This window comes from Ixodes scapularis, unplaced genomic scaffold, assembly GCF_016920785.2.
Source record: "Ixodes scapularis isolate PalLabHiFi unplaced genomic scaffold, ASM1692078v2 PGA_scaffold15__6_contigs__length_5221840, whole genome shotgun sequence".
In the NCBI taxonomy this organism is placed as follows: Eukaryota; Metazoa; Arthropoda; class Arachnida; order Ixodida; family Ixodidae; genus Ixodes; species Ixodes scapularis.
Window position 1 is genome coordinate 1107789 of NW_024609841.1, and position 72089 is coordinate 1179877.

The 72089-nt window shown below is 46.6% G+C and overlaps 1 protein-coding gene and 1 long non-coding RNA gene across 2 annotated transcripts; both read right to left on the minus strand.

The window, feature by feature from the left end:
- Window positions 1–32604: 32604 nt before the first annotated feature.
- LOC121835630 lies at window positions 32605–34093 on the minus strand. Its single transcript, XR_006077683.1, has 3 exons — window positions 33934–34093; window positions 33775–33866; window positions 32605–33695 (listed from the first exon to the last, which is right to left on the minus strand). It is a non-coding gene; the product is annotated as an uncharacterized LOC121835630 (long non-coding RNA).
- Window positions 34094–35393: 1300 nt separating this feature from the next.
- LOC121835631 lies at window positions 35394–40369 on the minus strand. Its single transcript, XM_042290062.1, has 10 exons — window positions 39922–40369; window positions 38168–38424; window positions 37731–38106; window positions 36993–37166; window positions 36792–36867; window positions 36569–36679; window positions 36234–36482; window positions 36005–36176; window positions 35671–35819; window positions 35394–35590 (listed from the first exon to the last, which is right to left on the minus strand). Exons 1-10 carry the CDS (start codon window positions 40228–40230, stop codon window positions 35409–35411), a joined length of 2055 nt encoding a protein of 684 aa, XP_042145996.1. The 5' UTR covers window positions 40231–40369; the 3' UTR covers window positions 35394–35408.
- Between the last annotated feature and the right edge of the window lie 31720 nt (window positions 40370–72089).

Below are 72089 nucleotides of genomic sequence, written 5' to 3' on the forward strand. Positions count from 1 at the left end.
TTATTTGCTCTGTCTGAATTTTTTTTAGTAAACATCTGCACACTGGGCATGGAAATATTTATATGAATATCCATACATCAGATTTTTAGGGACTTCAGAGGGTCTCTATTTACTTACTCAGAAGCCTCCTGTTAAGTTTAGAATTACAAATCTTGAAACCACACCATATAAAAATCCCCTTTCCAAGAAAAAAAGATTCGCTCAAAAAGATTGGCCTTCTCCTCATGCAGCCAGGCTCCATTAAGGCTCATCCAAGCCAAGAGGAATCCCAAGAAATGCGTCCCTGGATATAATTCACCTCACTCTACTATGATATTGACCCACCGCGCTACGGGTTTTAGGTTGCGGGTTCTTCCCAAGGAGGAGTATGGATTATCTTTGCGCGGAGGTTTCGTTCCGAGTTTCGGTAAGTATTAAGGAACTTCTAAAAGGCTTCAACTCTTTGAACTTAGACTTGTGTAAGATACACATGAAGCATACCGTAGTAAGTGACAGGATGAGGATGGCAAGGAAATTTGTCAGTTGTTCCGCTTCCAGCGGGAGTTTGTTACCTTTGATAACACTTCGACATCTCGTGAGCTTCGGGCGTGCACGCCCAGCCAAAGCACGACGGAAGGCAAAGAGCGCGTGCTGGACGCCTGGTGTCCGGAAAACACGCCCAGCCATTCTAATCCTGTCTGTGTCTATAATTGCAAGGGCAGGATGATGCTGCCACTTTAGCAGCATCACCCTGAATATTTGAGGCTCGCACGTTCAGCCGAGCCCTACTGCACCCGAAACAAACACCTGTGCTTGTACTGAGAAATCCAATCAGTCCGGTCTACGAAGAAATCTCGACTAGGGCATCGGGTATTCTGCAATCGCTCCTTGAGGCATTATTCGATCTTCATCGTTCTTATCTGCTAATGTCGCATACGATTGGCTGAAGAGCAATAATAATATTCCCGGCCCTAGAAACGCCCTTCGTTCATTAAGCTGCCTACGCCTACAGTGACGACGCCGAAAAACCCTTTTCAAGGGAAGGTGCAGCGTGCGATTCTACAGAAAGCATAGTGTTTCACAGCTTCACTTCATGCGTCACTTGTACATCGCCGACTTTAATTTTAGAAATAACGTTTTAGAGCGCAGGGCTCTTAGGTGCCTGTTTGCGGCTTGAGCGGCGTCGGCGTCGCCGTCACAGTCGCAGTCGGCGTAACCGCGCGGTGAATTATGGGATGTTTCCCATGGTTATGTCACATGACACACATGACGTCACACATGTCACACATGACGTCACGTGTGACGTCACGAGGGTCACCAGTGACGTCATAGATGGCGTCAGTGACGCGCGGTGACGTCATATATGACGTAACCACGCGGTGCATTATGGGTAAATTTCCCTGGTAAATTTGGCCGAAAAATCGCCCTGCTAAATTTAGCGGAGAATTTTCCCCACTAAATGGCAGGCAAGCAGGAGATGAGGAGGGGAGGGTAGGAATGAGGAGGAGGGGCATACTCTCCTCTCCGTAACTTCACCTGCTCCTCCTGAAGCGCTGCGCTCTAATTCGGCGTTACAGGGGATTGTAACCGTCTTTCCTTTTTTTTCTCCCTCTCCCTCTTTCGCCATCGATCTCGCAGATCGGCTTTCAGAATTCTATGAGGAAAAGGAGACACACGGGCCTTGACACGAGTGCGTGCCAACCGGGGTAATATTTGTTGGGCTGTAAAAGGCAGAGGGAGCTTTTCGCCATTCTAATAACAAGTAGGGTTGAGAATAACACGCTTCACTGGATCGCGATAAAACGAACACTAATAACTGGCCATGTGAACAACCATGTAGTGCGATTTATATTATGCTTGAATGACCATATTGTCGCAGTAATAGAAGGGGTTGGCACCCTTTTGCTACGGACACCCTGTTGTTTAGCGGGCAGGATTCCGCTTGTTATTTTCGTTCGCTACAAGGATAAAGTAAGACGAATGATAGGTATTTTTCGGTGCATTGTGTTGCAGTCGACGTGGGAGGAGCTTCTTGAATTGTAAGTTCGCTTCCGTCGAAAGTTTCCTCAAAAAAACGTTTCTGTGAAAGGCAGTTTTGAGGATGAACTATGCGCTATCTAGACCATACCATCTTCTTCTGAAAGAGTCAGCCAGCAGAAAATAACGATCGACAATCTCTATCGGCTCAATAGCGATTTAAAAAAAAAAAAACGGCAGAAGAATCAAACATGAATTATCTAATCAAGCCGGCGGGCATATCTTTTTGCCAGCCATGTTTCTGATTATAACCAATTTTCCTAAAATCACACCGCTGGGTCCATTGCTCTCGCGCAGAAAAACCGAAACCGCGGAAAGTGAGAAGGGTCCTTACACGAGTGTCGAGAAAGATGATATGTCGCGGCGGCGACGTGAAAGATGGGGGCCCCTCTGTCATAAGTCGCAGTTTCCACACCGCGCGAGCGAATCTTGGCACTCGGAAGCAGCCATTATTTCCCTGTAGCATTCGCTTGTCGTCCGGACGAGGAACGGGCTGTAAAGATCGGGTGAAACATGTGGGCGGCAGAGGCTCTGTGTGTACCGACCGTGAGGCGTGCACATGTCTCGCCGACGGGAACGAAACGCGTTCCCCGGGGAGGGCGTTGCCGCGCGCGGTTGTGCACACACCTAGCAACCCGTGCGAGACCTTCGCTCAAACGACAGTGGCTGTCGTCGCGGCTGGCGGGTAATTGCTTACCTGGTGTTCCGAGAAAAGTGGTCCTTGGAACAACTTACAGTGTTCGGAGTACGCGGGAAGTTACAAACTATTACCCGTCTTTCTTCTTCCTCAATGTGATTTTGGCTTCTCCTGTTCCACAAAATATTCTAGTTAATTTGGTGAAGCGTACCACTGCGGTAATGCGTGGAAACGACCTGCTACGCCTAGAGCAAAGAAATAAGTTAGACTTAGAGGTAAAAGCCCTTTCACACAGTACTATTTTTTTAGACAATGCGTCGTGTTTTGGAAGCTTGTTGGCTTACGTCGAGAGTCAGCGGGAAATACGTGCCTCGTATAAAGCGTGGAAACTAATTGAAGGAGTACATTCCCAGGTGGCATACAAAACACGGATGTCCTGGTCATTCGTAATGTAAGGCACGAAGACGCAAGCACACGCTCATGTGTGAATTGGCCTTTACAACATTTCAGCCATCTTGGTGCTTCAAATAATCGTTGTCAGCTATCTAAGTTTTATCTCAAGTCGCAGGAAATGCTTTTCTGTCGACCAAATATGCGAGAACAGAGCGCGGTACGGCACACCAATATCACCCGAGCTTCCTGATACCATATCTAAAGCTCCAGTTATCCGCTCTCCCTCTCCTTTCTCTATAAATGCGGTAACCCCGAATCATGTATTCTGCTTGTCTCGAAATATTGAAGTCTTACAGCGATCGAGCGGCACCACCTGCAGCCATCACTTGACACGAGCAATTAAAGGCATGGCACTCAATAATACAATACAATACAATACAATATTTATTTTGCGTGCTTACCAACAGCCGGTTAGCCTTTGCGGTAAAGCACAATGTAAGACTTACATTTCCGTTACAAAAATACATCCTTAATCAAACCGATTTTAAGATCACGCACATGTGTAAAACATATGGGGCAAAGGTGTACAAAAAATATCAGTGCCGCAATACTTCGTGTTAAGGACATGTTGAATTCGTGATACAGGTGACAAGTTAAGGTGATCTGGATAAAACACTCTACGATTTCTAGAACTTCTGTTAACAGGAATGCGAAAATGTAAAGAAGCAAGCAAAGTATAACTGTCTACTGATCCGTGAACCAACTTATGCAAAAACTTAACATCCCGGATGGACCTTCTGTTACATAAAGTCTGGTTAAAATCAGATTGTATTCAAAATAAAATTTGCGACCAAAATATCTATCGTAGATTAAACCTAGAAACCGCCTTTGTACATGTTCAATACTTTCGTTTGCTGAGCTAGATATATTATTCCAAACGGCAGATGCAAATTCAAGTTTAGAGCGTACATGGGTGCTGGAGAGTCGCAACAGACAGTGATGACTGCTGAATGGTTTAGTTTAAACGAGCCATTATTCCCAACGCCCGCATGAACTGACTGACGATGGAATTAATATGTGAATTAAAAGAAAGGTGGGCATCCACAAAAACCTCTAGGTCTCTTACTAGTTTGGTCCTACTTATAGGCTCAATTTCCATAGTATAGTTATATGATAACGCGTTACGCCTTCTTGACAAAGACATCACTTGGGTTTTACGGGGGTTCGAAAGTAAATTGTTTGAAATGCACAATTTCTGTACTGACGAGACGGAGACATCCTCTTGCAGCAAAGTACAGTGGGCGATACAGTCCACCTGCCGAAACACTTTAACATCGTCTGCAAAAATGAGCACCTGCGAGTGCTTCACGGAAGTTATGAGATCACTTACAAAAATGTTAAACAACAAAGGACCGAGATTGGAGCCCTGAGGCACACCCGAAATAGATATGAAAGGACGCGACAGGTATCCAGAAACTCTAACACAGTTCTGTCTCTCATGTAAATAACTCCTGAACCAGGTGACGTACTCAGGGTCAAGCCCGTAGTTCTTGAGTTTCAGCAATAACAATTCATGATTAACCCTGTCAAAGGCTTTCGACATATCCAGATATACTGCATCTACCTGTCCCCGACTCTGGAGAATTGACATAGAATAATTAAGAAATGTGCATAAGTTTGTTTCCACGGATCTTCCTGCTAAAAAACCATGCTGAAGGGGAACAATCTTTCAAGAAAAGAGAAAACTGCAGTTTTTTTACATCTGTAAGATTTCCTTGCGAAAAATTATTTATAGCATTATTTGGGGATGGTGTCCAACATTTTGTGCTCAAATGTGTAAACTGACAAGGCATCGAGATTTTTTTAAGAAAAAATATTTTTTTGGTTTATCTTTGAGGTTGCGACTCTGTAGGGAGTTGCCCAGAGTCAACGGGGAACCCTTCGGAGTTTTGAAGTCAGCTGAACTCAGCAGACGTCAAATTTCAAAAGCGTTTTTGTCGATTTCCACCACTCTTTGAAATCCGTTATTACTAGGGCTGGGCAATTGATAGATTAACCTAGCGATTAATTGATTGATGCTTTAATCGCGATTAATTTTTAACCGGGTAATTGACAGAATTTTACGAACTGTAAGAAAGTAAAAAATCATCGCTTTCACCAAGCAGAGGTGGTCGAGCGCACCTGTATGAAAGGCAAACTTTAGGTAAAAATTGAACCAAAAGTAAATTTTAGGGGCTAGATTTGTAACTCCAGACAACTCCAGAAGGTTACACGTGTCTCGTCCACTTTAACGCCGTTCGAGTGTTGGTTTAGCGCAGCAGGAACTATTGTGAACAATCAAAAAAGGTCAGTCTTGCAGGAGAATATCAACGAACCTCTTTGCCTCAGGCAGCTGAAGTAATATTCTGTGAGTGAGAATGCCTTAGAGCAGTTCTCAACTACACCTCGAGGTTGATTCTAAACAAAATTGTATATTGCGCCGCTTGTCACATGTTCAAAAAAATACAAAACAAGTTTTTATGTAGTATACATGAAAATGCAAGAGACCGATGAATCGATTAATTAATCTATTAAAGCGCAGAATCTGGTTAAACGTTTTAATCGACGCCCAGCCCTACTTATTGCACCGCTTGTCTGAATGAAGACATTGTATATAAAAGCAAGTTAGTCTAGTTTTGCAGATTAGTGACAGGCGATCACAATGTGATCAGAAAGCTCGGTAGTTTTGCCTGGATTAATTTATTTAAACTTCAGAAAGAGTAGTTTCTACAACCGAACAGTCATGATTATCTCACCATACGGCGCAAAATGCAACTAGGAACATCCGCATCGTTTCAATTGCTTGTGCCGAGTAAAGTCATTTTGACAGCGAGAAGTTCCCTAATCGGCCTCTGGTGTCTCCTCTTTAGACCCACGCATCAAGGAGACTACTGGAAATGTAATTCTACAGACCACGTGCTCTCGTCTGCCATGTATAAAACATTCGAAATAAATAACCAAAATAATGTGTTGAAGAACGCGCGCGCAAGCAGTGATAAATTTAGCCATTGCGGTACCGTTACTGTGCTAAGGTATTTAACAAGAATCGCGCAGTAGTGATACACGAACGCACGCCCGGTGTGATTCTTATCGAAATCAAAGAAGGCAGGGGTGCATAGTGAACCTAGCAACGCTGGGTTCTGCAGCACGGCCTTTCGCTCCACGTGCTTGAGCTGCGTTGTGAAAACACACTCAGCCACCGACCATCTCTGTTCCAATAGATTTCTTACAAGGCTTTGTTTGAAACTTTAGTGAAGGTTAAGCCGGTACGACCGTTATGTCACTGAAACATTCATTTTATTAATGTTTCTATAAAGCTCCTCGATTAACAGGTGTAATATAACAGGTACAATAACAGGTAAAGTATAAAAGGTATAATGTATCAGGTGTAATAGCCGATACATAACATAATATTCGCTGCCCAGTATTCTGCACTATACTCAATACCCTTACCTGTCTGTGTTCTTTTCATTGGCTTGCGTGATGTCTGATATCAAGCAGTGGCCACCGGTGACGCCAGCAGTGGCCCTCACAAAAATATTTATTCACTTCCTAGAGGATGTTTGTACAGAATTATGTGTAGAGGCTATAGATATTTTAAAGATTTTGTATCCACTTTTCTATTTACTGTTAATAGCTTTTTGGTGGCTTTTTTTTCTAGACTTTCTATATAGAGTTGTGTAGAGAGATTGGATAGACATTGCATAAAAAACAGGAATTCTAACAGCTTTGCATGCGATTTCTATGATGATTGACCAGTTTTCTAGCGAAAAATAAGTAATAAATTCCATCGTTTTTTTTTAGACATCCATCGATTGCACACCCCACTTGTTGTTTCCCTGTACACAGACGCCACAAATACAGGCGCCAGGGAGCACTGATAACACAAGCATCCAGCGTTGTTGACTGCTCCACCGCCTCATATTGCCGCGCGCGCAGCTGGCCAAGCAGGCAGCGCGCGCGTGGCCCAACGGTTATCGCGCTTGCTTCCCACGCTGAAAGCCAGGGTTCGATTCCTGGCCGTGGAGGCGCATTTTTGTTGACACTGTAATGTAAGGTTCTGGTGAATTCGAGAACCGCCTTGCTGTTTCGAGGTTAGAATGTTCCACACGCCGAACCTTCTACGCCGAACGATCCAGAAACCCACGAGGGTACATAAGGGATTCCGCAAGGCGAGCGGAGTCAGTTTCGCCCCAGCGTTCGTCTCCGCTGCTACGCCGACTTCGACGCCCGCGACGCTCTGTTATTACCTTTTGTACCCTTTTATTTTTGGCACAAGTTCGTCACATTAAACGTTTATTTATTCCTGTTTATTTCTTGTTTTTGGTCACCACCCGTGACATTTTCGTGGAGGTGCGGGGTAGCGCATGCCCGTGCAGCGTTCCCCTCCCAGGGCCCGCAGTGCAAGCCCGATTCCGAGCCCGGTGAGAAGACCACCCGGCGCGGAGCCTGAAACTCGGACCAGTCGCCGCACCCAAGGTCTACACCCGGAATACGGACTTCTGCCACCCAGAACCAAGCAGCCAACGAAGCCGACGATGGACGGCCAGCAGTCACAGACCCCGGCCGCTCCTGCCTTCATCTACCTGCCAGTCGCACCCCGGACTCCGACGCCATTCCACGGGGACGCCCACGAAGACGTCGAGGATTGGCTACAGCATTACGAGCGAGTGGCCCGCCATAACCAGTGGACACCAGAGCAGTGCCTTCAGAACGTCTACTTCGCTCTGGGAGGCACGGCGCGCACCTGGTTCGAGAACCACGAAGCGTCGATTTCGACGTGGGAAGAGTTCCAGGCCGAGCTGCGACGCACCTTTGCCAACCAGCAGCGACGACAGCGTGCCGAAGAACTCCTCCAAGCAAGACACCAAGGGCCAAACGAGAGCGTCACAAGCTTTGTCGTAGACGTCCTCCGCCTCATGAACCGCGCCGACCCAAACGCTCCCGAAGAGAAAACGTTGCGGGTCCTAATGCGCGGCGTCAAAGAAAACATCTTCGGAGGCATCGTGCGGAGCCCGCCTAAGACTGTCCAGGGTTTCATTACTGAGGCCACCAACATCGAACGTGCCCTTCACCCAAGGGCCTCACACTACCAGAGACTTCCCGGCTTCGCTGCCCTCTCGCCGTCCAGCTGCAGCATCCCGGACATCCGCGACATCATCCGGGACGTCGTCCGGGAGTAAATCAGGAAGCTGTTACCTGCTGCCTGAAGCCCGGCTACGCCCTCAATCGCTGAAATTGTCCGGGAAGAACTTCAGCAGGCGCTGCAGCCAGAAGTTCTCGCCAGCGCCGCTCCTGAACCACCGAAGCTGAGCTACGCCGCAGCTACCCGACGACCGCCGCCCCCTGCTCACCCGTATACGGCGCCACCTCGACGTAAACCTGTAGCGCCGCAGTATTCACGACGCCATGAAGATCGGGCGTACGTCCGCCCAGAACAAGCTGCTCCACGAAAGACCGACGTGTGGAGAACGGTCGATCGACGCCCGTTGTGTTACCACTGCGGTGAAGCGGGCCACATTTACCGTCGATGCCCCTACCGACAACTGGGGCTCCGCGGGTTCCACCCGAACGACCCGCGCCCAAGGTACGACGAACGCCCTCGTGACATCGAGGAGTACCTCCGACGTTCGCCATCTTCAACGCCGCTCCGCCGTGAGTCCCGCTCACCGTCGCCCAGACGTTCAGCGTCTCCAGCGCCACGACCCCGCCGAGAGAGCCTGTCGCCCCTGCGTCGTCGGGAAAACTGAGTGCGGCAACGCCTGGAGGTGACGTTGCCGAAAACGACGGAAGCAAACAGCCTCCAAGAACGCCGGAGCGCTCCCACTCTCTCGACGCCCCGCATTGCACCGACGCGCCTGCAACGGTGTCCAACAACCTAAACGTTGTTATCGATGGCCAAAACGCGTCGGCACTCGTTGACACCGGGGCAGACTACTCAGTATTGAGTGGGAGGCTCTCTCGCCACCTTCGAAAAGTCACGACGCCGTGGGATGGACCGCAGATACGAACCGCCGGAGGACACCTCATCACGCCTGTCGGAAGGTGCACCGCTCGCGTCGAAATTCACGGCGAGACGTGTCCTGTGAAATTCGTCATTCTACAGGACTGTTCCAGAGACGTCATTCTCGGCATGGACTTTTTGTGTGAATACGGCGCCGTCATCGACCTTGGAGAAAACAGATTGACGCTGCGGACACCTGTTCCGCCTTCAGAGAAACTCCGAACTGCGTCAGCCGCCGTCCGAGTCGCTGCCGACCACGTGAATCTGCCGCCGCGATCAAGTGTTGTCGTACCCGTCGTGACCGATGCAGCTACCCGTAGCGAAGTTCTTCTGGAAGGTAACCTCCAGTTGCTCCTGGGAAGAGGAATAGGCGTCGCACGAGGAGTAGCTGAACTTCAGGATGGCCGCACTGTGGTCCTCGTGACGAACTTCCGGAATGAAACGCAACACCTCACAAAAGGTGCAGCCGTTGGCCACGTCGAGGATCTCCAAAACTCCGCCGAAATCGCCGCTATTACTGATGAATCCTCGCCACCTCAGCAAGACGGTACGTCGCCAGCGCAACTCGACATCGACCCTAAGCTTCCGGACCCGAAACGACGGCAGCTGATTAACCTCCTCGCCGAATACCGTGACTGCTTTTCGACGTCGTCGAAGGTACGCCAAACAGCCGTTGCGAAGCACCGCATCATTACCGAGGACGACGCGCGCCCTGTGCATCGATCGCCGTACAGAGTTTCCGTTAAAGAAAGGGAGGTGATCCAGGAGCAAGTTCAAGAGATGCTGAACGACGACATAATCCAGCCATCAAGCAGTCCGTGGGCCTCTCCAGTCGTACTGGTTAAGAAGAAGGACGGAACGCTTCGGTTCTGCGTGGACTACCGGCAGCTGAACGCGGTGACGAAGAAAGACGTCTACCCACTCCCCCGAATCGACGGCACGTTAGACCGGCTGCGCCACTCTCGATACTTCTCATCGATGGACCTGAAGAGCGGCTACTGGCAGATCGAAGTCGACGAATGGGACCGAGAAAAGACAGCTTTCGTCACGCCGGATGGGCTGTACGAGTTCAAGGTAATGCCCTTCGGACTATGTACGGCGCCAGCAACTTTCCAGCGTGTTACGGACACCGTACTGGCAGGACTGAAGTGGCAGAGCTGTCTGGTCTACCTCGATGACGTCGTGGTGTTTTCCAGCGACTTCGACGAGCACTTGCGACGACTCCGAGCTGTTCTTCAAGCCATACGGACCGCTGGACTCACCCTCAAACCGTCAAAGTGTCGGCTCGCCTATGACGAACTGAAGTTTCTAGGTCACGTGGGTAGTAACGAAGGCGTTCGCCCCGATCCAGAGAAGACTCGCGCCGTCGCGTCATTTCCAACGCCGACAGACAAAAAGGCCGTGCGAAGATTCCTTGGACTTTGCGCCTACTATCGTCGCTTCGTTCGGGATTTCGCACGGATTTCCGCACCGCTCACAAACCTCACGAAGGACGCCGAGAGGTTCGAATGGGCCGAGGAACAGCAGCAGGCATTCGACGAGCTGAAGCGACGACTCCAGACGCCTCCGGTTCTTGGACATTTCGATCTGGATGCGGACACCGAGATTCACACTGACGCAAGTAACGCAGGACTTGGCGCGGTACTAGTTCAAGTACAAGAAGGCACCGAACGAGTCATCGCCTACGCAAGTCGGACACTCTCCAAGGCAGAGAGAAATTACTCCACAACTGAGAAAGAATGCCTTGCGGTCGTCTGGGCAATCACGAAGTTTCGTCCGTACTTGTACGGACGCCCGTTCCGCGTAGTCACGGACCACCACTCGCTCTGCTGGCTTGCGAACCTCAAGGACCCGTCAGGACGCCTCGCTCGATGGAGCCTCCGGCTACAAGAGTTCAACATGACTGTGGTTTACAAGTCAGGACGCAAGCACAGCGACGCTGACTGCCTGTCCAGGGCCCCTGTCGAAACAACTTCCGGCACCAGCGGCGACGATGATGACGAGTGCTTTCTAGGGTCAGTGAACACCGACGACATGGCACGACGTCAACGAGACGATCCGGAGCTGCGAGCCTTAATAGAGCACCTGGAAGGGCGCGGCGGTACCGTACCCCGTGTTTTCTCACGAGCAGTGCCGACCTTCGCCATTCGACAAGGTGTACTCTACAAAGAGAACTTCGGGGACAACAACTCGCCGTGGCTGCTGGTAATCCCGACCGACCTTCGAGGGGAGATCTTTCAAGCATGTCACGACGACCCGACATCCGGACACCTTGGATACAGCCGGACACTGGCCCGTATTCGTGAAAAGTATTACTGGCCCAAGCTCCCCAAAACCGTCCACCTGTACACACGATCATGCCACGAGTGCCAGCGACGCATGAAACCTCCGACGAGGCCGGCCGGACTCCTGCAGCCTATTTCTCCTTCAACTGCACCCTTCCAGCAGATCGGAATGGATCTACTTTGTCCTTTTCCGCCTTCGACGTCGGAGAACCGCTGGATCATCGTCGCCACAGATTATCTCACGCGGTACGCCGAAACGAAAGCTCTTCCTTCGGGGACTGCTGTGGAAGTTGCCAAGTTTTTCATTGAGTCCATCGTCCTCCGGCACGGCGCTCCAGAAGTTCTGATTACAGATCGCGGATCATCGTTCATGGCACAACTGACCCAAGAAATCTTCCGACTCAGTCACACCAGCCATCGTCGTACAACTGCGTACCATCCGCAGACCAACGGGTTGACGGAGCGACTCAACAAGACAATCGCCGATATGATCTCTATGTACGTCGACGTAGAGCACAAGACGTGGGACGAGGTGCTGCCCTACGTCACGTTCGCCTACAATACGGCGGTTCAAGAGACCACTGGATTCACCCCTTTCCAGCTGGTACATGGCCGGAAGGTAACGACCATGCTGGACGCCATGCTGCCCATGAGCCATCTGACAACGAGAACGACGACGCCCAGGCGGTTGCTCAACGCGCCGAAGAAGTTCGCCAGCTCGCCCGACTCCTGATTCAAGACCAGCAACGCGTCGACGCCGGCCGCTACAACCTTCATCGCAGGGACGTCCACTTCCAGCCCGGAGATAGGGTGTGGGTATGGACGCCCATCCGTCGCCGCGGCCTTAGTGAGAAATTGCTGAAACGATACTTTGGACCCTACAAAGTGCTTCGTCGACTCGGGGATCTGAACTACGAGGTGATGCCCGACGGAACACGGACTTCGTCACGCCGCCCTCCACGACCGGAAGTTGTCCACGTCGTGCGACTCAAGCCGTATTACGCTCGATAGGACCGTGGACCTTATCTGTTCCAAATGACTCTTTAGTTTACCGTTATTTTTATTTGTTTTGTTTTCGGATTGCATCGGGACGATGCATTTTTTTAAGGGGGGGAGTAATGCCGCGCGCGCAGCTGGCCAAGCAGGCAGCGCGAGCGTGGCCTAACGGTTATCGCGCTTGCTTCCCACGCTGAAAGCCAGGGTTCGATTCCTGGCCGCGGAGGCGCATTTTTGTTGACACTGTAATGTAAGGTTCTGGTGAATTCGAGAAACGCCTTGCTGTTTCGAGGTTAGAATGTTCCACACGCCGAACCTTCTACGCCGAACGATCCAGAAACCCACGAGGGTACATAAGGGATTCCGCAAGGCGAGCGGAGTCAGTTTCGCCCCAGTGTTTGTCTCCGCTGCTACGCCGACTTCGACGCCCGCGACGCTCTGTTATTACCTTTTGTACCCTTTTATTTTTGGCACAAGTTCGCCACATTAAACGTTTATTTATTCCTGTTTATTTCTTGTTTTTGGTCACCACCCGTGACAATATTTACTACACTTGAAAGTTAATTGTTTAAATGAGGGCCTCCCCAAAATTCAAAACTAAGGCTAGTATATTCCTTTTTTTTCTTTGCTAATTATTTATACGAAATGTTCTTTTTAAGCTTTGGTGAACTGTAGCTCCCGCTATAAAACATTGCCAGGAGTCTAAAATTATTTTCAACAGTCGGAAAAAGGCCTCCGCAAGGAGGTTCCAACTGCGTGCGATGTGGTTTCTTCGCACTGCACAATATTATTCTCTCTAGTCCAGTCTATAGCAATTCTATAGGCATAGCGTGACAGAAAATTTATTGAGACGTGGCGATAGAAAACCTTAGCATTTCTATCGCCTGCTCTTTGTAGACTTCAGTTTAAATGAAGTCTGTACCCAATCTATTAAAAACTGGATACGACACGACTGAATAGGAAGTTGAGATTGTCGTTAAATGTCTATAAGATTTTTTTATAAACAGCCTGAAAGGTGACATTCACACCGCGATCAAGACTGCCTACTACAACAACAGGGACCGGTGGCAGCACGGCCGCACCGATCTTTCCTTCCGTTGTAGTCGTGGTTGGTGGTTCCGTCGTCGTTTAATGTATCGAAGAGCAGCAGATAAAAACAAAACAGCTCCGTTGCCAAGAACCATCAAAAGCAAAGCGAGCCAAATGAAGCTTTCTGGTGCTGTGGAACACGTAATTCCGGGTTTCGGTAATTCGCATAGTGCACGCGCTCCTCCTGGTGTCGTTTTGTTTCGTTTGCTCGTGCGTTTGCGTGGGACGGGGCGGGGGCATTCGCGCTGGCGCTAATTGGTAGCTCCGTTCTCCCGTGTTAGCCCACCCCGCGTCCGCTCGTCGGAAAAGCGCAAGCCTCGCCGCGCCATTAGGCTACGGTGGACGGTTGTCATCTGCCCACTGTCTTTCTTCTACTTACTTGGCGCGAGCGGGGGAAACAAATGTGTTGCACAAGCGACGCGTCGTTAGTATTCACAACTGTCGCCAAGGCGGCGTGTCGGCCACAGGGCAGCAGCGGTCGTAATGAATTCCGCCTCGCTTTCTTCTTCTTCCCCCCCCCCCCCCCCCCTGCCCCCTTCGTTTCTTTCTCTTTCACTTTTACGAACACCCGGCCAACGGCGAGTGAGATGGATAATTACGGGCACAATTATTCAAAATTAATCAGAGCTGCTTTTGGTAAGTTTTAATTGGCGTAAACTAGTTTTCACCTTTGTTCACCGTTTTTTTTTACGTTTTTGTGTAAATATAGATACTTCTTCTTTTTATTTCTTTTAGTTTTGTTTTTTCTGCTATTCTAGGCCTTTCCTTTCTAAGCGATGAGCTCCCTTTGATAATTATATCACGTCGTTTTTTTTTTCGTTTTTTTTCGATTGGTGTGTGTTGTGGTTCGTCCGCCGGGGAATTGAAACAGAAGCCGAGATTTTTCCATACCTAATTGTGAATTTATACGATCGTACGTTAACGGCAGAGGAAAAATCCAGTTCGACGCTTCCTAGACCCCACACCCAAATATCTACACCCCTCGCCCCCCCCCCCCCCCCAAAAAAAAGCAACCAAGTTACGTTACTCGTTATTAGCTCAAAGAAACTAAATATGTTACTCGTTACCTATTCTAAAAACAACGCGTTACGTTATTTGAGAAGTAACGATTTACGTTTCTCACTACTTTGACGGCCATATACACATCTGCTTTTGTTTAATAATTTATTGTTTTTTTCAGTATTTGCTGCACTTCAGCAGTTGCTGCCTTTCAAAGTTTTCATCGGTTATATTTCCCGGCATCCTTGAGAATACATTTCCGGCGTCGCTGAAGAGTCGTTCTTCTGACGCGTTTGAAGGAACGGCAGTGGTGTGCTTCAGGAAGAGCATGTGAATCTGGAACTTCCCTCTCTCTTTTCTTCTGTCTGCTTCTGAAGTTCCGAGTTGACAATGTATCTGTGCGTTCCCGTGTTCGCAGCCTCCGGGTTTACATTCGGTCTGTACGCGATTTTAGAAAGGTTCAACCAACATATCTTATTGTGTTTGCTGGGTGAAGGACATTCCCAGCTGTAGAGTTCGACCGGCGTGTTCAGCAAAAAAAGGTTGCTATACTGTCATAATCCTTAGCTGTTTCTCAGCTTGTCCATCTGCCTTTGTCGCAATAGACGCCTACTCAGATTATAATTAAAACGTGGCTGTTTAAACATTGTTCTACACGTTACTCCTCAAAAGTAATGAAATGCCTTTACGCGTTACTTGACCTTAAAAGTAACCCAATACGTTACTCGTTCTTTGTCTAAAAAAGTAACTAAATATATTATCCCTGGCCAAAAAAGTAACTAGGTAGAAGTAACTCGTTACTAGTAACGTGTTACACACATTGTTGCCCACACCGATGAAAATGCAGAAATAAGAGGTTTTAGACAATTTACTTATCCGTGCCCAGATCTTTAGAGAAGTGCGACGTAGAAGTATCAAACCAAGGCGTACCTAAGAAGGAAAGAACTGAACCAACAAAACTTTTATATGGCCACCTAAATACCAAAAAGTTGTAACTTGAAAGTGTAGCGGTTACAAGGATTGTGAAGAAAACTTTATTCTAAAATAAATGCTTTCTTGAAAGGTTCTTCCACGCCCCAAGAACTCTTTCAGCTCGTTAAGAACGGTTAAAAAAGTTAGTGAGGCGACTCGGCGATGAATAAAGTTTTCGTTAGAGAAGGTTCTTCATAACCTTCGCTCTTGGTTGCTTGGAGCAACCGAATCACCGAGAGAGAAGCGAGAGGAGCAACAGGGCGACGTTGGCCAGATGTGACCACGTAACATTGGACAACACTCACACTACGGTTTCTCGAGTTGAGACGACCCAAAACTCGCCCAAGAATCGTTGTCAGAAACATGGTTATGCCTTCTTTTTTTTATTAATTTTTATTTGTGAACTATAACCAACTACGGCTAAAGAATCAAGTACTTCTCTAAAGAAAAGGATGACGTCACCGAGAAGCGCTTTCAAGCTGAACTAGTTGAAGCATTTGAAGGGGTTGAAATTTGAAACGCAGAAGCATTTGGTATAAATTACATTTAAGGTGGAAGCAAGGGAAGCGGTTCGATCGTTGAAACCGTTGGAGCTCGATCACTTGATGCTCGAAACGTGCCAGATTGACTGACAGAAAATACCTTTGGAGATTTCCTCCAGAAATTTGAAGAAAAAAAACGCCCCTTCTGTCGCTATTCTCCTTTTGGTTGTGTCAGGTTGGTTTCAGCTGCCAAAGGAAGCGCACCTATCGGCGGCTCTGGGTATCGGCTGCCCTGATCGCAAAGTGTCAAGCAAAGCAGTTTTGATTTGTATGCACTGGTGCTATCCTACCCTCTATGTGTAACATTTAACAAAATGTTATTGTGCAACGCGGAAATGTGCATGTGTTTCATGGCCTCAGAGTGCAACCGGAATTTTCGGCATTTGAGGAGACTTGTCGTGGTCCTGTGTGATCCCAGCATGAGCCACCGCTAGTGCAGTGTTTCCGTTTCCACCTCATAGTTATCTCAAAAGTTATGTGAAGATAGCTCACAGTAACAGGGGTTTTAGTTACAGTTGTGAAAAATTCAGGTAGCGTCACAAACCTGATCTCCAGTGATCTGTGATTAACGTAAAATTTAGATCAGTTGCGTATTTTTAGACAAACAATCATTTAGGTTTCTATAATTCTCTAGTAAGCACCGTATTTTAAAGTCTGTAAACAATGACTCCCTAACTGGTGCCCCATGAGTACAAGCAGGTGCAGCTTGCGCGTTAGCATAGCTTTGCCAAGCTTGAAATTTCACAGACTTGCCAGCACGACCGAGACATGGCGGCCGCCAGTGGCCTTGCTTGCAGTCGTCTATAAGTCGTGCTTTTTTTCCCGAAATTTCCCTCAGTACGTTTTATGCAACAGTGCGACCTATACTTGTTTTTCCCCTTTCAAGTATGAAACCTTCACTGTGCAAATTTGCTGCGGGGGGATATTGGTGGGGGGGAGGGGGTTAACGGTCAAACTGACTCCCACTTGTGCAGATATTGTGGCCACAATACACATATGCCGGATTATCAATAAGTTTTGTCGCTCGGTCCGTAAAAATATATAAGTGTGGTTTAATACTAACTTTTAGTGGGAAACGATCAGTTTATGGGGTCTTTTAAGAAGTGTTACTTATAAAACGAAAATGCGGTCCCTATCATTACATCGAAGCAAAGGTCATTGGGTAGATTGATCATTGGTTCAGTGTCAGTATAACATCAGTAACACAATGTTTTCCTGACTTCCATTTATTTATGAATAATACCAAGAAACTGTGGAATGCCCGATCCCCAGAAGCAATGCAGCAGTGACCTGAAGAGTTGCGGGACTGGGGATCCCGATTGACGAAGGCCCCAATACATTTTGGACACTGCTGCTATTTCTGGGAATTTATCCGGGAATTCCAGAGCTTCTTGGTAATATCATTATTACAAGCTACTCTTGTATACCCACATTTTGTCTGTTGGTGTGTGGATATGTATGGTATGATGATGATATAACAGATAAGGCTTTACTGGTGGTCAGGTCATTGATATAACGTGACCAGCGACGATGGTGCATGTCAATGCCCCATCATTCACTTCACCCTCCTCACAATTTAGATATTTATGGTATGGGGTATACGTTATATATAAAAAATTTTATGTTTTTTCATAGATAAAGAGGTTGTTGGAGAGAATTCTAATTTGGCTGATAGAGTTGTTGAGGAATAGCTGCCTATTATAAAATTGTGAGTCAAGCTGCAGAAGCTAATTGAATAGCTGAAGGACGACAGGTAATGCAATGGACCCAAGTTTAAAATGGAATTAGATTTGTTAAATTCAAGAATATTTCAGATTGCATGGCCCTCAAATTTGGTTTAAGATTGTGAGAGAAGCTCTAACTAGGTCCAGGGAAGTTGCAAAGTATCTCGCTGTTTACAATGGCCCTGTGGAATGAGTCAAGTGCCACATTAACCTCAGGGAGATGTAGCACTAACAAAGTTTGTAAAAGCCTCATCAGACAACATTCTGAGAAAAATGCAATAAGCAGCAGTATTGGGGATCCTTCCATTCATATTGCAAACTGAGGCTATATTCACTTTCTTTTTCATAACACAAAATTGCTTACAACTAGATGATGCTATGTGTGTCTTCCAAGCAGGCTACTCTTTTCTGGTCAACTGAACTGGGCGCTAAGGTTAAAAAGACGTTTCGCTTTTATTCTGTTATTGATATACCTTCTATCCTGGCTTGGTGCAAGTATTGTAACAGATTCACTCTAACCCTAGTCACTCCCGTTGTAGGATTTGCTGACACACCCTGTTAACATAGTGGAAAAATGCAGGTCACTGCTTACACATTCGCAGAAACTTGACCAAAACAATCTGAAATAAGGTGGTGAGAGGGGCTGAAAGGAAGAACGCCCCACCATTATTTTATCTAAAAGAGCAAATTGACTTTTCGCAACCTGAATCTGTGATATAATGAAAAGTTGTAAAACTAACCCGGCCGAAACAGTGGGGCAGTTCTGAAATAATAGTAATAATACATATTAATAAAAATATTAATTTTTATTTTTGGGTGCCCATAAACAACCACATTGGCCTTCTTATCGGTGCTCCAACACAAACAAACACAATCAGTAAGCAAATACATATGCTCTAAATACACTTACTAAAAAGATAAAACATCTAGCACAAACGCAATGCTAAGGGGTTAAAATAATATCATACAAATCGTGACGGTACATACAAATTGACGCAGTTATGTCGAGGTGGGATGGAGCGACGGTATTCTATAATGGCTGAATCGGAGAGAGAGATGAGGTATTGCATGGCGAGCGAGCTTAAAAAAAAAACAAAAAAACAAGGTGTCTGGTTACTCGGAATGAAATATAGAAGTTCACTTTCGCAAGGAGTTCCGCCGAATCAACTGCGCCATTTGCAACCTTGTGAAGAAAAATTAAATCTCGAACAGTCCTCGTTTTAGACAGTACTGAGAGTGAAAACGTTTTCATTATATATTCATACGTATAATAAAAGCGCCGCTCAAAGTATCTGTCATAAACAATCCGGACAGCTCTTTTCTGAACATTTTCTGTGCTCCTAGCCTGTATCTTAGATATCGAGTTCCATACGACATAAGCAAACTCGAGTCGTGATCTCACTAAAGAATTAAAAAGGTGAATCAACGAATGAGGGTTTCTAAAATTACGAATTATTTGTAATTTTAGATTTAAAAGAATTATTCAGCTAATGCACTTTGAAAAATATTTCATTCCTATTTCAAGGTATATATATATATCAGATAATCTGATGGTCTATTTGGTCTACTGCTATAAATGGAGACACAATGCCTGCGCGACCTTTGTCATCACTACAATATCGCGAGAATGTGACTTATCTATACAGCACTAGTACCCAGGATTTCATTTACAACTTGTTACCTAACATAAATTAAATTTCAAATGAGTTATTATTGTCCTTCAAGTTGGAACTGCAATGACAATGTCATAGCAGTTTATGGAAAGCTGTGGCTGTTGAGTGCTCCAAGGCTGCCCCAAATGTGGAACTTCTGCCTAACAAAAAGGTGAAACGACCCGGGCAAGAAAGGCATTCATCACTGGAAAGTCTACTACTGAAGTTACTGAGCTGTACTTGGCCCTCTGCATTAAGCAATTGGTAATTTTAAATCTTTTACCTCTAAATCCTCAAAACAATATTTTTTTAATGCACAAAACAGTTATACTATAACTCGATATTTTTTTTTTTTAGTTTCAAGTTCCTCTCTTTCCGGTCCCAGTAACTTGCAACCCTGCACTGCACACAAGAAAAGAAGAAGGTGACTTACATGTGATTTAACTGAATTGTATATTACAAAAAACAGCAAGGGTACCGACGAGACTAATAACAGTGCCTAAATTCAGCTAACATGCAGGTCAGCTGTGTTTGAAACTTTACTTGAGACACCTTTTTGTCCTTTGCCGGGGTTTGGGATGTGTTTATGCTAGGAACATATGCAGACGAGTTTGAAGAGTGCGTCAATAGTAGAGGGGGGGGGGGGCGACAAACGGAGTGTATTTTTTGTGGCTCCCTATTTGTAGGTAATAAAGGTTCCTCTAAGATTTGCCGCAGTGCGACCTACGTTGGCCATGTCTACGCACGCACTGCCCTCCCTTTGTCGTCGGTCCAAGCGCTCGCGTGCCTAGTTTCCTTTCATTTCGTTCTAACGGGGTGGCGGTCCAGTCGCGCGTGTCTAATTTACACTTGGTGGCGGTCCCGTCGCGCGTGCCTAGTTTCCTCCGGCACCTCGGGGCGGCTATACTCGTCCACACGAAATAATGACCACCGATTAAAAAAAAACAATGAATGTGTGTGCGTACCTTTCGTCAGAATGACTACCCATCAAGACAATAAATGTGTTCGTACCTTTGTTCAAAATCCTGTGTCACGTCTGTGTCGTGTGCAGTGTTGGACAAATACTCGATAAAAGTGTTTAAGTTACTAAATACATGCTTCATAAAGTATTTAAAATACTACTCAAGTTACTTTCACTGTAAAGTATCGTGAGTAGAGTACAAAAACTTAGAAATGTAATTAATTTCTTTTGAAGATACTTCCGCATTGCTTAATATACCATTTGCTTTATCCCCCAAGAGCCCCGGCCCGCGCTTAAGGAATCATGGAACGGTGTTCCTTCAGCTCCATTGTGGTCGATAATTTCGACCCAATCCATGGTTACACAGCTTTTGAGCGTAATTCGGAGTCACCCTGAACAAACGCCTGATATAACCCAATGACCTATCATATCGATTTTAAAAGTTCTCCTCATTGTCAGCGTTTTTGATACTCTGCATGCTGTACCCTTCAAATTGGGTGAGCTGCAGAAATCTCTTACATTATTATCATTCTCGTAGAGCTTCAAAGGCACTGATATTGGAGTCAGAAACGCTAAAAATGCTATAAACAGCCCCACTGACTCCGAGCTAAGTCCTGGTTTCTGTTGTTGTGATTTCTCGACTTTTTAAGCGATTCCTGCTAAAACGACAATCACGAGGATGATAACACACTCTTAGAAAAAAAGGAGTCCAAAGGGAGTCACTGCTTCCTTGACTCTCTTTGACACTTCACGACTCTCTTAGAGAGTCAATTTTTCGTGTGACTCTGTTTTGACTCTTCCCCTTCTCAGCGGGAGTCACAGGCCAGCAGCATTTGTACTACCGAAAAAAAAATTACGAATGCTGCTTCGCGGCGTCCATCCGGCAACCCAAGCCCCGCCGTTTCCCTATGCACCTCTAGAAAGGGAGTCCGACACCATTTAGTTCAAAGCTTTGTCGACATTTTATTTTCAATAATTGTGCAAAAAAAAATTAAAAAGGAAAGGAAAAAAAAATAATGCACAAAGTTTCGTCGACATTCATTTTTCTCAAGAATAATTGTAAAAAAAAAACAAAAAAAACAATGTATGTTTATTTTTTTATCGAACCTGGGTTCGCTTTGCAAGAAGCGGGCACCTTTCCACATAGCTACACCTGCGAGTACTCGTTTTGAGAATTCGTTTTATACGAGATTCAACAAGTTTCGCGTCGTGCACATTATTCGAAACCGAATCCTGCGTCTGCATTTTACATATTTCTAGAACTGTCGTGGGGTGCGTCTCTGGGAGCGAGTGAAGGTGCAGCAGCTTATTCAAGACTATACTCCGTTTCATACGTAGCATGCAACGCAGTCAAAGCTAGCGCACCGGTTTGCATCGCCTACCGTGTCCACGTTCACCCCATAAAATAGTGCGTCCCCTGCGAAAACACTTATAAAAAAGTCGAAAAAGGTGCCTCCTTGGATCTAGAAACTGATAGTGGTGTTATGATTTCGACGGAGCACACATTTTTTTCAATAAAAAGGAAACGATAATGTAAACTACTTTAAATTGTTTTCGTTTTCGTCCGTGCGGCAGCAGCTGCGGGTTTTCGGGTTGTGTGGCACTGGCTGGTTTTGAGAAGATGGCGTCTTACGCAACAAGCTCAAGTACCTCTCCTGCTCGGATATGTTCAAAGATTCGTTGTGCGCAGACCTTGAAAGAGTGCAAGCAGGTGATCGCCAACGTGTACGCAAGTAGAAGAACGCGTTTCCCGGAGAAGTCGGTCGTGAAGTCCTGGAGACGGTCAGTAACAACATTGGAGTGTGGGCCCGTACTGTCGCGAAGTACAAGGCGCAGTGTCTATCTGGCAAGCTGGCGTCCCCGGAGCGAAGACCTCGCCATGTAGAAGTTTCGAGCACGGGGACTGTCAAGCATGCCGAATTCACAAACAACGCCATTCGCCTCAAGGTGCATCGCAAGTACCCCGAGAGGGGGATTCTTACCCTTGACAGCTATTTCAAAATAAGCTGTTCAGGCAACAACTATTGTCGATTAACGTCCTATTATAAATTTTGGGGCAAGGCTGCTATCAGTGAGATTCCTCATTCCACGCTGCACGAAAAAAAAAAATATAACTCGGTACTGCAGGCAAATAACACTTGCAAAGCGGCAGAGCAGATGGTAGAAATGTGGCCTCTCGGCGACTTACAAATAAATAGCAAGAAGAAAGGAGGAATCGAAATATGTAGTTCGGCAATGCGCACAATCTTGCACAAAAAATGGCTAAAAAAAAAAAAACTGCGCGTCTAGAGGGTTTGAATTACTGCCGCCGAGACGTCGGTATCGCCAGAGCAGCCCTACCACTCGTCCACGAAACGCGCCCAGGAACACTTTTTTTTTTTTTCTGTATTTTCATGCGCACCACTTCAGTACCTTTGACAGCTATGCACGCTATGTATGAAAATGAGTATAAGTGCCCATTTTGAGAACCACACCACCACACTGCGAGTTGAAGCAACGCCGAAGGCTCGCGTCTCGCAGCGCCGCCTGTTGAATAACCATTCGAAGAGTTTGCACACTGTGAAGGTAAGAGCGCTCACACCGAAGAGCTCTCTTTACAACGCCTACACACACACAGAGCTCACAATTGAAGGGGGGCCACTGAGGTTTTAAGAGCCACTGATCGTAGCAATCGCATTCCAAAGACGCCGCGTTGTCGTAGATTGTTTTTCACCAGCTAGGTCCTATAGGGATGAGGCCAAGGCCAAGGCTGGGCGATTCATCGCCGGAACCGTAAAGGAACCAAGCAAACGGCGTGAGGCTCGCGGAAGCGGTTCGTGGGAGCCGACGACGTCCAAGCCACGATCCAAGTAGCCCTAGTAGCAGCCTTGCTTCCGAGAAGACTGTATATTCTTTCCGGCGGGCACACAACACTCCGACAGCATGCTTGCGGCTGATGTGGATTGCAAGAGGTGGCTAACAGGACGACCAATGCACAGAAAATAGGTTGAGCACAACACAGCACGCAACGATTGTCGCCGCCATGTTGAAATAAAATCAAGCAGAGACAGGCCAAGCTACAGTTTAGTATACGACGAAGCTGAGACAGGCCAAGGTTCAGTTTAGTACACAACCAGCATACTTCATTACAAAGAATTAGATAAATGTTTAAACAAATTTTTTTACGTTTAATAGTTTTAAAGGGGCCCTCCGGAGCGTTCTGCGATGGTCTATATATGGCGGTAACTCAATCTATGGGTCCTAAGGATCCTAAAAATCGTAAAATTACAGTCATGCGCGGCGGATTTCCCTATTAAAATTGCTATCAAAGTCCCCGGCACGCCCCCCTTTCTGAGATGACCCCGGAAAACGGGAGGGGCATCTCTTTACGCATCAGCCAATGGCAATCGAAGGATTCCAGTGTCACTGCGCGTCACCGACCGCCGACCCGCGGAGGAATCTCTCCAACGCGCGGACCGTCGTCAAGGGGCCCGGACCAAAGTTGCCCGGACTTTGTGCTCAGCATTCGTCGTTCGTCGCATCCCACGGTCGCGCTATGGACCTTTCGGACCTAACGTCTCTAGAGCTCGAAATCCTGGAACGGACAGCTGACATGGGTGCCATATCCTACGATTCGACCCCGATGCGCGACGTCGACGAACGCAGCGCCGCGGGCACCGACTGTGGCAACGACGAACGGCCGCGCCGCGGTGAAGCGAGTCCGCAAGAGCTGGAAGACGCACCCGACGATGGAACCAGGCGGCTTGGGAACACGGACTGGTACGTGGTGCGCTCCATTATACCCCGCTTTAATGGGTAATTGATGCGTGTTTTCTGCGAAGGTGTCTATGTGGTTCCTGCGCGCCGATGGAGACCGTCGTCGAGTGCGTCTGCTGCCGCGAATACCCGGCCGTCGCACGGAAGCAGCAGGGCCGGCAGGGCTGCGTAACGGGCCACCCGGACTTCGAGGCCCTGTGCCTCAACCCTGAGGTGTTGAGGTTGGCCTACCTCAACATGCGGCACTACGGGCAGCAAGGGATGGGCGCAAGTGCCAGCGAGTGAGTACGATGTCATGCTTTGCGCGTGAGCAAACTCACCATGTCTCGGTGAGGACCGTGCCCTCGGCAACTACGTTCACTGTCCGATTCACAGCGTACATACGTACTTGTAATAACTTGTTGTTAGGCTAGATGAACGTTTAGCACCATCCTGGGAAGCGGTCGATGAATTGTTTGTGTTGCCGATAGTGAAATTAATCATAACCCCCACTGTCCAGGCGCAATATAGCGCTCCAGGGAGGCTTTCAAGAGACTAAATGAGAAGCAGCCTGCCTAGTTACCACCCAGTCATTTGTTCAATACAGAAACACGGACACTTCCAACTGCTGTCCCACTATAAACTACACATATTCTTATATGTTCTAAACGAACTGTTCTGACGAGACCGCTTTTTTCGAGCGTTACACTTCTTCCCGTTAGGCCAGATCATGGAGAGCTATTTTTCCTTGCATTTACGGTTATCAGTTTAGATATGTCATTTTCTTGCTCTGTTTAGATGCAATGTTATGCAACAATAGCACTATGAAATATATGACAGTCACATGGCCTCGTCTCTAGTCGAGACGGCCTCGTCTCGTCGAGAGCAATAGAAGGCGACACCTTGGATGTACATATGCTTTGGCGTTGTCCCCATGCCCAATGCTCCCTTACCTCCCTCTTTTTCACCCTTCTCGACCCTCTGACTAGGCAGGCTGGCTCACCCCCCCCCCAGCTTCAACTCGTTGATACACTACTGCTCCTACTGGTACAGCATGTCCATGCTGTACCGGGTGAGCACTGGTGGCCCCAATCAAGCACCGGACTATGGTGTAACTAATAAAGGTTCCCTCTCTCTCTCTTTCTCTGTCTCTCAAGAGAGCAGTGGATATCCCACACGTTTGGCTTTGGCGCAAACGACAAAGATAACGCAGTCCGTGTCAGAAACCCAAGTCTGGCTTGCAGCTTGCTCAAATGGTGTCTCTGAACAGAGCCGAATTAGCGCCTGAAGCCCCTCTACAAGCTCGCAGAGAGCAGGTGGCCGCAAAGGCTTGAAAGTCCTACTTTGTCAACGAGAGGCGAAGATTAACTCACTCCCGAGATTGTATTCGTCTCATGCAGTTTCCTTGCTTTTCTGTCTTAGCATAACTCAACAAAGGGTGAAAGCTACTGCCCTTGTGGGCCAGTCTGAGCGACGGAGCTAAGCACGTGCCAAAATTCCACAGGAGGAGTACTTGAAGACATTACGTTGTCGCATTGTTCTTACACGCCCCGATTGGCTTGCTGATGCCGTAGCTTTTGCATTTTCCCAAGTTCGGAAAAACGAAGAATTACTGTTTCCAGATTCTTTCCTGCTAGCTTCATGGACTGGACCAGCACTATGCTACAGAACAACACTTTTGAAGCAACAAATAAATAAGCACGAAGTTATCATATTGACGCAGTAATTCGCAACCGTGTTGGGGAAGGATGCTCCAGTCACTTTGTTTCTCAGAGCTAAGAGTTCAGAAAACTGCATACACCTACTTTATCTTGCATGCACCAATGCCTTGTTGCTATCTTAAAAATGAGCTTAGCTATGCCAGCTAAGTTGATGCTGGGCAATCTTTTTGAGAAGAAACAAACACCAACTGCTTCAAGTGCACTGTCAACGTCGACAGTACAGTTGGCACCTTCAGCTCAGACATCCTCGTTTTTTTACCTGGTCTAGTCTCTGCGTGTGACCTTCAAGCCCATCAAAACAGGGGCCGATATCAAAATGACGAAAATCAAAATGTAAAGGCCAAACATTGAAACGTCGAAAAATAAAATGCCGAACAGCAAAACGCCGAAAGGTGAGAATGCGTACATATCTGATCGCCATATTTGGTACGGTATTGGCAGATGCTAGCTGCACCAGTGTGTTGGAATCATGGAAGTGTCTTCTGCAAAATTAGGAGCATGAAAAATGTGCAAGCTGCGCTCGAAGACGATATCGAGGCAGAAATCAGATTAGAACCTCGCCATCTACCACACAAGAAGCAAAGCATGCGAGAAGAGAGCCTGACAGCCGCTTTGGGCAACTGGGACAAGCTCAACATCCTTAGCTTTCTTTGGGAAATACACACAAACTATTAGATCATATTCAACAAACAAAGAATTCCTCTGGCAGAACAAATGTTTCTTCCACTTTCTCAATCTAGAACCCTGTAGGTTCGTGTTGAACATAATATTTTGGAATTGTTTGGTCTCTGGTACCGGGTGATTCGGCTAATAGAGATTTCGGCGGTTTGTTCTTTCAGCATTTCGATAATGCATCCTTTCAATTTTTGGGTGTCCCAAGCGAGTGCAATGTTCTCTGGTCAAAACAATCAAAAACTTGAGAACGATGACATAGGCACAGATTGCTGTTGAGTCCATGGATGCCACTACGTCTTTCCTCTAGAAGGCAAGTGGAGACTTATATTCCAACCCTATCGGCAAAAGTCATATTCTTTACTCCAGTATCCAAATTGTCAGAAGGGGCTTTAGACGGTGTTTGCATGCTTTTTGGTCAAGAAACTACACAAAAAGGCAGTCATTGAAGGCTCATTGCTCTGGTTCGTGCACCGTTTACAATGCAATGGCAATGCGAACTAGAAACCTTCCATTCGCCCAGCGATGCAAAGTATCCCCCCTCCCCCCCCCCCACACACACACACCAGCAATGTAAAACACCCCCCTGAAACAAATTTCTGGCTATGCCACTGCAGGCCATGCACTCAAAAAAAAAAAAAAATTTCCTCCTTCCCATACTATAATTGTCAAGGCAGTGCAGCCATATGGGGGGCGTACCATACTGATTTACGATTTATTTTTCCGCAGATATTGTCCACTTAGGGGTCGGTAGGTGTGTCGACCTCCTCAACGTAGTCCCCCTGGAGACGAACGCACTGGTTCTAGTAGTGTGGCAGCCTTTCCGTTCCGAGACCACTCTTTGGGAGTGCTTCGCACCCACGCCTGGACAGCCGCTTCGAGTTCACCAGTGTCCATGAAATAGGGTCCTCATAGGTGGTTTTTTTCATGGTGCTGAATGGCTGATGGTCACTGCGGGCTAGGTTGAGGGAGTACGGTGAATGTAGGGATGGGCATTGTCATGCTGCAAGAGCGTACCTGCCGCCCCTTTCCCTGGCAGCTTCTCGTGAATCGCGCAATCACCTGAGGGTAGCCACATACGGGGCGATGTTGATGGTGGTGGCCGGTTACATGCAGTCAATGAGCATAATGCCCTCCGTATTCAGAAAGCCACGCGAGGATGTCTTTGCGGACATTGATGACTCGGAGGCATCTGTCCAGGCGTGGCTGAGACACACTTATAAACAGTGCAGGAATGTGATTGCTGCGCCAATTGCGCCAAACTGCACCAAGGGGCTAACTTTGCTACATCCTGCTACATTTCACCGAAATATGGCTAATCCGTGCCAAGCCTGCGCCAAAGAAGCAATTTTGGTCGCCTTTCATAAACGAAACGAAACTGAGAACCGTAATTGAGCATGCGTAAGCTAGGTCGCACAAGACGCCACCCGACACAAAGTACCCTGTATTAATCGTCTATTTGGTCTTGCATGATTTTTCCCCACGTCTCGCGTTTCGTGCACTCGTCGTCTCAGGAATCTCGTCTCGCGTCTTTTTTTTTTTTTAGCGGTAGACACGGGCGTGTGCGGACTCTCAGACGTTAGTGTATCGGGTGCCAAACATGCCGTCATGCTGTGAGACAAAACCACGTTTTTGCGCGGCGGGAGTTACTTTTTGAGCTGAAGCGCTCGCGCGACGTCGTGTGTTGCCGTCCCCACGTCGCTGCAGATATGGCGCTTACTAAACTGAAACGCATCGACATTCCTGCTCTTGTTTAAATCATACGCTGCTATAAAAATCCCTCTCTAACTCAATGACTGCTTGGCAAAGTTTTGATTACTTAGGTTTTTCCTGGTGGGCTTTCTTTCGAGAGGGACCCTGGTACGTGAAAAATCTGCCGCAAAAGAAAGTTGGTGAAGAGAAGTGAGCTAAAGCAAAGAAGGCAATGTCTGCACGCTGAACCCGCACAGCGTGCTTGTTTGTCTCGAGTTCAGTCGTTGCACGAAGCGCTCCAAGAACTTTTTTGACCTTGATTCGCAGTGTCTTGCATCGATACGCTCAGGTTCTTTTTTTCTGTGTGTTTAGCCTGTACCTCGCCTGCCGGCCTGGCAAGCACAAGTCGCTGGACTGTTTATTGTCGTATGCTGGACAGTTACATTTTGCATACTATTTTGGGAACCATGCAGTTGGCGACGGAGCGCGGAGTGGCATGGTTTCGGTTTCGGTCGAACAGCCGTTGTCTCCGCCCGCGCGACGAAGCACGTGTAACTGCAAGCCTGCCGAAGTTGCCCTTACGTGCATGTGAACATCATTGCAACAAAGGCACCAGCCGGGACGCTTGCAATGCGTTGTTTTACGTTTGCTTACTTTTTTTATAAAAATCTGCCACGTCAAGAATTTTGGCGGTGCCAGAAGAGTCCATGTGCGTATGGCAGCTGCCTAATTTGCTGTGCCAAGAGCTGCACAATAGTTTGTGCTCACTTGATTGTCACAAGGGGGGACGCCACAACAGCCACACTTGCATCTGCTCGTTTTCTCTGTCGTAACTTTGCCGGCATCTGACAGCATGACACTTTGGCTCCCGTAACATATTTTGTTGCCACTTTGGGACGGCTTTTGGTCCATGGGAGGTATATAGGGCAGTAAACACCCCAGTCAGAGACATGTCAAGGCGTCCTGCCCTCCAATCCTTCCTAGCTTCGATCCCTTAATCCCCTGATCTAGTTGAAAAGCCAAAATCTCAAGGTGGGGTGATAATTATTGGGTGTCTGGGTCTTGATTTACACTATTTTTGGATGCAGATACCAGACACCCTGAAGCCGGTGGATGATCATCTCGACATGTTCCTTGTGGTGCCAGCAACACTTGCACCGCTGGTGTGGCATTCTTTGCACGCTAAGCTGGGATAGTTTTTTAGGAGTGCCATGTCTGGACAGCTTATTCAGAAGCAGGCTGTCGTCGTCGAGATCCATGCTTTTTTTTTAACGGATGATGTTGCAGTGCCCACATGGGTGAGTATGACAGAAAGGATTCGAGATTGGAATAGGTCACCAAACAGTATCGCATCATTTTTCGTTAAAATATTTTTCTAACAACACTATTCATTGAAATAAACACTGAAATTCAAAGTTTCTCGTGCAAGAATGGGGAGGCCTGGGGGTGCTCATATGTATCCCCACTACTCTGATGATAGTAGTGTCACCTCTAAATCAACACAGCATAATGGAAGACATATCGCAGTCTAAAACGGGAAAAAATGTTGATATATGTGTCTTGCAGATGCGTATATGACCAAATAGCAAATGATTGCGGTGCCCTGAGCCCTAAGGTATTCAGGACCAATAAACACATGGGGGTGGTAGCAGCTGTCATGGCAAATGGAAGCTGTCAGAATGACATGTTCGGATATTGACACGGATTGTGTCGGAGAGACATGAAATCACAACTGCTGGAGCCACTCCAGTATTGCATGAGCACTTCAGCTCGTATGTTTACACCAAAACTGTTCTGTGCGAGCTTCATAGAACACTCATGGCCAGGCTGCTATTCTCAAATCCCTAATCACCAGTACCAATGCCAAGCTTCGGCAGTGCCAGCAGCACTTTAGACAATGTTAAATTGGGACGTTCTCTGATGAGTTCACATTCCCTGGCACTTGTGTGCAGGAAACCTTTGCAGTAGGTGTGTGCGAATATTGGTTCAAATTGAATAGTATGTTTGCCATAACCTTGGCGCTGCAAAGGGAAGCCGATGCAACCGGCTCTTTTTGCGCTGTTGATGCTAGAAACGACAGTGCACTATTTGATTCAAACCAATATTTGCACACCAGTGCTTTACAGGCTTACGAACTGCACTGTTTTGTCCCAAATTAAACAACATCATATGGGGAGCTTTCCACTGTTCTGGATGAATGGCTCCCATTCCCTCTGGCCAGTGCACATAATTTTCATGTGTCCTTCCCAAAACACAGCGATGCAATATTCGTCACCAACACCAATGACAGATATTATCTACAATTGTGAACTGGGACCCTGTGAACTTATTTTATGTATCATGACCACGCAACAGATATTCCTTCCTTGTTAATTCCGGTGTATAACTGGTTGTTGTGTCGATTGGAGTTGGAGGTGCGTTAGGAGAACCAAGGCCTATAGTTTTTTTTTTTTTAAACTCTGGAGCATTTAGAATGAATCTACAGCAGTTCACTTCAATTTGGCTTCCATGTCTAGCCCATCCGACATGGACTGCCAAATAGGGATTCTGCTATGTGATAGCTGGAGTGGACGTAACAGAAAAGCAGAGTATGATTACATGCCTAGAGAAATGAAAACAAGTGTAGAATTTGCCAACAGAGTGATAGGCTTTGCTTCTTACATCCAATCTCTATCATTGTTCCAGGCACTACAGATTTGCAGCCTACAGGCAGTGTGCCCTGTGGCTGTGGAGCCGCTTGGGAAAGAAGAATAGGCGGCCCCTGCCATCCTGTGTGGTCAAGACAATTAGGGGCAGGTACCCTGCTGACGTGTATGCGGGCTACAGGGATGCAGAATAAATTGCGTTGACCTAGAGACCACGCAACCCCCTTCCCTTGTCTCTTCACCCTCCCTGCATGTGTGTGAAGTCGCTCGTAGCCATGAACGGAATCCTCTAAATCACGTGACCTATTATCTACGATATCACGTGACCATAACTATGATCACATGATCGTAGTCAAACCAAAGCCAGTGCACCTACGTCACATTCAGTCACACGACGAAGCCGCCTCGGTGGCTCCGAGGCGAGAGTGCCGGCCTACGGATCCCCATGTGGCGGGTTCGAATCCCGGCCGAGGTGCCTGCAATCTGATGGAGGTATATTGCGGAGAAGGCAGCTTGGTAATCGAGCTTTCGATTGCACGTCAAAAGATCCCCAGGCGGTCGAAATTAATCCTCGGTCCTCCGCTGGGGCGTGCCAGATGCCCGTCGTTGGTTTGGCACGTAAAACCCCCAAATTTGATTTGAGTCGCACGACCGGATTGCTTCATTTTCCTCCTAGAATCCAAAGGCTGTCATCAAAACTACTAGGGCGTGAGAAGTGCTCATTTGGAACACTAACCTAAGCAGTAAAATTTGGCACCCACTAATACCATTTTAAAGTAAAGATAGAAAAAGCACCGATGTCATGTTCGCACTAACAGTGTTGTGCAGTGTACTTCTACTTCTGGATCTGTTCTTTCAAATGGAAAAACTGCATATAACATGGAAAAATCTGACTGCATGAAGCTACAAGATGCTTCCCTACATCAGCCGTCTGAGCGTGCCGGTGCGATGAGGCGAAGAAAGGCGAATTGCGATTGCTGCAGTTTTCAGAGGGACGTGGTCGATTGTTCCGAGGGTCTGGATGACGACGTGGCTAACATGACAAACAAATGACGTTCTGCTTGGGTGACTATAGTCCACTTCAATGCAGCGAACGACGGAGAGGAGGTCGCCTCCTCTCCAGCATTCGCTCTACTAAAGTGGAAAGAGGTGGGAGGAGCTTCCACTTCGTTCTTGACCTGTCACCGACTATAGGCATGCTGTAAATTGTATTACTTTTTTTATTTAGAATTCATTGCCAACCTACATTTCATTACTGTACTCTCAACATGTGCTCTAGTATAGACTTTTCCAGTCCAAGCCTTCTGCGAAATCCTTTTTTTACTTGGCTGTAGAATGCTTTTTGAGCATGCACAATAGATCCCCTGCATGGAATATTCTATGCCTCCACAGCCCAGTTACCCTGGATTTTTCCTCCCGGTGGTAAATAGGATCTGCTTATATATTTCAGTGAATACTACGATTGTTAGTTTATATTGTCGTTATAATTGGCAAGTATACCCTCACATCATGCAAATACTTTGAGGAAATGGCACAATTTCGGTCGGGTTTTTAGTTAGGCATAGTGCAGTATTCTAGTTACATCGACCCATGTATTGACCTCACAATGCAGAAATCATCCAGGGGATCACAAAATTAGTACTACCATCGGCATCACTTGTTTTCAATTATGAAATTATTTCCTTTTGGTCATGCAAATTTCTACACCTTCCAGGTTCTGGTACCGAGAAGTCAAGTTGTTGGAAAATTAATGCAGTTTATTTCAATCGTAAGGTTAGCGAATGTGCCTCACTTATTTGCAAGCAGGTCAATAATGACAGAAGACAAATGTTGCAGACGGGGGGAAAACCGTGGTGTAGACTGGAAAATGCAGCACTGTTTTTAAATTGCCATAAAAAACTTCTGTTAATATTTCCAGTGTTATATGCAACCACCCCACTTATGTTATTGCTGCATTACCAGCCTACCTCCTGGATGAAAACCCCATTTATTGGAAACACGGGCGGGCTGCCCCGCCTCGGTGCAGTCTCCACAGCATGTCCGCTCATCAGCACATGAAAAGAAAGATGGATAAGGCATTGTGTTACAGTCTTCAGAAAAGTGTCGGTTGGGTTCCGAAAATACTTCAATTTTCTAAAACTGCTGCGATGGGCTAAGCTTGTGAACTGGGGATGGGATCTCTGGTGCAGAACTACATGCTATTCAATATAGCACTTGATCCGCCTTCATTGTGGTGTGCCCACAATGAATATGACAATACGGTCACCGATTTCCTCGATCTTGAAAGCTTGCACAAATTATAGCTAGGATCCTGCGTTCTTGAATTTAATTTTTTTTTTAGCAAAATTAGAGGGTGTTTTTTTTGTTTTGTTTTTTTGAACCATCAATTTGGAGCTTCCATTTATGTACGCAAAGTTCGGAGTCTTTCGGCATTTTCGATGAGGCAAATGAAAGGTAGAAAACAGCACTTTGTGAATTTAGTAAAGCAGTATTTTCATATGAGAGCGCCGTATTCATCTACTGTCGTAGAGGGCCTACCTCATTTTTATTATAAGGGGCTACATGGCAACGGAAGTTGACACTGCAATAAGAGGAGAATTGCAAAAATTGTTCGAAGATTCCGGGAAATATAAAGACTGGTGGGGGACCGAAAAATTGAGTTTTTCAAATGAATCTGAATCAGCAAAATTTTAATGGCTAGTGTTTTTTGGAGTTTATCAGGTTTATCTGAGAACGCAGAACCCTAATTACAGCTAATGGACTGGGAAGAATTATAGCACTGGCCTGTCCTCATCTCCTAATTCCTCTACTGTTGGCACTGATGTGCCAACAATAGAGGTGCACCATGCTGGGCTTGAAAAATCCGGCTTGAGAGGGCAGGTGCCAATGCTTGCATCTCTCCATTACGCTTGATCGTGGCCCTAAAATCAAGCATTATCAATAGAGGAGATCTGCATTTCTGTGAAAAATGATTGCAGACAGATCTAATGTCCTCCTTACTGTCGGTCAGGGTGTCCTAACGGAAAACAATGATCTATTTTGCAGCTCGGCTGTTTTCTCTTGGGTCTGTCTGCTTGCATTCGCCGTACGTTCTGCAAAACAAAGCGGTTATTGCCTACCATGGTAGTTTTCATTAGGACGAGGCTCCTGTGTGCTTACCACTGGCAGCATGAAAGATAGAACCAGGTCTTTGCTTCCTGCTGCTGTCCACCTCGTTGACAGACTTTCCAGCCAACAGTGAAAATTCAGACTTGCATAATTACATTCCTAGACATTCCAAGTTGGGCTAGATGGGCGTTCACACTGAAGTTAGTGTCGTCCTCACCGCAAGTTGAGCTGTAGCCTTGAGTCTCGCTGTTTGGTGACTTTTCTGTGAGTCCGACATTGCCACCGGCTAAAGTTCCTTGCCCTCTTTTGAGATAGGCATGCCATGACCAGCTTGATTAGGCCCTAAAATGGAACATTCTCATGAGGAGAGATCTGTATTTCTGTGAAAAATGATTGCGGACAGATCTAATGTCCTCCTTACTGTCGGTCAGGGTGTCCTAACGGAAAACGATGATCCATTTTGCAGCTCGGCTGTTTTCTCCTGGGTCTGTCTGCTTGCATTCGCCGTATGTTCTGCAAAACAAAGCGGTTATTGCCTACCATGGTAGTTTTCATTAGGACGAGGCTCCTGTGTGCTTACCACTGGCAGCATGAAAGATCCAACCAGGTCTTTGCTGCCTGCTGCTGTCCGCCTCGTTGACAGACTTTCCAACCTACAGTGACAATTCAGACGGTTGCATAATTACATTCCTAGACATTCCAAGTTGGGCTAGATGGGCGTTCACACTGAAGTTAGTGTCGTCCTCACCGCAAGTTGAGCTGTAGCCTTGAGTCTCGCTGTTTGGTGACTTTTCTGTGACTCCGACATTGCCACCGGCTAAAGTTCCTTGCCCTGTTTCGAGATAGGCATGCCATGACCAGCTTGATTAGGCCCTAAAATGGAACATTCTCATGAGGAGAGATCTGCATTTCTGTGAAAAATGATTGCAGACAGATCTAACTTCCTCCTTACTGTCGGTCAGGGTGTCCTAATGGAAAATGGTGAACCATTTTGCAGCTCGGCTGTTTTCTCTTGGGTCTGTCTGCTTGCATTCGCCGTACGTCCTGCAAAACAAAGCGGTTGCTTACCATGCAAGGCTGTATTAGGACCAGGGTGTAAGATAGACAGGTGGGGAAACGAGAGCCAAATGAGCGACCGGATTGTGTACCCCTCGGTTTTCTTTTTTTCTGTGGCGCCATCGATGTGGAGCACCGCAAACTCTCACTCCAGGTGGGCGACTGGCTAAACTGACGGAGATGGTTTCTCGTGGATTTTCAATAAAGACTGTCGTGCTCTCTGTTTATTTTGCGCACTCTCCCATAAAGTTCCATGCAAATCCGATTCCGATTTTTTTCCTCTCGCCGCAGCGCCATCTGTTGCAAATCGGGGGTACCCGCAAGCAGACGAGTACACAATCCGGTCACGGCGCTGCGGTAGGCTTCTATGGGCCGTTTCCCCACCTGCTTATCCTGCACCCTGATTAGGACCAAGGTCCTGTGTGCTTACCTGCGGCAGCATGGAAGTCCCGACCAGGGATTTGATGCCGTTACTGGGGACTGTGGCTGAACCTGGACATTCGTGCTGCCACGAGTTCCTCTTTTGGAGGCCTTGTGTAGGCTGCAGTCATCGGTGCCGGGAAGACGACGGTGTTGGCCCTCGATGCAGCAGCCAGGGACCGCCACTGTTTGCTGCTCTCCATTGCCTCCTTGATGAGCTTTCCAACATACTCTAGAATTCAAACCTTTGCATGATAACATTCCTAGGCTCTCTGGACAAGGCATTCACACTGCAGTTAGTGTTATACTCACTGTAAGTGGGATCCGTAATCTCTGGTCGTGCTGTGTGGTGGCCCTTTCGTGCTTTTGATGTTACGACCGACCAACGTGGCTTGCCCTCTCGTGTGACGGCTTGGCAGCGGTTTGAGTTTTCGTTGAAATGGAGGATTGCAAGTCGAGTCCTGCAAGATGGTTACATTTCAGTGATGGTAAAGTGTGCCACTTACAAAGAGTGGTTATTCTGGCATCAATCCAATTCCATTATCTGATCATTAGGAAGAGACTGTCAGGTTTGTCGCATTGTAACCAATGGACTGGATGAAAGTGTCCAAACAAAGGAAATGTGATTGTAAATTGGTTGACTTACTTTGCAAGCATGCCTTCTGGGCTGAAAGCCTGGGACTTCGGGGCGAAGTCTATCAGGACGCTGTGGAACGCCTCCAAAGCATATGTCTGGCCATGTGGAGACATCTGTGCAAGGTCCTTCAGGAGCAGTTTGTTGCCAGTGATGCTCTTGAATTGGTTGTAGGCCTGCGAGTCTGAGGATGATACAAGTTTTAGAAAAACCACCTTCATTTGGAAGAACAAAAACATACTGGGATCCATCCATGGTCGTGTTGGCTCTGGCATGTCACCATGGAGGCACCTTCCATAGGTTCCTTCGTGCCCCGAGTGTTTGTTGATGACATGGTTGTGCATGCTGAGCCAGATGTCGATGAGCAGCTTCTCGTCGCCTCCTGCAGCCCTTGCTGACCAGTACATATGGTTTGTAGCTGTCTGGATCCAGATTTGCAGGTCTTGGCATCCAGCCCGTTTGCTTGCTGCTGTCAGCTTCTTTTTCACACCTAAAATTCAGAGTCGTGTCAGGGAAACCTGCAGCGTGATCGCTGGAAAATAAAGGCTACACGAATGGCCTGTTAGGATTGCTTACTTTTGGAGATGTGCCATATGTCAAAGAAGTGGTCAATCCCGGGTTCGTGCGTCTTCATGTGCTTTCGTGTGGCAGGGTGACGGTCAGTCACCAACGATCGGATCTTGATACCTGCACCATTAGGTTTCCGAAGATAGCAAAAGAATAAGTGATTATGCCAATTTGAACAGAGTGCCTGAAAGGCCGCCGAGTAGTGATATACATGAACTAAGCATGAACATACCTTTCTCCTTGAAGAATTGCAGCTGCTTGAGGAGGCCCTCCTTCTCCATGTTGACACTGGCCATGGCCTGTTCAGACTAAAAAAAGGTGTGAAATGAATATTTTACCAAAATAGTGCATAGCAGTGAAGTAACTGATGACATAACACAAGAGAAAGATTATGAGATTGTTGCAACTGGTTCACGTAAATTCGACTACTTGCCTCTTTTAGCTGGACCTGGACAGAGTGTAGAATCTTGTTGATTTGCTCGACGTGGACTGTGTACGTCAGGTACTTGGCACAGAACCCAGGGGAGTCAAATCTCCCGTCAGCAGAGATGTCCACCTCTTTGTTCTGCAACTCGTTGAGAAGTTCTTGTTGCTCTTGCAGCCAGACCTGTTCATGCAGATAAATATTGCTTTAGAAAGGCATGGAGCATACTACAATAGTCCCATCTGTTTATGTATGCATAGTGTAGTGTTGTAGAATGAATGACTGAGTGAAAGAAAAAGGAAAGCACAATGCAGCGAGTTTGAATGTGACTTAGATTGTGCTAGGTTGTGATTTGTGTTTTTATGTTTGTGTATTTCATAAAAGAGGCAGCAGGCCGCCCGTTACCTCGAAGCTGCCCTACCCTTTTCCATTCTGACAACCACCCTCTGTCTCTTGACTCTCACGGGGAACCTGACTCACTCAACCCAATGCCAGACAGGGAACTGCCCCAGGATACTACACATAGCAGAAATAAATTAAAGTATCGTGGATTTAGTAGCCCATGGCACATATGTAACATGATGTATAAAATTTTATCTCTTAGCACTATACCATTGAAGTGGCATACTACAAGAAGATATTTATTCATTTAACCGAAGTGTGACTGGGGCTCCAGTTTTGTACCTCATTGGAAAATTGGGTATATGGGAAAAAAATGCAGTTGCAGTGTCCCGGAATATTGCTCACCTTGTGGATTGCAGGTAGAGCGAAGGCCTTCCGATGCTCGTAGAAGCTCGAGTCGGAGATGACCTGCACGTTCATATGGCGTAGCATCCGCAGCGTAGGGGCAATCTTCACTCCAGAGAAGACCAGGTGGCTGGTCAGCAGTATGTTCCCTGCTGGTCTGCCGTTGACGATGGGCTGGCTTTTCCATGTGCGCACGTGCTCCACAGGGCAGATGCTGTAGACTGTGATCAGTGTGCCGGTAGTTTCGATCGTTGTTTGGCACAGTCTTGAGCACTCTTGGCACGTCTTGAAAAGCTCCCTTAGGCAGCTCTCGAACACCAGAAACTGGCGCTCTTCTTCTGGTGGTGGTGGTGGAGCTGATGCACCATGCTCGATTCTGAAATGGGATCATGTGAAGCATTCTTTACAGATTCTATGTGTTTATATGCACAACTTACCTCTCGTAATCCTCGCTGTGAGACGGAGAGTAGGTTGCGTCAGAGTCTGGCATGTTGCTGGGAACAGGAGATGTGCATTCATATGGCACCCCACTGCTACAAGTGGAGAAGGCAGACTCGGGTGGATGCGACTGTGCAGGCACGTCTGCGACAGGGACAGGTGGCACCACTGCAGGGATGTTTGTTTCAGCAGTACAGTCCCTGAGGGTCATTTCTGCCTCGCAGGGTGCAGGCAGTCCAGTTGCCGAGGCCTGAGTCTGCAAAGGGCACTGTTTATTACACATTTCATATTTTTAAAATTAAAGGGTGCAACTCGAGCACTCCACACAATGCCGTCACCGCGGCAAACATCCTTGATGCCTAGTTTTTTAGCTGATGGCAAACATCCATGAATTGTTTTGTAGCCTTTCCATAGCTTAGAATTTCATGCACTCAACCAAAGCTCTCACTGTAATACAAATCTAAGGGATGCCTCACTCTTTATATTTGTTTTTATAACTTACATTACCATCTATATTTTCAGTCTCTAGCTCAGCAACAATAAATGTTCATGTCGCGATATGATGTCACATTACATACATACGTAAAGCTGCAGCTTGACATGTATTTACCAACCACTGAAGGAAATGCAACCAACGAGCACTTATAGCCGCAAGTGGGAAACATACAGCAACTGCCATGAGTTCTCAGTGTCCAGAAGTGCCACCAAGCAACAAAATCATGGCGTGCATTTGCTATGTGCATACAAATTTGCAAACGCGGGTTTGCACGCAATCGTGGGTGCAGGATTGTGAGAAGAAAAAAAAAAACTGAGTTTGCTCACAAGAGTAGATATAAAAGAAAACCTGCTTGTTAGTAGTCACGGACACTTGGAACTTTGCTAAGCTGATACGAAAGGGTTCCTGTCTGTAAACAAGCTGGGAAAACATGTATTGACTTTGGGTGGGTCAATAGCAGAGGGGGGTGGTGATGGTGGTACCATTAGAGGCGATTTATGACTCTGTCCTTTTATCTTATTTGTTCGTGTTTTCTTTTTACAAATGAGTTCGATCCTGCAGATGGTGCATGCTGATAGGGTTCTTCGTTTTCGGGTAAAACCCGATAATACCTAATTTTTCTCCCCCGAATAGTTCTGATGAAAATCGGGTTAAACCCGATTTCTCCCCGAAAAGCAGTGTTGAAATCACCTGACTTGATAGAAAATATGAACCATTCTGGATCTGTTTAATTCCTTGGTCATCAGTTGATGGTTACAATTTTCTTCGATTTGCGTGACCTCCGCAAAGATTCACTTCAGAGCCGATCAGAAGGTAGAAACATATCCTATGCCTATATAATATATTTTGTTTACTTTTGTTCATGTAAATAACACATTGCACGTATTTGTAATCGATAAAGAAATCCCGAAAAAAAATCCGAATTTCGGAATGGTTTCTGGAAAAACCCGATTTCTTCCCGATTATCGCCCGGAAAAATAGCGCCCGATTTTTTCCCCCCCGATTTTTGAAAAATATAAAACCCGAAAATGAAAACCCCATGCACCGCACCATTCGCGCGATAAGCTCTCGAACCGCTAGTCCGGAACATTAGGCACCACTGATCGACTTGACGAATGCCATGTGGATTCCCATGTTACACAAATGCCTCCTCAGTTCTTAGTTCAGAATATAGATACCAGAAGCAGCCGCACTGCGCAACGCAGAATGCCATGTTCGTGACACTCCCAAAAATATTTGAGCCATCGAAAAACTCACCACGGCTTTTTGGCGCTTTGGGGGAGGATCGTCGGTCTCATCGGCGACGGGAAGCAGAAGCGTCGGCACAGCATCTGATCGAAGACGGGAACGACGCAGGTCGTCCTTTCGGAAAGCAGTCGGCCCGAAATGTTCGGCACAAAAACGGGGAATGAGAGGCAGGTTCTCAATGTCGTGCCCTCGCCCGGCGCAGCGTAACCACGCAGTCCTTCGTGGTTCTTTCTCCGGCAAAGAGAAGAATCGCAAGCCCTTGCGAACGTTCTTCCCAGTTTGATGGCGGCACGTCTTGACGAAACAAACGTTCGGCATTTCAGGGAAATCGCTCACTCAAAGGATAAAAGAAACTACTGCAATACGCAGTCGCATTCCACAGATGACAAGGAAAAGTTTGACTCATTCACGTGGAAGGATCGCAAAGCTGGCTTCGGAGTCGGGATCCACGGGAAGAAGGAACACGTGTGTCGCAAACGCACGCTTGCACACGCCCCGGGAAGCAGACGACCCGACGCGCCGACGCATCACCCCCTAGCAACAAGCTTGCGGGGAGAAAACATAGTTCGCTGGCTTTGGAACGATAATTGCAAACTATGTTTCCCGCACCACAATCAGTTTACGTTTTTCTCAAACTCTAATTTACAACAAGCTTAAAAAGTATTGCAATAATAACGTTCGCATTCACCGCGAGATGCAGCATTTCCATTGGTCAAGTTTTAGCGATGGCCAGGGAATGGGCGATTGTCTTTCAAGAGAAAATAGTAACGATATATTTCTACTGCCATTTACTTAATAAACGGTTTTGTACTCTAAAACTTTGTATACATATTAACTTGCACCTACTACGCAATATAACAACATAAACAGACGATCGCAGAAAGCTCCGGAGGGCACCTTTAATGTATGTCGATTAAAACAGAAACATTCACGTTGCGTCAAATGAGTTTCGTCGTAACCAGCGAACGTCGCCGCGTCGGCCGCGACGCCATCGCCAGCGTAACCAAAATCAAAAACAAAGCAAGCTGCAAACTTTCGGGCGGTTTCAGGCCTTTAGTGCCTTCGAAGAACGTTCTCCGAAAAACAAAAAGTGTCTCAGATGTCGCCGTGCCCATGGACCGAGCTGTGGGTTTTGTGTCTACTTGGTGAGTACTCGTCTATTCGCTTGACTTTTTCAGTGCTTCCTTTTCGGAGCGTTTGTGAAGTGTCCTTGTGTGTGTGTGCAGGAAGCGTGAAGGCGAACGCGGCGAACGTGTGGGGCTCCTTGTCGCACACGTGCTTTGCGCATGGGATGACCTTCGAGCTTTTCCCGAGGAAGTCCCGCAACCGACCTGTCAGCACGGCCTGTCAATGAGCGAGCAGTCCGATTGCGGGAACGCACACAGAGGCGAAGGTCCCACCGAAGCCGGAGGGGGGGGGACGGGACTTCGTAAGTGTATCGGGAGCTTTATCTCGTGGATCGGTGGACAAGGCGAGTTCTACAAATCGGGTGGCGCCTTGGTACGGCTGTGGTACCACCTAACTAGGCGGTGTGTTTCGCGGAACCCGACTGCTATGGTACCCATTATGTGCTGGCGCTCGTATTTGCACCCCGTTTGCTTTTACTGCGGGTGTTCGAAATCAGGTTCGTTTCTCTGCATTGTTGATGTTGCTTTCGAAGAGGTCTTTTTTGACTAGGGCACAAACTTTTTATACAAAATGCTGTATATGTTGCAGTTATTTGGTAGCCCTCTGGCTGTAGTGTATTGTGAAGGTTGTGGGAAAAAACGCGCATTGAGTAATTACAAAAAGATATACCGGGTGTTTTTGCGAAGACTTTCAAAAATCCTAAAAATTAGGGCGATTGAACAAAGAAGAAGCTCTCTTCGGGAACAAACTACGAGCCACGGCGGACGGCAGGAATTGCCAAAAACCTACTAATTTGCCAGATAATTAAAACTTGTTAATTAACTTTTTAATTAGTGGAAATAGACATATGATTCCAATTAGAAAGTTGCTGAACGTTATTGAAAACCACTAAATCAGTCATTTTCAGAAAGACTTCAAGCGCTTGAGAAGAGTAGTAGCGCACTAAAATTACCACTTGTGGAGCAGGTACAAGGCTGGGGCTAGATAAGAGGCAGAAAAATCGCGCGGGCGCCTTACCGCAAACGCTAGCCTTGTACCTGCTCCACGAGTGGCAACTTCAGTGCGCTACTACTCGTCTCACGCGCTCAAAGTCTTTCTGAAAATGACTGATTTAGTGGTTTTCGATAACGCTCAGCAACTTTCTAATTGAAACCATATGTCTATTTCCCCTAATTAAAAAGTTAATTAACAAGTTTTAATTAATTATGTGGCTAATTAGTAGGTTTTTGGCAATTCCTGACGTCCGCCGTGGCTGGTAGTTTGTTCCCGAAGAGAGTTTCTTCTTTTTTCAATCGCCCTAATTTTTAGGATTTTTGAAAGTCTTCGCAAAAACACCCGGTATATATATAATGTAGTGTCGAGTACCGTCCGACGGCACTCTTGCAGAACGTTCACGTGCCTTGCAGTGGCACTCCACTCACGTCTTCAAGTGCCGTCCGAAAGTCTTATGTAAAGCGAATTGTCAAAACGAGTTTTTCGAAGTTGTAGCGTAGCTTATTGGAAATTGTAGCATAGCTCGCCTCATAGGCAGCGTACCCGGATTCGATCCACAGTGTGGGCTTACTTTTTAAAATCTTTTTCTCAAACATTTTGTTTTGTCGAGGCATTTGGCGATATTTACGTCATTTCTTTTTTACCATTAACACTGGGGAAAAAAAAGGATGTTGTCGACGAAACTTTGCTTAAAGGGGGCCCTGCAACAACTTTTTGACTGGTTCTTAATTAACACCGAATTTGAGCGCACTGAACGTAGTAACTTAATCTTTTCCCAAATTTCGCTTTATTTTAAAAGTTATAGGCAATTTAGAATTACAAAAACAAACAAAAAATAATTTCTTTCATGACGTTGTAGGTCCTGGCTTGAGTGGCCGTGAACTAGAGGAGTAGTGAGCTCATCGAGCGCTCACGGCTGCTGCACTCCGTGTCGACGGCTCGAGAGGGCGCTACTAAAGCATATTCTGGATAGGCTGTATGAGACGGGTGGCCAGGGCGGCTTGCATTGCATTTGCTGCGCGATTAAGGACTAATTTGGCATAACACTTCATTGGCCACAAACTGCAGCAAACACGGTGTAAAGATCAGTTCAGAACGGGAGCCACTTCGCGCTGCCATACCGCCAAACGGCCAAATCGCCAGCCAAGCCCGTGCTGAAAGCCTTCGGAACGCTCGGAACCGGTCGATTCCTCGATCCGGTATACGACCGCAGCGCCGCCGCGTACATCCGGGACCTTTCTACGCTCGCTGTTCGTCGGAGCCTCATCCCACAAGCCTTTTCTAATATGCGCCGTTTTTTCCGCCGCTTGGTGGCGGGTTTGTCGACGAGTCTTTTCTTGTTTCCATACTTTATAAACTGCATTTGTTTCTTTTCTGATCTAAATTACCAAACAAAAACTACTTTCATACATAACTGAAACGGTTCGCGACACTTATATTTTGTATTTCGACTAAAAAAAAGCTTTAGCGGCTCTGACCAGTGGTAAGCCCAGGACCAAAGACGTTACATATTGCGCGCTTTCGGCGATGCCGGTCGCCCTCATAAATGGAGGAGGTTTCCGCATCTTCCGGTTAAAATATGACTCACTGATATTTAGTTACTCTCTCCGTGCCCGCTGACTTGCCCGAACCCCAAGAGACGTGGAAACCGCAAAGAAGGTATGCGCTTAAATATGATTGCAGGGCCCCTTTAACAAAATGGTACGGGCGTCCCTTTCCGGAGGTCAACGGGGGACAGCGGGGCTCGGTATGGGACAGAGGGGCTGGACGCTGCGAGGCGTCATGTGCATTGGGGCCAAGTAGGTTAATAGTTTTGTAATTAGCAGCCGCATACTGTTGCCGCGAGGCGGCATGAATGTATGTGGGAAGTTGGTTAACGAGCTCCCCAGGGATACATGTGCTGTTCGACTTTCTTTCGGACGGCACTGTAGACAGCCAAAAAAACAGCAGAAAATGAGGTGTTTCAAACAACTTTCTTGAAGAGATCGTGAACTGATGTTTCAACTACTTCCTCGTCAGCTTTCCTCCTCAGTACATAAGCAGAGTGAGAAACCATGTGGTCGTATTTCACTGAAACCCAAAGTTCTGCCAGCAGTCTGAGAGCCGGCATGGGCAAAGCCCTACATAAATTTCACACTTCACATTTTTGCAAGTGCTGACAACCATGAAGGGAGCGACGGGACAAGCGATGGCGACCCTTTTTGCTATCGCTCAGCCGCACGACGAGGCACACTGCATGAAAGCAACTGGAGCAAGCGACCAATGTGATGAGCGACGTTTTCTTGTAATTCAAGACCGAGCAGCGTTACAAGCGACAGTGAGAAATCTCCGTCGCTGTTGCCGATGCTCGTCTCGTTGCTCACTAAATCGCTTACATTACGGTCTAGCCTTAATTGTCTGAAAGCGAGAGACACCTGCCACGAGTGAGTACCGTGCTGCCACTCACTTCCAAGTGCCTCTCATTTCAGGGCTACACTGCCATTTGCTTCCAAGTCCTGCACGGGCCTCCTGCTCAGGCGCTTTGATGCCACTTACGAAACTAGCACAAACTCGTCAAGGGGGTTTAGGTGGGGTTAGTCATCCGGTGTGTTTGCCGCACTATTCTTTACGGTGCCTCGACAGTCCACAGTCACTTCACAGTAACAAGTTAGGACGCCATGATGGCAGCGGCACTTGTACCTGCTTGTCTTATTCACTAGAGGTTTGAAGACCAACTGCAGACTTTCGGCAGCATGACACTTTCGGTTTTGTAACATCATTGTTGCTTCCTTGGGACAACTCTTAATACGTGGGAGGAACAAGATGGCAATTGCGCCAGTGGAGAATACGTCCAGGCACTATACCTGTACTAAAACTTGCTTGATCACCTATTTATTTATGATTATCTTTACACTTGCAGCGTTACCTCCGAGGCGGGGATGCCCGACCAGAAGAAAAATTTGACAGGGCCATAGGCAAGGCCAAGTTCGACTCGCGCTGCTGATCCTGTTTTCCCGGGGCCTCTACAAGGGCGAGGACCTGGTCGATAGGAGTGTGACAGGCCAACCTTCCAGGCGTGACAAAGTATGGCGCCGTGGGAGGGAAGCCCATTACACCTGTCAAAGTGGATGCAACTGCAGGTGCGAGCCTTGCTGCATGTCCGCCTTCCCGGTTCTAAACTATGTAGAAATTGGAAGGTTCAGCATCGTGCATTATATAGGTTTTATAGACCATACGCGAAATAGCTCTTGGGTATCATCATCATGCCGCTCGGAGCGACATGTGGTGGGTTTTGATATCTTGAATGTGCAAATGCCACTATACCTCGTCTCGCCTCAGCATGAACTAACTGCAAAAGCTGTGCAAGCGCAAGCGGGTAGCCTTGGCCGGAGGATGGAACCGCAGTATGTGTGCGTCCACAGGTTTCCAATGTCAACGGCAGAAGCTTCCGAGGGTGTCCCAAGCATGCGCCAGCAACTTCGGGAGGATACATGGGCACTGCTATCTTGGATTTCCAAGATTAAAGAAAATGAACACAGTTGGCAAAAACTTGAGTCTTAAGGTTCACACTCTTGCAACTGAGTACGACCGAGAGAGACGAGATCTGTTAAAACTTCTTAAAAGTTCTTAGGACGAGGGTACATACTGGGGGCATTCTGGCACCATCTATGCGTTGACCCTGGAACTGCATTTTACAAGAGCGAAGGTTTCGCGGAATTTCCAAGGTCAAACATGTGTAATACCTGTAGGAAAGGCTTGTTTATAACGTTGACAAAAGTTTTTCGAGCCAAGAAAGAAAGGATAATGCGCAAGAGAAATAGTAAATATGCCGGACCGCCGAGTTTACACTGCTACCCAATAGATGGTGCCAGTGTGTCCTCTCGTAAGAAGTTTTAAGGAACCCAATTTTAAGAGGTCGCAAGAGTGTGAACGGGCCTTTAGAGAACCATGCAGTGAACGGAAAACTTAACAGTTCATGCATTCTTGGCATTTCATCAGGTTGTCGGCAGGCCTCTTCACGATCTATAATATGTGCATTACTTTGGTATTTGTTGATTTTTCTGGAAACGGGTGCCAGCATAGACAATCCTAATTATATTCGTGCATCTGTACAACTTTTTTTGTTATTTTATTTTAAAGCTTGCTATTTAGTTTTGAAAGAACTTCGTGGTTCCCATGGCGAAGTTGCAAACATTATATTGGTATGCTCAAAACCAGCCCAAGGTCAGAACTAATCATCTAAAAAAAATAATGCGACCAGAAACAATGTCATTTATTATGTTGTAGAGCTAGGCCTCGCAAATATTAGCCAAATCAGGTCCACTAGTACCCACCCATGTAGGAGGGTGTCTTTAGTGCCCATGCTTGTTGTTTAATTAGACCTTGAACATGGTTCCTTACTATGTAGGACTTGCATTACGAATGAGTTTTCTAGTTAACGGTGGTGTTCCTGTTAACAAACCATTGTATTAGGTAGGTAGAAAATAAGAGTGAAGTGAACTTTACTCTTTAATGGCAAGTAGGTTCATATGGAATCATTTTTGCTTCAGTGGAGGCTCAAGTATGCACGACACTGAAGGGACTTTCCTTTCAGTCAACGGAGACAAGGGTACCACAAGAGCCAGCGAGGGAAAGAGAACGGGACCTCTTGGTGTCAACGCCTTGCCGCCTGCGTGGGTGTGCCCCGAACCGTGCAGTTTTTGCCGAGGTAAACAATTCGGCCTTTTGAAAGTTTTGCGGATAAAAAAAAACATGACTCACTTGCATGCCTTGCTGTAAACAATCCATTGCAGCACTGAAATTCTTGAGTTGCAGATAATGTCACAGGTAGGATAGATAACCTCTACATTCTCGGAGGTCTGTAGACAAAGGGGCTGCCCAAAGATTACACAGCAGGATGGTGCCCCGCTACAGAGCACCAGTATATGTCGTACCATAGCCTCCTTTATACTGACAAAACCTGGCAGATTGTCACGAGAAGCGGTCGCCGAAATGGAAAAGGTGAAGTGGCATACAACGGAGAAGAGTCTCGCCGTAGCGGACGCGAAACACGAAAAAAGTATGTTTTGGGTCCTCGCCACTGCAAAAGCTGTGTGCTGACGTCCAGGTTCCGCGAGGAATGGCTCTTTAATGCTCTGTGCTACCAAATCCTCACGCTCCAAAATCTGACCAGGCACTCTATGACTCCGTCGTCGAACTGGCAGGCTTTGTGAGTTTAGAGGTGCTATAATCATACTCTAATCCACTTTACTCCTTTTTTTTTTTTCAGGGGGAGGGCATCTTTTTGTTTGCATTCTTAAAAAAGAGGGTTAGACTGTTGTGATTAAATTGGTGTGGACAACCACTAACTAGCTCTGTTTGCTGTCGTCAGGGCCTACGCTATTCTTATCAATTCCAATCTTCGCAAAAGAAAAGATAGGGGAAGGTACAAAACCGGAGGAAAGTTGAGCCGTTTACGTGGTCGATGTAACTACTCATGCTAAAGATAAATCACATGTAACTATGGTTGTTTGAGATAAATCTGTTTGAAAGTGTGTCTTCGCTATGCCAATCTGTAAACATATTTTTCTTTAAAGCTGGAGACCAAGTGACACAAGTATCATCGCTGTCTTCTCAACTGGTTATTTCAATATTTTATTAGGAGTACTTGGCCATGACTTAAAACAAACCAAAGACCAGAGTCGGGCTCATGTTGGCCTTAAGCTGAATTTTGCCAGAGAAATAAATGCTGAAACTAGACAACATAATTCAAAGCAAACTTTCTGCAGCGACAAAGAGTTGGAAATAGTTACTGAAAGAATAGGGGAAGCAGTTTCGGGGCAACGGTATACAGATTGGACCTACGAGAGCCTAACCAGGCTTTTTGCTCTGGAACTAGACAAAGTTCAGAGTAAACGAAAGGGGAAGCAAGGACATAGACCAAAAAGCTGGTGGGACAAAGAAGTGAAGCAAGCGATACAAAAACGTCAAGAAGCCTATAGAGAACACAGGTATTCTAAGCGCAGTGGGGATTCCGAAACGGAAGTAAAGTGAAAATGGGACACTTTTATAACTTGTCGCCGAGAGGCATCCAGTTTGATCAATGCGAAAATTCAGAGAAAGGGTGAGGAATGGATGAGTAATGTAAGCAAGAAAGATAGAAACGCAGCTAAGAAGTTTTGGGAGCACTTGAACTCACTCGGTGAAACGACGCAAGCTAGACAGAGGTTCATACTCTCGCGTCAGGGAGATCAATTAGAGGGAGATGGTGCGTTACGATATATAGGAGCAGTGATAGAGGAGAAATATCGGGAACGGGTACTTGTGGAAGATAGGAGAACCGAAGGAAGTAGCAGTCCAGCTTGTGATATCGCGGATTTTGGACAAACAGAATGGGAAAAGGCAGAACGAAGAGTCCCTAGTGGCACGTCGACAGGCACAGATGGGATCCCAATCAAGCTGGTGAAGAATTTGGGTCCTAAATCTAAGGCAAAACTAAGGGATGTAGTGAGCGCTATGATAACAGAAGGAAATATTCCAGATGAATGGAGGTTTAGTAGGATGAGTATGATATATAAGGGAAAGAGAGATATTTCTGATATTAGGAATTATCGCCCCATAACCGTGACACCAGTTATTTACAGGTTGGTAATGCAGATTATAAAGCACAGACTGGAGGAATGGGTAGATTGCGAGGGCATACTGGGCGAGTTACAGAACGGGTTTCGGAAACAAAGAAGGTTGGAGGACAATATATTTTCTCTAACACAGTGTATAGAAATAGTTCAAAAACAAAACAGACAGCTCTGGCTGGCATTTCTGGATATCAAGGGTGCATATGACAATGTGAACCAAAGGAACCTGTGGGACATACAGGAGAGCTTAAACCTAGATTAAGGACTAACAGCCCTATTAAGGAACATTTACAAAGATAATAAGGTGATTATAACATGGGAAGGAAAGGAGACGGGTGAAATAGAGGTAAGACGAGGCCTTAGGCAGGGGTGCCCATTATTGCCTTTGCTGTTTATGTTGTATCCGAGAGGATTGGAGGATAGACTAGAGAAGAGTGGGCTTGGATTCAACCTTTTGTACAGTAAACTAGGCCAAAAAATTTAGCAATCCTCACCGGGATTGATGTATGTGGATGATATTGTACTAATGGCTAACAACAGGACAGAGTTGCAGGAATTAATGAGCATCTGTGGTAAGGAAGAAGAGGAATTAGGTTTAGAATTCAGTAGTGAAAAATCAGCAGTCATGATTTTTAACTGTGATGAAGTTGAGAGGCTGAAAATACAGAATATTACAGTTAAGAGAGCTAGTAAATACAAGTATCTAGGAGTATGGACATGTGATGGTGCAGAATATCTCAGTGAGCATGAAAAGTATATAATAGGTAAGGGCAACAGAAATGCAGCTGTAATGAAAAATAGAGAACTTTGGAATTACAACAGGTATGAGGTGGTGAGAGAGATCTGGAAAAGGGGTCATGGTGCCTGGCTTGACTTTTGGAAACGCAGTGCTATGCATGAAATCCGAAGTGGATGCAAGACTAGAAATAAAACAGCGCGGAGTAGGTAGACTGGCTTTGGGGGCACATCACAAAACGCCAAACCAGGGAGTACAAGGAGACATGGTTGGGCGTCTTTTGAGAGCAGGGAAGTGGTGAGCAAGATAGGATTTGAGGATCGGTCGAGGCAAATGGATAGGGACCAATGGGCACGAAAGGTTTTCAGCTATTTATGCATGAGTAGTATAGACACAAGGTGGAGACAGCGCACTAGGAAATTAAGAGGAAAGTTTTTAGGCTATAGTGGAGATACGGAAGAGCAGGTCTCAGTTAAGAAGAAAGTTAAGGCCACAGAAAGAGATCGGTGGCTAGACGGAATGCAGACAAAGACGGCTCTGGAAAGCTATAGATTAAACAAAACAGTTATTGCCAAAGAAAGCATTTATGACGACTCTACGGGAAGCTCGTTGTTTGAGGCGAGGACGGGTGTTCTGCGAACCAGAACATACAGAGTGAGGTACCAGGAAATGGATACAGTGTGCACTGGTTGTGGAGAGGAGGACGAGACGGCTGAGCACTTGATAATATACTGTAAAGGGTTTCACCCTATGCCTACTGAAGACAACATGAATTTAATAAAGTCATTGGGTTTTAGAGACAGCGAAGGGAAAGTGGATTTCAAGACTGTAGAGATTACCAAGCCAAGATTAAGTGAATGGTGGCAGAAAGCGAGAGAAAACTAGGTATTTTCTTATTAACTGATGGCAAGGGGTTTCATAGCCCCACTTCCTTTGCGGTGCGGAGTGAATATAGATTTCACATATAAATATTCTAAGCTTAAATGGTGAAACAAAATGGCTAAGTGGCATAAGCTACCGTCCGATCCAAAGGGCTCAGCCGGATTCATCCATCTATCCATCCGTTGTAAGAGGTTTTAAGGAACCCAGTTTTAAGAGGTCGCAAGAGTGTGAACGGGCCTTTAGAGAACCATGCAGTGAACGGAAAACTTAACAGTTCATGCGTTCTTGGCATTTCATCAGGTTCTCGGCAGGCCTCTTCACGATGTATAATATGTGCATTACTTTGGTATTTGTTGATTTTTCTGGAAACAGGTGCCAGCAGGTAGGGCATAGACAATGGTAATTATATTCGTGCATCTGTACAACTTTTTTTGTTATTTTATTTTAAAGCTTGCTATTTAGTTTTGAAAGAACTTTGTGGTTCCCATGGCAAAGTTGCAAACATGATATTGGTGCACTCAAAACCAGTCCAAGGTCAGAACTAATGCCAAGGCATATAAAAAAAATAATGTGACCAGAAACAATGTCATTTATTATGTTGTCAAGGTAGGCCTCGCAAATGTTAGCCAAATCGGGTCCACTAATGCCCACCCATGTAAGAGGGTGTCTTTAGTGCCCATGCCTGTTGTTTAATTAGACCTTGAACATGATTCCTTACTACGTAGGACTTGCATTTTGAATGAGTGTTCTAGTTAACGGCGGTGTTCCTGTTAACAAACCATTGTATTAGGTTGGTAGAAAATAAGAGTGAAGAAGTGAACTTTGGTCTTTAATGGCAAGTAGGTTCATATGGAATCATTTTTGCTTCAGTGGAGGCTCAAGTATGCACGACACTGAAGGAACTTTCCTTTCAGTCGACGGAGACAAGGGTACTACAAGAGCCAGCGAGGGAAAGAGAACGGGACCTCTTGGTGTCAACGCCTTGCCGCCTGCGTGGGTGTGCCCCGAACCGTGCAGTTTTTGCCGAGGTAAACAATTCGGCCTTTTGAAAGTTTTGTGGATAAAAAAAAACATGACTCACTTGCATGCCTTGCTGTAAACAATCCAATGCAGCACTGAAATTTGTGAGTTGCAGATAATGTCACAGGTAGGATAGATAATCTCTACATTCTCAGAGTTCTGTGGACAAAGGGGCTGCCCAAAGATTACACAGCAGGATGGCGCCCCGCTACAGAGCACCAGTTTATGTCGTATCATAGCCTCCTTTATACTGACGAAACCTGGCAGATTGCCACGAGGAGCGGTCGCCGAAATGGAAAAATGTGGGGTGGCATACAACGGAGAAGAGTCTCGCTGCAGCGGACGCGAAACACGAAAAAAGTGGCACCATGACAGAACAGCACACGACAAAACAGCACGCGACAAAACAGCACGGTCAAAACAGTACGCGTCATGACAGCACAGCGTCAAAACAGCACGGCGACAAAACAGCACGCGTCAAAATAGCACGCGACAAAACAGCACAGCGTCTAAACGGCACAGCGACAGAAGAGCACGTGCCAACACAGCGCGGCGTCAAAACAGCACAGCGTCAAAACAGCACAGCGACAAAACAGCACAACGTCAAAAGGGCACAGCGACAGAAGAAAACGGCGTCAAAGCCGCAACACGACAAAACAGCACTGTGTCAAAACAGGAGATTGACAATATAGCTAGGGTTTGGCATTTTCGGTTTTTATTATTTTTATATTCGGCATACTTTTGTTCTGTTTGGAATAAACACCGTTGTTATTCCAAACAGAAATTTTCGGTTTATTTCGGTGAATATTTGTTGGCTCATAAACTTCTCGGTTCTTTTCTGTGTATTGACGAAAACCAGCATACTGACGAAAATGCAGTATTTAAAAGCGTTTGTTTAAAATGAATAGTGAGTAAACCAGGTACTGGTTTCCTCTTTTGTTGCTATCTGTGGCAGCCGACGTGACCTGTTCTGCCAGGCGCACTGGGACCCTATCGTGATCTGACATTATTGTCGTGTGCTCGTATTTGTGCGTACACTGGACGTATTTGAGCTTCACTAACACTTCGGTCGGAGAGGCAAATATAAAAAAATCCAGAAATTTGGAAGCATTGTACTTAGTGCGTTTTTTCGCCATTTTCACGACTGCGAGGGGTGGTAAATTCGCACCAACCACAGAAACGACAATAAAACAATCGTATGTATGCCCTCCAATAGTAGACGGAAGCTAGGGGTGTCAAAAATGTGCGGCATTTACGGACGCTCTTGATTTTCATTGTTCAGTTCACGATTAAACTCTCTTCGGCACACTATTTCATATCAGGTGAAAAACCCAGATATCGTCCTGAAGACCCTTGGACCCCCGGAGCTTTTGTTGAACGTTGAACCGATCTAGGAGACAAGCTGAAAACTGCGAAAGGAAGTGGCATACGGTCAGTAATGAGTTGTAGCATAACCCCCCCCCCCCCCGGCCTCTCCAAACTCCCTCGAAAATACTGACTTCCTTCAGTTAAAACCGAATTTAAAAACATTAATTCGGCGTACTTTTACCGCTTTTTATTCGCTTTAAGCCGAAAACGTTGAACCTTATATATAGCGCATTTATTTAAAAAAATGTATGTCTCAATGTAGGCAATGTAAACGAATGGAGAGTCAGCCAATTCGTAGAAAGCCAACTCGTCGACGGCCAATTTTTCAAATCTGTTTTCTTGGGAGCAAGTTCGGAGGGGAGGGGGGGAGTATATTCGATGGGCACATGAAGGCTCCCTGGGCAGTACCGAAGCCTTTGCTTGTGCGAATTCTGGATATTTCTCGAGCAGTTCTGCTAATTTTGACGCGCAAGTTTGCTAACAATGTCGTCTACAAAAAAAAAAAACGAGTTAATCGGATGGCTTGTTTCTGCTTAACCGGTTTTCCCTCGATCGAGGCCTTCGTCGGAAATAATCTGTGAATTTATTCCAAAACGACTTCTCGCCTGCAAGCTGCAGCCGCGTGTTTTATGCACATTTTATTCACGGCGAATGAACCGCGCAGAATCGGTGCCCATGGTACACCTTCAATACGCTCAACATTAAAGTCACCTTATCTTACCGATTCTATCAATGCATTTGTAATCGGCGCATCTCCCGCTTTTTTTTTTGGGGGGGGGGGGGGGGGGGGAGGGAGGGAGGGGAGGGGGGGGGCGTTTTACGCTTAGGTGGTAATTACGAAACGACGAGTACTATGGAACCTTACCGGACCGCCGCAAACCAGACGGTTCATAACTTGAACTTATGGATTTATTTTTCCCAATAAATTTTCCGCTTTCGATGGTCCTACAAAAAAGACCAGACAACGCGGCCAACATCGACGCGAAGATATCACCTTTAACTACCCAATCTGTTCAAGTCTGCCGCCATCCTTTACAACCTAGCACCAAAATATGAAAGGGTCAAGGAGGTTAGAAATTATTTGCGCAAAGAGAGGTGAAGAGCACGCTCGAAGTTGCTACATGCGTGCTGTTTTGTCACTGTGCTGTTTTGACACCGTGCTGTTTTGGCACGTGCTCTTTTGTCACTGCGCCGTTTTGACGCTGTGCTGTTTTGTCGCGTGCTGTTTTGACGCGTGCTGTTTTGTCGCCGTGCTGTTTTGACGCTGTGCTGTTTTGACGCGTGCTGTTTTGACCGTGCTGTTTTGTCGCGTGCTGTTTCGTCGTGTGCTGTTCTGTCGCGTTCCCGAAAAAAGTATGTTTTGGGACCTCGCCACTGCAAAAGCTGTGTGCTGACGTCCAGGTTCCCCGAGGAATGGCTCTTTAATGCTCTGTGCTACCAAATCCTCACGTTCCAAATCTGTGACCAGGCACTCTATGACTCCGTCGTCGAACTGGCAGGCTTTATGAGTATAGAGGTGCTATGGTCAAACTCTAATCCACTTCACTCCTTTTTTTTTTTTTCAGTGGGAGAGCATTCGTTTGTTTGCATTCTTAAAAAAGAGGGTTAGACTGTTATGATTAAATTGGTGCGCACAACCACTAACAAGCTCAGTTTGCTGTCGTCAGGGCCTACGCTATTCTTATCAATGCCGATCTTCGCAAAAGAAAACAAGATGGGGGAAGGGACAAGAGCAGGGGAAAGCCGTGCCGTTTGCGTGGTAGATGTAACTACTCATGCTGAAGATAAATCACATGTAACTATGGTTGTTTAAGATAAATGTGTTTGAAAGGGTGTCTTCGCTATGCCAATCTATAAACATATTTTTTTTTAAAGCTGGAGACCAAGTGAGATAAGTATCATCTGCTGTCTTCTCAACTGGTTATTTCAATATTTTATTAGGAGTACTTGGCCATGACTTCAAAACAAACCAAAGACCAGATTCGGGCTCATGTTGGAAGGCGGGTCTTTCCTGCCAAACTTCAGAAACATTTATCTAAGCAAAGATGATAAACAAATTACTATTAGTTTTAGTGTCCCGCCATTTCTGCATGCAAAAGATGCCTATATAGGTACAGCACATGAAAATTTATAAGAGACTTTGTAGTGCAGAGATGCATTATGTACTCTTTTTTTTATTGTTGATGAGTGATGATGGAAATTGTAATGATTACTACCTTGTAGTAGGCCTTGTACATGAAGCATTCCCTCACATGCACACAGATGTTAAAGCAAGCTTTAAGCCCTCTCTAAATTCCATCGTGGCTTGCTTTCGTTACAACTCAAAAGGGAGCACAATAAAACGGGGACAAGAAAGGAAGAAACAAGCGCTCACTACCAACTAGTTTATTCAGAAAAAAAGTCTTCCCTTCCTTTCTTGTCCCTGCCTTAATGTACTCTTTTCTTTCATTGCAGCCGCGAAGCACCTTGCCTAGCAAAGAATTTTATAATGCTTCCTTTGACTGTACTAGACACTCTCAGTAGATAAGCCCCAGTCTTGCCTAGCAACTAGATTATGCAGGGTGCTGCAGAACAGGTTCAGCTAGACTTGGTATCCTCCCCTCTTTCCTCAGTAAAGACCGTGCCCCTTGTGCTTCAAGTGCTCTCAGTGCACTTACTGATTTATTATTTACGCTCCCTTTGAGCCTTAAATTGATATTCTTTTAAAAGAAAAAGCAGACAATAGCAGCAGCAGCCTCCCCTGCCCCTCCACTCTCTATCTCTCTCCATGGGAATATTTTAAGTTCCTCCTGATGGCTAAAATAATTTTGAATGCAATAGTCTGCATTTTTATGGTGTCCATCTGTAACCTGATACATCATCAGGGTGTCTACCAACCTGAAATTCTCAGGGAAATCGTCAAAAAGTTGGCTTCATCAGGGAAAATGACCACTGAGAGTGGAACGGCGATACGAAACAAAGCTTGATGGTTGCACATGGGCACGACTATGCTGAATAATGTTTCCGAATTATGATCCTTTGACCCAGGAGTTGTCAGGAAGTTTTTATCAAAATAGTCAAGGGAAATTTTAGAAAAGTCGAGGAATTTGAAATCAGAAATTTGGTAGACACCCTGATGCACTAGTTCCACCGTACAAAATGCTTCACAATCAAGTGAGAATTGGGGAAAGCAAAATATAGAAAGGCAGCAATGGGCGTCTGCCTCACTTGCCTTCACCCTGTTGCATGGACTTTCCATCTATGACACTGCGGGCACTTAACATGTCCTCGACAATTTTACTTTGCTCACCTACAACTTCGTCCGACTTCCAGAACTTATTTCTTATCATTGGCTTTTTTTTCCCAGGACCCACCCGGTAAAGACTTTCGGGAACCCGGCGTTACTTTTCACTGGAAAGCACCCATGGACATCTGGCAGCATGTGCGTTGTCTGCGAGGCCCTATCAATCGACATCCTGGACTTTTCAGCAGGAATCTCTCGGGTATTAGCCATGTACTGAGCATAGAAAGGTCAGTATGTGGGGGGAATCGACGAAGCACACTTTTTGTGTTTGAGCACCCTCATGGGTAAAAAAAATACAAAGATTTCGGTAAGAGCTGTGAAAGTTGTGACAGCACTTAAAGCACATTCCTAGAACAGGGAAAAAGAATTACCAATATTGGTTACTCTTTTAATGTTTTCCATATGTATTTGGTGAATATTCCAGCTATAATACAAAGGTTTGTGTGTTCCATTGTGTATCTAAACTTCTGTTAGATTTTTTTTTGTGCATCTGTTGATATGAGGATTCAAACCATAGAAGAAGAAACTGCAAAAAGAAAAACAAAGCTTTGAAAAAACAGCAAGTAGGCAAACAAAGCTTTTAGGAAACTTGTTGTAATTTTTTTTAATTCTAATTTAATCCTCAACATCAAGCAGGCAAAGCAAGCCTTCACAAAACTTGTCATTGTAATTTATTTTCGTTCTTGTCTAATAGTTATACCAGTTTTGTGTATTAGTATTATTTCTTATGATGTTATTTGTTTAGTGTTTGTGATAAAACCCCTGTGATAAGCCGAAGCAGGCTTTTGAGCCAATATGTATCACATTAATTTCTAATAAAGTAATTGTTTTAAATACTTGTGGCTTGTTTTGCAGTGCCTGCATGGTAGGACTCGTGAAGTTTCATTTCCACAAATGGCAGTGATATGAGCTGAGAGAAAACAGCTATCTTTATTGTTAAATTTGAAGATTCCTGCAATTTATTGCCACCCACCTGCCCACTCAAAGCAGGCATAAAGCAACAGAACATGCTCGTTCACACCAGCTCTTGCCAATAGTATAGACATGTGACAAAAAAGATATACAACCTATTGTAAATGATAAGTATAACTAAACTAATAGAAAGTTAAGCTGCCGATTAAAAAAAAAACTTTTACTTTTTTTTTGTTGTGTGCAAATTCCAATGTAACAAAACAATGCTGTCCTGAAAGCTTCTGTTGTGTTTCATGATAAATTTTAGAGCAGCATTCAGTTCAGCATCGTTAAGGCCACCATCGTTCATTTTTCCATGTTTCATTACAGGAAATTGTAAGATATCAGTTCTGCATTTCGACGTTTACACTTGCAGACAATTGATGTTACCGCTTCTTTTAGGTGGAATCGAAATTCCCATTTCAACTTTTATATTTTCACACAGTTGATGTTACTACCCTTGTTTTAGAGTAATTCAAGTTGAACCTCGCAGGCGACAAGAAGTCTCCTAGCGATCACAACGCCTCCCTTTGTTCAACAAACTGATACTTGACTAGGGCTGCTATACTCCAGACAAAGTGAGAGCCAGCACTGACTATCTTTCGGAGAGTCGCTCATACACTCCCATGACTCTTTTGCGATAGGAGTCGGGGGACTCTTCATAAAAGGAGGGTCCTCACAACTCTTGTTAGAGAGTCACGGGGATTACCAGGATGGAGTCGTGTGACTCTTTTTCTTCGTTGGATAAGAGTCGTTAAAGAGTCGCAGTTGACTACGTCACCTGGAGTCGCCCATACACTTCCATGACTCCAGTGTGATGAGAGTCGCTGGACTCTTTTTTAAATAAGAGTCAAGTGACTCTACAAACGAGTCGTGGAGGAGTCAAATCTGTAGTGCGCAGAGACCCCCCCCCGGGGAGTCGTGGCGACCCTTTTTAAAAAAAGAGTCGAGGGACTCTACAAACTGGAGTCGATTCTGCGGCGCCCAATACCCCCCAAAGAGAGTCATAGCGACTCTTTTTTTTAAGAGTGCATTGTAAGAGATTTCTGCAGCTCACGTTGAAAGGTGGATCGCATGCGCAGTTTCGAAAACGCTGACATTAACGGGAAATTTTAAAAGTGATATGGCAGGTCCTTGAGGTAAATCAGGCGCTTGTTCAGGGGACTCCGAATTACGCTCAGTAACTGTGTAACCATGGAATTGGTCGAAAATTAGTGATCAATAGAAAGCTGAAGGAGCACCGTTCCCATGATTCCTCGAGTGCGGGCCGGGGCGCTTGGGAATAGAGCAAATTTTCTATATGAATCGACGTCATTGACAACGACAATTATACATGTGCACAAATCTGGTTCACCAGAATGGTTTATTATAACGCAGCAACACAAAACTGGAAAAAAAAACATCGTACAGTTATTTTATGCAGTCATATTATTAGGAGCAGGATATTGTCACGAATGAAAAATGATGAGGCGGCGAATAACTGAAGAAACTAAACGTTTAATGCGGCAAAATTGTGCCCAAAACAAAATCGAGGAAGACTAGGGTCGCAGGCGTCGATGTCGGTGAAACAGCAGGATGGAGCGCTGGGCGGAGATTGACTCTGGACCGCCACACGGTCCAGAGTCAGACTCTGGACCGCCATTTGTACCCGCGTGGATTTCTGGAACATTCGGCGTTGAACGTTCGGTGCGTAGAACATTCGTAACTCGATCAAACGACGAGGTTCTCAACTTGCGAAAATGTCAAGTTTAAAGAATAAATAAAAAGAGGAGTCCGCTCCCTGGAATCGAAACCGGAGCCTCCGCGCGAGAGCCAAGCGCGGCAACCATTCGGACGCGCATTCACTCTGCAACGCGCGTGGCAATATCACTGATAATGTTACGAAACATCTCTGGGACAAACATAAACGTCGCTTTGGGGAGGAGGTCAGACCGTGGCGCCCCAAGCGGTTAACTTTTGAACTACACGGATGGGGGCAACAAATACAATGACTCAACGCTCGGCTGACATGACCGAATGCGGCGTCAGCGTTCGGCTGGAGTTCGTGTTTCCGGTGGGGGGGGGGGGGGGGGGGGGGGGGGGAGGTTTTTTTTTTTTGTTACCACTCCAGCTTGCATGAACAATGCAGCATGCAAGGTCCTGAGCTCAGCACAAAAGCCGAACTGGGTCAAGCTCGCATCCTCCGACGACTGCTTTCGGGAGAGATCCGGCACTTAACGTCATTTCATTTATTGTTTGTATTTTTACATTACACTGTGCCCCGCGCTATATTAAAGAAAATGATTAGGACATTCCCACAACAAGCCCTGTGGGCACGTGCACAGGCCTTGAGTCGCGTTTGCAGTCCCCACACTGAGGTGTGGGGACTGCAAACGCGACAAAGCGCCTCGCCAATAGAGACATCGCTGAATATCACGTCCTGCGGCGCACCTTAGACGCATCGTTTAACTACAATTTATATTCCCTAAATGGAAAGTTCACTATAAACGAGCTTGGGATACGGATATGAGTGAATAGATAACAAAAAGAACCTACATAGTAGCCACGGCAGTGGTTTCACCTTCAAGTAGGTTCCGTTCAAAAAAGCACTCAACATTGGGGGACGCTTTGTTGTCATTTTGAGTGGTCATCCAGCTCGTAGTTCATTTCCTGTCCTGTTCTCTGCTTAACAATGACCGCTTACAGACAGTGTTCGAGAGAGCAATAAGTGCCGGACCTACAACACAGGAAAAAAACATCGACGTTTTGCAGTAGCCTTGTCAAATATGCAAGCAAAAAAAAAGTTTTCTTCTATGTGTTGTTTTTTAAGCTCAAGTTTGCATTGTTGTCATAGGTCGTTTCCCGGTCTGCGTTGAGCCTCAGTGTGGCAATCTCCCCCCCCCCCCCCCCCCCCCCTCCGCCCCAGGTATTTCTGAGATTCCTAGCAAAAGATTCGGGGAAATGAGAGAAATCCCCTCCTGGCCGAATATTGCGATGCTTCTGTTGAAGAAGATGTGTGACAATTTTTACTCTGGAGAGCCTTTAACTTCCCCCAAAGCAAGCACGTGATGTGTTAAGACTACCAAATTTTGACTGGAATACTAATAGATAATTATATTAGCTTAGTAAAGCCACGTATCCGCATTTGATTTCTAGCTTCTCGCAAAAATGAAATATCAAGCTTCAGCCTTGCCAGGTAGCCTTGGATTTTTTTTTTTTTATGAATATTTTAACCTTAATGCAACTTGCAGACCTTGAAAACCCTTGGTGCTGAAAGGAAAAAGGTAAAAGTCGCATGAACAAAGGTCAACGCCTATGAGTCTTTGAAGTAGGTCATTTCAGAAATCCAGAATGCTTATATTTTATGCAGATAGACAGTTTTATTGTGTTCCCAGTTTTATTCTAATAATATCTAATAAACGTCACTATACTTCTCAGCAACTGTATCTTCTCTATTGATTTCACCTATGGTCAGTGTCAAGTTAGAGATTCTAGGGCACATGTTTTCCTTATATATCTTGCGCTGTACTTCTATAATGAATCATCACATAAGCAGCAATCATAAATGTGCTCCTGAAGCAGCATCGAAGCCAGCAAGTTTTTATTAGAAATAGAGCACCAGAGGAGAAGCCGTACTGTTCCAAATCTGTTTTCGGCCGTATTTGAGATATTAAATATGTTAAGGTTTTTTTAGTGGCTTTTTGAAGCGTCAAATCATAAAGAAAAATCATCATGAATGGCACTTTCTGAGAGTTATTTTTAAGTTCTTTTTCTAACAAGTGAATTTTTAGTTATCTTCGCAGAGATTTAAACCAGGACAGAACATAAAGAAGGGGTAACCCACAACACACCTCTAACTTAGACGTGTTGTGTACAGCCCATATTTTATCCGTCGTCTCCTTTTTCAAATCTGTTCAAGTGGGCCTCACAAAAAGCTGCCTCACAAAGACCTGACTTATTAGAAAAAGAGCTTAAAATAACTGCTCAATGGGTCTTTATGAAGGACAGTTCTTTTTTTCTGAAAAGGAAATAACTCATAAGCTCTTTACGATGAACAGATTCATCGAAAAACGAGCTGATATGAACTTTTGAAAGATACTTCACGAAGACCCGTTAAAAAAAAGTACTTAGAAAACTCGTGAGTGGTTGTCTATAAACTGTTTTATTAAAAACGTCTAAAAATAACTTCTTAAAGGTTTTTTACAATTAACTTTAGCATCCAAAAAGCAGCTCAAAAGAACCCCTGTAGGTTTTTCACGAAGACCCTTTTTAGGGGTGCTTAAAATAACTTCTTTAGGTTTCAAAATATGAACAAGCTTAAGAACAGCTAAGAGCTCTTTTACGACCAGGCTTTTTTAAGTATACCGACGTTTGAGACTATTTCATGCTTTGATGCCCCTGGCCCTCTGCTGTTAGCTTAAATTATGTTACCATTAAATAAAGACAAGCATAGCAAAAGTTAATTAGGCGGCGTGTTCATCTCATATTCAAGCACTTTTCCCGAAAGAATAACGCAAAAAATTTTTGGGTTGCCCGACCCTTTAAAGGAATACTGAACTGTCTGTTAAGTACTTGGATAGGATGCGCATGTCATAAAACAACTGCCCAAGAAGAAAACATTTTTACCGCCATATTTGTTTCTCGAAAAACATTTTAAGTTAGGCCGAATATTGGTACTTCGCGGACCGAAACAGGAGCACGTTTCAGAATTGTTCTAGAGTATTATTAGTATCTTGATATTTTATCTCCATACTTCTATGAGAAAAACAAACAAAAATGCAGATGTGAATTGAATCGATGAAGGCCAATTTATTGTCATGCAAACAGCTTGTCTACAATATTCGGCTACAGAAAAAGACAATATGGAAAACAGCATTTTTATATATTGCAGGTCGCCAAGCCGGTTGTCGCAATGCTTGCTGGAAGGCCAAGTTGCGGTACGCTCTAGTCTTTATATGTAAATAGCAAGACGCAGAGAGCAATAAAAGCTGGTTACTTCACCTTACGCCCGCGCTGTCATCCTCCAAAACAAATATAACACATCTGTTTTCTTCTACATTGTCATATTGACATATTGTCTCATATTTTCTGGTGTGGGAATACGTTTCGCTTGCCAACGCACACAATGCATGTTCAAAGGCGTCGGCAGAATATCGCGCGTCGTTATCACAGTTATTGGAACGGTCTACTAAAACTCTCCAATGAAGCTCAGTGACCATTTTCAACAAACTACGTGTAATGCTATTTCGTACATATTTTGCTGGCGGGGACAACACTACCAACAAGTGACAAAACAGAGCGGCATTTCGCTTCTCGTTTCAGGTCCCTTAAAAAAAAGTGTAGTTATTTTTTGTGGAAAGTATGCTGAAAAAAGTCAACACAGGTATTAAATGTCAACAGCTTTACATCATACTTTCTGCAGATTGTATTTAGCTTTTGACTTGACTTCCAGGAGCCGTTAGGCCCAAAGTCCATTAGAAAGGCAGTAGACTTCTTGGCGCCTAGGTGTCAACTTTTTGTTGACACTCTACTAAAAAGCTAAACCTCTAGCACAGGGGTGGCCAGGCTGGCCTGGCCTAAGAGCCGCAAACAAAAAACCACGGAACTTCTAAGAGCCGGGGGGGGGGGGGGGAGGGGGGGTCAAACTTAATTTTTGTTTAGAGTCTGACTGTACGTATGGGGGCACAAGGCTGGACGACTGTACGTATGGAAGTACAAGGCTGTCAAACTGCCAGTTGCAGTGTGCTTTATTCTGAAATCCTTTCTTTTTTTTTTCCTGCCGAAACGCGGAAAGGGGCGAAGGGGGGGGGGGGGGGGGTGGTTCGCTTATGAGGGATCCGCGAGCCGCACTTGGACACGCAAAGAGCCGCATGCGGCTCGCCAGCCGCGGTTTGGCCACCCCTGCTCTAGCATAAGACAACCTTGTGACTCCAAGGCGATTCATTGGCACCAGACCATTTGTAGTCTCTGTGTCGCCAGTGCCTACAGCTTTTCTTGTGACTACCTTGCGACTTTCGAGGCTGGGGCCTCGGATGTCGCAAGGTAGTCACACAAAAAACGCGATCTTTTTTATATTTTGTTAGTATGTTACTAAATCAGTACACTACATGTTAGTAAATTGTGTGGAATTTGAAGTCACAACTACATATATCCCACAACTACACATTAGACACGAACACAAACACAAACACCATGAAGCAGTGAACACCTGAATCACATTCCCATTGACTTCTCCAGAGCCTTATATAGCCTACACCTTAGCACTTATTAAGGTTCCAAGTCTTTAATGTTCTCTTCGGGAGTCTGTCAAAGGGAAAACATTGTTTCGAAGTTCGTGGACAATATCTCTTACTAAAACGCATTGGTATAACTAATAATAATTCGGCGCAGTCGCTAAAACAGCATCCACAAAACGGCTCCTAAAAGAAATATTATCGCTTCCCTACGTAGCACGACCCAGGACGAAGCGACTCAAGGCAGTTTCTCCCCTTTCGAATTGTTTTTTTTTTTTAAGTTTTCTTTACTAGTTGAACATTTAGTGTGGTCATTAAAGTCCCTATAGTCACAACGTCATAACGGCAGGGCATGCCTTTCGAATGCCTAGCCCCCAGGACGCATCCCATGCCTTTTTTCGTGCTTTGACTGCACGCGCGCGCTCGAGGTGCATGAACGCCAAAGCGTTGTCAAGTGGTAGTAGGCTCGCGCTGGAGGCGGAACATCTGAAGTTGCTTCCCGTTCTCACCTTGTCAGAGACTACTGAGAAACATAGTGACTTTTGGCATCTATCCGGGGTGTACTATGTTCTGTAGCTTTTCTATTGGCTTTGGGCTACCGAGAGTCAACTGACAATTTTCAACACAAAGTAAACAGAACGTCTGCAATCATTCTGATGACACTGCCAACAGATAGTCAGCAGAAAAAAATCAACATAAAGTTAATAGAAAGTAAACTGCTTTTCGTTTTTACTCAGGCTGAAGAAAATCACCAGAAAAGTTTCAACACAAAGTCAACAAACTTTCTGTTGACAAGGTCCACACAAAGTCAAAGTCAAAAGAAAGTAATCAGAGGCAACACGAAGTCAACACGTTTTCAATAAAAAGTCAAAAATCATTTTTATAGGGGGTATTCCACGAACACCACTTCAAAACCATTTCAGATGATAAAACTGCAGAAGTAAAACGCTCAGACACACACTCCATGCCACCTTTCATGTCCTTCAGCTGAACACGAACCTTGATTCAACATTGCTTATTAGATGAAACAAGACATCGATTTTCCTCGACTCTCGATCTGTTTCAATTTATGATTATTTACTTACATCCTAAAACCCGCATCTAATTAGATTTCGGTCTAGTTATTGCAGGAATTTTTCATAAGACCGCGGTGTCCCTTTGAAGAAAACGAAGATCCGTATGGCAACACGTGAAAGAAAGAAATCGGTACGGGCTTGCTCGCTGCCTTCCACTTATAGTCGGCCCTAGTCGGCAAGCGGGAGCGTAGATTAATGTAATACAAGATCTTGCTCGCAATGTAGGAACCCTGTTTCATTATGTTTTTTATTCGGGCTACTGGTAGATATGTGAACCGATCAAATACCCTCCACAACGATGTGCTAAAAATATCTTCACTGTAAAAAATAACTCTATAAAAAGGAACAGAGAACGCTTGGCAGCTCTTAAGCCACAAATTATTGGTTTTCATCGGTATTTTTGATCCCGTAATTTTTGTTAAAAAATATCTTCGCTCCTTGTCCTTCCTGTGAAATGACCAACTTTCTGTTGCCCAGCCTAGTAGATAAACAGTTTCTGTTCTTGCAAATGTGAAACAGAGTTTTTATGAAAAAAAAAAAAGCTGGTTTCTGTTCTGAATGTTTGAAAAAAAAACAATCTCGGTCTTTTCCAGATTGCAAAAAAAGTATTACTGCGATAAATACCAGCGAACTACGTCGCTGGTATTTACCTCGCCATTCAGGATCTAAAAACACAAAGAAGCGGGAATATAAGGTACAATGGAGTGACATATACAAGCAGAACTGCACACAAATAACAGAAGCACAACAACCAAACCGATCCTGCACCCTTGTCTACGGCTGAAATGTTCACCCGATCGCCCTATATGGCAGTCTTCTATTTTAATCTGACTTTTGTCGCGACAACTGCGAAATTTGTCGCATAAACACGTAGAGAGTGACAAAATAGTACTCTCGCTTAATATTTACTTAAAAGTTTCAGAGGGAATAGTTTATATATCTTATCTCTGAACTGTGGATTAGAACGGGACTGCTCACTTTTTGCAGATGTCTCTGCGCGCCAGGCGTTTGTTTATCTTTGTGGGCTTCGTAGTCTAACTCTTTATATTACGGTATGGAATGCACTTTCTCTCTGCCTGTCGACCATTCCCGAAACAGATTACTCTCGTCAAATTTGCGCCAAAAATACGTGCTGCCTCGCAGCTTCATTCTTCTTTTAACTCTTTGGGCGCCGTTGTTGGCGCGGTTTTCTTCCCGACTCCGACAGCGAGGCACTACTGGCCTCGGCGACAGTGCTGTGTGTATACCTGTTGCAATGGGATGGGAATCAAGAATGAAAAGTTGCGTTTAAAAAGTGTTTCCGACGAGATTTGAGGAACGTTAAAATCGCATACAAAGCGACTGGTGGGATTAAATTATAATGAGGTCGAGACCCGGGCTAGATTGCATTCATTATACATGATGTGGATTAAACAGCACAAAAAAGAATGAACGGGGAGCAAACGATCAACACAAGACAAGCGCTGACTCGGAATTTGAAACAGATAAAAATAAGGCAAGAGCTATGAAAACAGAGTATAAGACATGCGTCCCTACATTACCCAGTCCCATCAGTGCATCATGGAACGTAGAAATTCTGCATGTAATTGACGTCTTGCTTATACATAGCTCGCTCCGACTGAAAATATCCAGTAAACCGTCAACGCCTTCCGCTTCGGAGGGGGAGAGGGGGGGGGGGGTGCGGCAGAGTTTTGAGGGAGATTTTTGGAGCCCTACATAGATTTTCAGTCTCGACGAGCTGCGTATAAGCTACCTATAAGATATCAGTCTCGACGAGCTACCTATAAAAACAAATTTTTCTATAGGTTCTTCTTTTATTTTTATATATTTCAAGTAATAAACTTCCAGTTGAGAGTCAGCGCTTTTCCTGTGTTGATCGTTTTCGTCTCTTCGTTCCCGTATCTTGATTTGCTTAAAAAATATAGCGCAAGATTAAAAAGCCTCGTATTCTAGCTTTATCTCCAAAGTCGTTAAATGCATAAAAGGCGGTACTTAAAAGGATGATGAACCGAAATTTGGATTTAAAAAAAAAAACAATGCTGGCGATGTAGGCGATGTAGGCGGGACGCTACAATCCCTACAACACTACTAGTAAGGCGATATTGCCGCGCGCAGGGGTCACGGACTTCTAGAACTTTCTCGTTTGTTCTTGCTCCGGACGTGACTTCTATCGTTTATCCCCGCTTATGTTGTTCTAGAAAGTGCGTGTTCATTCTCGCCCCGAGCGCGCTACGCTCGAACCTTCTCCGCCGAATCTTCGAGATAGTGACCTACTCTAGATAAGACGCCGCTCGCGACCTTGTCGAGTCAGTCTCGCCCCAGCGCTCGATCCTGCGGTTTCGCCGATTTCGACGCCCGCGACGCTTTGTTATTATCTTTTGTACTCTTTTATTTTTGGCACAAGTTCGCCACATTAAACGTTTATTTCTTCCTGTTCATCTATTGTTTTTTGGTCACCCCCCGTGACATATTGGTGGAGGTGCTGGGTAACGCATGCCCGTGCAGCGTTCCCCTCCGAGGGTTCGCAGTGCAAGTCCGACGCCAAGCCCACGAAGAACCGACGAAGGCACTACCGAGATCCGGTTCAGTCGTCGCACCCAAGGCCTACACCCGGAATTCGGACTTCTGCCGCCCAGGACCAAGCAGCCAACGAAGCCGACGATGGCCGAACAGTCGCCGACCCCCGCCGCTCCTGCCGTCGTCTACCTGCCCGCCGCTCCCCGTACGCCGACTCCCTTCCACGGCGAGATCCATGAGGATGTCGAAGACTGGATCAAGCACTACGAGCGTGTGGCGCGGCACAACGAATGGACTGCGGAGCAGTGCCTCCAGAACCTCTACTTTTCGCTGGAGGGTACTGCGAGGCATTGGTTCGAGAATCACGAGGCTTCGCTTACGTCGTGGGACATCTGTGTGGCCGAGTTGCAGCGGACGTTCGCATCCCCTACACCGACGGGAGAAGGCAGAAGATCTCAGAATTCGAACGCAGGGCCCCGACGAAAGCATCACAAGCTTCGTAGAAGATGTCCTCCGCCTGACCGCCCATGCCGACCCACGAGCCACAGACGACAAGAAGCTGCGGGTCCTCATGCGCGGGGTGAGAGACGACATCTTTGGAGGCCTCGTGCGCAACCCGCCGGGCACCGTCGAAGCCTTCGTCACCGAGGCGACAAACATCGAGCGCGCCCTCCAAGCGCGCGCTTCCCACTACCAGCGACATCCAAGTGTCGCTGCAACCGCGCTGCTTGGCGGCGAGCACGCTCCTGGGATATCCGCGAAATTATCCGGCAGGTCGTCCGGGAGGAACTCCGCCAGTTGCTGCCAGCCGCAAGTCGTCCAGCGACACTTTCCATTGCCGAGGCTGTGCGCGAGGAAGTACAACGGGCGCTCCAACCAGAGGTTCCCGTCACCACGGTGGCACCGCAGGAACCGACGTTGAGCTACGCTGCCATAGCCCGACGACCGCCGCAAGCTCCCCGCCAAGCCTTGGCGTCACCCCGAAGAGACGCCCCAACGCCGCAGTATCCCCGACGACAAGAAGATCAGGCGCTCGTTCACCCAGACCGACCTGCGCCGAGGAAGACAGACGTCTGGAGGACGGCCGACCGACGCCCGCTGTGTTACCACTGCGGGGAAGCTGACCATGTGTACCGCCGATGCCCATACCGACGACTCGGGCTGCGCGGATTCCACCCAAGCGACCCGCGTCCCAGGTATGGTGAACGCCCTCGGGAGATCGACGAGTACTTGCGACGACCCCAGTCCCCCGAGCCTGCGTCCCGCCGAGAGTTCCGATCGCCTTCACCACGACGTCCAGCTTCGCCGATGCACCGACCCCGACGTGAAAGCCTGTCGCCCCTCGCTCCACGCCGGGGAAACTAGGCGCGGCAACCCCTGGAGGTGGAGTTGCCGAAGACGACCGAAGCCAAGATCCTCCACGAACGTCGGAGGGCCCCCACTCGAACGCTACCGGAGACCGAAACGACGCTCCTGAAACGGTGTCCAACAACCTAAACGTCATCATCGACGGCCACGACGCATCGGCACTCGTGGACACCGGAGCAGACTACTCAGTTTTGAGTGGGAGGCTCTCCTGCCGCCTTCGAAAAGTCAGGACGCCGTGGGATAAACCTCAAATACGAACCGCCGGTGGGCACCTCATCACACCAGTCGGGCGATGCACCGCTCGCGTCGAGATCCACGGTGAGACGTGCCCTGTAAAGTTCGTCGTTCTGCAAGACTGTTCGAGGGACGTTATCCTCGGAATGGACTTCCTCTGCGAGTATGGCGCCGTCATCGACCTCGGAGCAAACCGGTTGACGCTGCGAAAGCCTGTTTCACCACCGGAGGAACCCAAAGCGACGTCATCTGCGGTCCGAGTCCTCGCCAGCCACGTGAACTTACCGCCGCGGTCGAGTGTTTTCCTACCCGTCGGGATCACTCAAGATTTCTGCGGCGAAGTTCTGCTCGAAGGAAGCCTCCAGTTGCTTCTGGGAAGAGGAATAGGCGTCGCAAGAGGAGTTGCTGAACTTCAGGATGGGCGCACTGTGGTCCTCGTCACGAACTTCCGAAATGAAGCGCAACACCTCACAAAAGGTGCAGCCGTGGGCCAGGTCGAGGAACTCCAAAACTCCGCCGCTATCGCCGCCATTACTGACGAATTCTCGCCACGTCAACAAGACAGTGCGTCGCAAGCGCAGCTCGACATTGACCCTAAACTCCCGGGCCCGAACCGACGACAGTTGATTAACCTTCTCGCCGAATACCGCGACTGCTTTGCCACGTCGTCGAAGGTGCGCCAAACCACCGTTGCGAAGCACCGCATCGTTACCGAGGACGACGCGCGCCCTGTGCATCGATCGCCATACAGAGTCTCCGTTAAGGAAAGGCAGGCGATCCAGGAGCAAGTTCAAGAGATGCTGAACGACGAACTAATTCAACCTTCAAGCAGTCCTTGGGCCTCTCCAGTCGTACTGGTTAAGAAGAAAGACGGGACGCTTAGGTTCTCTGTAGACTACCGGCAGCTGAACACGGTGACGAAGAAAGACGTCTACCCACTCCCCCGCATCGACGACACTCTAGACCGGCTGCGCCACTCTCGATAGTTCTCATCGATGGACCTGAAGAGCGGCTACTGGCAGATCGAAGTTGACGAAAGGGACCGAGAAAAGATAGCCTTCGTCACGCCGGATGGACTGTACGAGTTCAAAGTGATGCCCTTCGGACTGTGCACGGCGCCAGCAACTTTCCAACGTGTCATGGACACCGTACTGGCAGGACTGAAGTGGCAGAGCTGTCTCGTCTACCTCGACGACGTCGTCGTGTTTTCCAGCGACTTCGACGAGCACTTGCGACGACTCCGAGCAGTTCTCCAAGCCATACGGACCGCCGGACTCACCCTGAAGCCGTCAAAGTGTCGGTTCGCTTATGACGAACTGAAGTTCCTCGGCCACGTGGTTAGTAACGAAGGTGTCCGCCCAGACCCCGAGAAGACTCGTGCCGTCGCAGCATTTCCAGCGCCAAGAGACAAGAAGGCCGTCCGAAGGTTCCTTGGGCTATGTGCCTACTATCGGCGCTTCGTTCGAGATTTCGCAAGAATTTCCGCATTGCTCACACACCTCACTAAGGACGCCGAGAAGTTCGAATGGGCCGATGAACAGCAGCAGGTATTTCACGAGCTGAAGCGACGACTGCAGACTCCTCCTGTTCTTGGACATTTCGACCAGAATGCGGAAACCGAGATTCACACGGACGCAAGTAACGCAGGGCTTGGCGCGGTTTTGGTTCAAGTACAAGAAGGCACCGAGCGAGTCATCGCCTACGCAAGTCGGACATTGACCAAGGCGTTGAGAAATTACTCCACGACTGAGAAAGAATGCCTTGAGGTCGTCTGGGCAATCACGAAGTTTCGTCCGTACTTATACGGGAGCCCGTTCCGGGTAGTCACGGACCACCACTCGCTCTGCCGGCTTGCGAACCTCAAGGACCCGTCAGGACGCCTCGCGCGGTGGAGTCTCCGACTACAAGAGTTCAACATGACCGTCGTCTACAAGTCAGGCCGCAAGCACAGCGACGCCGACTGCCTGTCCAGAGCTCCCGTCGCAACACCTTCCGGCAGCAGCGACGACGACGACGACAAGTGTTTTCTGGGCGCAGTGAACATCGACGACATGGCCCGGCGTCAACGAGACGATCCTGAGCTGCGCGCACTAATAGAGCACCTGGAAGGGCGCGGTAGTGCCATGCCACGTGTTTTTTCACGAGCGCTGCCGACCTTCGCCATTAGACAAGGTGTACTCTACAAAGAAAACTTCGGGAACAACAACTCGCCATGGCTGCTGGTAATCCCGACCGACCTTCGGGAGGAGATCTTTCAAGCCTGCCACGACGACCCGAAGTCCGGACACCTTGGTTACAGCCGGACCCTGGCACGTATTCGTGAAAAGTATTACTGGCCCAAGCTCCCCAAAACCGTCCAACTGTACACGCGATTATGTCATGAATGCCAGCGACGAAAGAAACCTCCGACGAGGCCAGCCGGACTCTCGCAGTCAATTCCTCCGCCAACAGCACCTTTCCAGCAGATCGGAATGGATCTACTTGGCCCTTTTCCGCCGTCGACGTCGGGAAATCGCTGGATCATCGTCGCCACAGATTATCTCACGCGGTATGCCGAAACGAAAGCCCTTCCTTCCGGAACTGCTGTGGAAGTTGCCAAGTTTTTCATTGAATCCATCGTCCTCCGGCACGGCGCTCCCGAAGTCCTGATCTCAGACCGTGGATCATCATTCATGGCCCAGCTGACGCAAGAAGTCCTTCGTCTCAGCCACACCAGCCATCGCCGCACCACGGCGTACCACCCGCAGACCAACGGGCTAACGGAGAGACTCAACAAGACCATCGCCGACATGATCTCCATGTACGTCGACGTGGAGCACAAGACATGGGACGAGGTTCTGCCGTACGTCACATTTGCCTACAACACGGCCGTACAAGAGACCACCGGAATGACACCCTTTCAGCTGGTGCATGGGCGCAAGGTAACGACAGTGCTGGACGCTATGTTACCCCACGAAGCGGCTGTCGACGCAAGCGACGACGCCCAGGTGGTTGCCCAAAGGGCAGAAGAAGTCCGTCAGCTCGCCAGACTTCGGATTCAGGCTCAACAACGTGTCGACACTGGCCGCTACAACCTTCGTCGCCGGGACGCCTACTTCCAGCCCGGAGACAGGGTGTGGGTGTGGACACCGATTCGCCGCCGTGGTCTCAGCGAGAAGCTCCTGAAACGTTACTTTGGACCCTACAAAGTGCTTCGTCGACTCGGGGATCTGAACTACGAGGTGATGCCCGAGGGAACACGAACATCGTCACGCCGCCCACCACGACCTGAGGTCGTCCACGTCGTGCGCCTGAAGCCGTACTACGCTCGATAGGACTGTGGATCTTATGTGTTTCAAATGACTATTTAGTTTGCCGTTGTTTTTATGTGCTTTGTTTTGTTTTGTGTTGCATCGGGGCGATGCACTTTTAAAGGGGGGAGTAATGCCGCGCGCAGGGGTCACGGACTTCTAGAACTTTCTCGTTTGTTCTTGCTCCGGACGTGACTTCTATCGTTTATCCCTGCTTATGTTGTTCTAGAAAGTGCGTGTTCATTCTCGCCCCGAGCGCGCTACGCTCGAACCTTCTCCGCCGAATCTTCGAGATAGTGACCTACTCTAGATAAGACGCCGCTCGCGACCTTGTCGAGTCAGTCTCGCCCCAGCGCTCGATCCTGCGGCTTCGCCGATTTCGACGCCCGCGACGCTTTGTTATTATCTTTTGTACTCTTTTATTTTTGGCACAAGTTCGCCACATTAAACGTTTATTTCTTCCTGTTCATCTATTCTTTTTTGGTCACCACCCGTGACAATATCTCAAATGGACGGCCGCATCTTT

Excerpts from the sequence above, each read along its gene's own strand:
- LOC121835631 (XM_042290062.1), bottom strand. The coding sequence starts at position 40,230 with ATGCCGAACGTTTGTTTCGTCAAGACGTGCCGCCATCAAACTGGGAAG. Across the intron at positions 37,167-37,730 it reads CTCTACCTGCAATCCACAAG|GTCTGGCTGCAAGAGCAACA; the intron begins GTGAGCAATATT and ends CTGCATGAACAG. Across the intron at positions 35,820-36,004 it reads CCAGAAGGCATGCTTGCAAA|GACTCGACTTGCAATCCTCC; the intron begins GTAAGTCAACCA and ends ACCATCTTGCAG.